This window comes from Diadema setosum, chromosome 15 (assembly GCF_964275005.1).
Source record: "Diadema setosum chromosome 15, eeDiaSeto1, whole genome shotgun sequence".
In the NCBI taxonomy this organism is placed as follows: Eukaryota; Metazoa; Echinodermata; class Echinoidea; order Diadematoida; family Diadematidae; genus Diadema; species Diadema setosum.
In genome coordinates, this window is record NC_092699.1 from 24,407,524 (window position 1) to 24,468,471 (window position 60,948).

General features: G+C 39.0%; 1 protein-coding gene across 1 annotated transcript; it reads right to left on the bottom strand.

Moving 5' to 3' along the window:
- Positions 1-4,973: 4,973 nt before the first annotated feature.
- On the bottom strand, positions 4,974-60,432 carry LOC140238924 (GTP cyclohydrolase 1-like). The gene is made up of 6 exons (XM_072318821.1): positions 59,830-60,432; positions 18,416-18,525; positions 12,956-13,011; positions 10,711-10,742; positions 6,618-6,702; positions 4,974-5,100 (listed from the first exon to the last, which is right to left on the bottom strand). Exons 1-6 carry the CDS (start codon positions 60,287-60,289, stop codon positions 4,974-4,976), a joined length of 870 nt encoding a protein of 289 aa, XP_072174922.1. The 5' UTR covers positions 60,290-60,432.
- Positions 60,433-60,948: the final 516 nt, after the last annotated feature.

Consider the following 60,948-nt stretch of genomic DNA (forward strand, 5'->3'; position numbering starts at 1 on the left):
CATCACAAAATGATGGCTTTGCCAGTCATGTCTGGTCAAAGCTGATACACAGAGAGCCTGGAAAATTAATTTCTCTCGGCCTTCTTATACTTTCATACTTTTTTTTTTAAAACTGTTATCTTCACATTCTTCCAAACTGCACATCTTATCTTCAGCTGACTCGTTAAGTGTCCCATTTCCTTGTTTTCACATTTCGGAATGTTGCGGACGGATCGCAAAGTTTGAGGGAATAAACATGACTTACAAGATACCTCATTCTATATAAATATGCCATGATAATATCAGCCTGAGACAAGCCAAAGTAGATTATCAAATAAAAGTTGAGGTCAACAAATCCCTCTTAGTTCTCAGAACCGAAGAGTCAGGTTCTACTTTTGAAATCTTCACTCACTTTTAAGTTAGTTTCAGAACACTGTTGATAAAGAAATAAATTTACCAAGATTGCATGATCATCATGTGAACATTCAATGAGTTGTATGTTGGGTTTGCAGACAGTTTCCCCTACAGATCTTTAAATACTTTGCCAAAGACTTCGAGTTTTTTTCATGCTCATAACCTACTGGTAAGGAATGTTTTTGACATTCAAATCACGCTGATTTTAACACGACAGAAATTTTCACACCCCAAAACTAACCCCCATATATATCTATTATACAGTAATTTTATGCTTAATACATATCCAGTACAAGAACATAAACATTAGCATAAACATACTAAAATAAAGACATCCTTATAAAACAGAGGCCATCTCTGTGTGTGCGAAGTGGCTAACTTCTCTAAATCTAAACAAAATAATAAGATATGGAGGAAAATGAGCACAGAAAAATGGGGTTGAATTCCGATTAAATCCTAATATATTTGCTCATTTTCCTTTGAATATATTACTGGTCAGTTTCCCCAATTGTGATTCAATTCATAATCAAAACAACTAAGAAAAACGCTACAGAAACTGGCCAATTTGAGACAGATATATTAACATTAATCTTCTAAATTGCACTGCCAATTTAAGAATCAGCTCCAAATCTATATTTACAGGCTCTTATTGTGACTACAGCTAAATATCTCCATGACTTGGCATCACCAACTGGTTGTATGGCAAAAGAAGACACTCTTGTTTTTCAGAATCTTATACTTCTGAAGAAATGCTTGATGATAGCACCAGATCGATCAAAGGTGTATTATACTGTTCATGAAATTATGTACAGCAATGAATGACAAAATACTGTAATATTTGCCACAATCATTATGTGCATTAAAAATCATATTTTCGAGATATTTACACTCAGCATGATATCTCTAGATATTTTCTTCCTTCACAAAATAATTTGTGCTGTTCTATAAATTTCCTCTTATGTACATCCAATCTTTTAAAGTCCTATCTCATCACATATATTTCATATACATTTTAGGAGTACATTTCCTTTAATCATTTGGACTAAAATCTAGTAAAGATAATTCTTCTGACATTTATGTCACTCTTTAATAGAAACAGAGCTCAAGGGAAATTAATCAGACCGTATAATATCATGGATATGCTAATACAGGAATCAACTCTAAATGCTAGTGTATCATATAAGTGTGGCACAGATGCAACATTGCTGACAACAATGGTGAGAATTATCACAGCACAGATTCATTCATGTGCTTATATCTATATTTTCTAAGCTAATGTTCATTTACATGCTTATATTTGGGCACATTTATATGTCTATCATAAGTGAAAGCTCCCGGAGAAATAGGGGGCTACCTGTCGTCTAAAATCAGCTTGAAAAAGAATAAAACTATAAACAAATATCTAGACTCACATGGACAGTGAAGGTATCATGATGATTGTTTCATAATGGCCACTTTGGTTAATGAGAGATTTGATCATATTTATAGAGAAAAAAAAAAACCCAAACAAAAACAGATAAATCCACAAACATACCCCTAAAACAGGAAAAGTTTTCACTTGAGTTTGTATGGGATTCAACAGCAAGAAATGTGACAGGGCATTTCTAAACAGGCTTGGTGTTTGGTATTAATAATCATTCTCTTTAAATCTGATATCTGTACATGAAAATGTGCTATAACTGCAAACTCTAGACAGAACTGCCAATACAGTGCACATTGGACATGCTCTGATTTGGGAGGCAAATACATTAGGGAGCTCTAGATCAGTAACACAGACTTTACGAGAGGAACAAAAAAAAAAAAAAAAAAAAAAAACCTGTTCTGTGCATGTGCAAGACCAGTTATCATTTTGAGTTTTCACAATGGTTCTGGGCCATTTTAGCGTATGCTCATATTCATGACGCAGAGAGCTACTTAATACCATTATGACCAAATACATATATGCGGTGGCGCTATTTTACTTTGTATAGGCTGCATCTTTACGAAATCTAAAGCTACTTTGCAACACGTTGCAGGGAGAGAGGAGAATGGACAACGCAACCGTCACCTTAACGTCCGCGTCAGAGATCTAAGCCTCGCTAATATAGGCCATGGAAACAACATACAAGGTTATATCTTACAGCTCTAGGTGCCTGATGCAAATTCTTTAAAATATCACTATACTGAGCTGTGTGAATATGTTGGGTACTGAGATGTTGACAAAACTGCCCTTTCACAATACTGATCGACTAATTGTGATGGTTGCATAGTGAAAGTGCATTTTAGGATCCCAGAGTAAACCATCTGCTAATTTTGTGCATATCTGAGCCTTTTGTGCGATCTTTAAATCAAATGAACATAGGAACCATTAGCACTGTATACAGACATGTTTCTAACAACATTCATTTACTGGCAAATTAAAATGTTTCAGTCGAAGAAGCAGAAGAAGAAGAAGAAGAAGAAGAAGAAGGAGAAAGAGAAGGAAAATAAAGAAATCATAATGAATCATGGTAGGAAGATCATAATGAATAAGATGTGAAAGAATAAAAAAAAAAAAAAAACCTAAAAGACGAAAGGCAAAGTTTATTATATGTAGGTCGAGCATATCTCTGAGACATTCAAAGCAATTTGTTGCTGTGGGCAAGAAACATACCAGCCATCCTGTGAATACAAAACAGTTTATAAGACTTCAAACTTAATGGCACAACACATAAACATTAACATGTCTGTAGTGATTTTCCAACACAATGATTATCACACATATTAGATTGCACTATATCTCTTTAGTACTTCTCCAAGAGAGGAAAAAAAAAAAGAGCAGAATGTATTTGAGAGTGTGTGTTTGTTTCACTTCCAGGTCAGGGTCAAGAGTCTTTTAGGCAGAAAATGGCAGGTTCATTTTCTTTTTCTTTCCTTCTTTTTAACTGATGATTTGAATATCCTTCTCCCTCAAAAAATCTTTCACCCTATTCCTTACTGAATTCTGAAATCTCCATAGACTTGATACACCATTCAACATGTTTCTGTAGGGTTTCCAGTCTTAAGTACGCTCGGTTATCAAGGGTCTATGGGAAACATAAGTTACGGCAACACTGGTTTGTCCCCAATGCTTTAAAACACTCTTTCACTCATTAAAGTATAATGCAATTTTTGAAGAGAGCCCTCTACAGAAGTCAAAGGCAGGGCAGCAGATCACGGATTATGTCCATTTCTGACCGAGCCAACAGGAGAGGGCGTAACAACTTGTACTCATAAGGAACAGGATTGTCTTGTGTCTTACAGACGGAGGTAGGAATCCCTGCTCACCTCTAATTTGTGCATTCAAGCTGTGTTATCTGTGCCCTACCATCACTACCTGTTGGGCTGTACATAGGGGGTCTTCTGGGAGTTAGTTCTTGAAGAATGGTGAGCTGCAACAACAGCAATCATGGAGGTGGCAACGAAGAAAGAACCATTGAGCAGTGAGCATTCCATACCCCATTGCCTTCTATAATTCAAACATCATTATAGGGTTAGCACATGACATACCTGGTTTCAGTCTGAAATGGTTTTAGTTATTCCTGTGGTACTTGCAGTCACTCTAACTTACAATCTCAGGCATATTTTTCAGACAGATGCCCCTCCCCCCAGATAGGTCGCTCCCTCAAGGGACAGATGACTGCCCCCTAAGAGGGGGTGACCTCTCCCACAACTGAACTCTGGTGACATAGGGTGCTCAGTGCCCCCCTACCACCACCACTTGATTCCCCAGGAGTGGACTCTGAGGGTTCTTCTTGGAGCATACCCCATGTGAATTCTGTGTAAGGTGTGGTTTGACAGAACAACCTGAACAGAATACTTCAATTTTCAACATGATAACGACAATGAAGGTAATATATCTGAATATTATGATTTACATTGATGGCACGTCCACACATTAAAGTTACACAGGAATGGTGTCATACAAAAATATACTAGATTCTGTATACCATATTTCACTATACATCAGAGTAAGCTATTAAAAAAGATATCCTCAGCAAAAAAAGAAAAGTGATAAATATCCAAGCAAGACAATATTTTCATCAAAAGCCTGTGACAACTTCACACAAGCAAAGCATAAAATGTTTCAGTTGCCAACAAGCCCATCAGGACTGGACACAAATTCCTGACTACATACATATTTTTTTGTTAAAGCGCCTACGTGAAAAAAAAAAAAAAGCCAATGAATGCTTTTTCTTCCAGATGATGCTTCTGCATAATTTTTCTTCCCCTGAATTCAGGACAATTCTGTCAATTCTGACAAGTTGTCAGTATCAACTCACTCATATGTGTCATATCCACTGTTCAATGAGCTAAACTTTACAACTCATAACTTCTCTAATTCGTATATGCGATCTGATTTTGATCAAATATTCATTGTTGTGCTTGGATACTTTTTCTCTTTCTCATCAGACTAACTTTCAACGGGTGTAAAATTATCCTCTATGGGAGATGACCCACAACCATCATAGCCACATCATCCCTCTCTCCCCGCCCCAATACTTCCACCATTCCTTACCACCACCCCCTCCCACCCCACCCCCTCCTACTCCTCCTCATCCTCCACCTCCTCCTCCAAGGCGTCAACCCTTGATGAGAGTGAGGAATTCGTCTCTGGTCTTTGGATCTTCCCGGAAGACACCAAGCATGGTGCTGGTGATGGTTTTGCTGTTCAGTTTCTGTACGCCTCGCATCACCATGCACATGTGCCTGCAAAAATATGAAAAGAAAAGAAAAAGGGAAGAAAATGCACATTATAATTTTTATCTTTCTGGCTCCCTTTTTCTCAGACACAACTTATCAGTCATGCAATACACTCTTACATTCACATTAGTTTCCATTTTTATGTATAAACATGGCACAAACTGAAAACAATGAAGTTTGGAACATAAATCATAGTGATTAACCCATAAATTGAATTTTGTTATGCAATGCATCGTGTGATAAACACACATCATATAGGTAAAGCTTAAGCACATTTATATCATATGATTCAATATGTCACAGGCCATAAACATCCTGGGAGGCCAAAATATCACACAACCACAAATGTTTCCTATATACTTAACGTTTATGGTCTGCATACAGATCTAAAGGGTGTATTTGCTGGTATTGAGAAGGATTACACTCCAAGCTCAGGCTAATCAATGTAACCACATGTAAAACTTGGCTTATTTCCAAAAGTACCAATTAAATGCCAGGGGTGACTGATAAATGCATAACTTTGGGCAGCATTTCTGGAAAATGAGAAATGCCAAAAAGAAATAAACATACGCTCCCTGTCGTGTTCAATAAACACAAGCACAAAGAAAGAAAAGAACTTATCTCATCATTTAGAATTGAATCAAAAAGGCACTAAAGTCTTTAAAGTCTAGGTAAGATTTGAGCATGAAACCCTAAGATACTTCAAAATTATATATATATTCAATTTAATATCTAATAACACATGTATGTACTTGTGCATTCATTTCATGCATAAATGACAGACAGACAGACAACATAGATTGACAGACTGAGAAATAAATAGATGACAGATAAAAGAATAAACCAAAGTTTTCTTGACAAAGTTATTTTTTGTACTGACACCAATAGCTATAGGCCCAAACCTTTTCATTCATAACACATATACAACACACACACACACACACACACACACACACACACACAAACACACTGTTTTTTCATCTCCCAATCAATATCAATTTACATGAGAAATTCTATAATATGAACAAATTACATTTCATGGTTTATCTCTGTTGTACAAACACAGTCACAACTGTGACAAATAAAATATGTGTACAAATATGTAAATGCACATACATGTTCCTATACACATCTAGATGTTTATTGTAATCTTCTACTGACAATGTCTGGTCTATGAAAAAAGCATTGCAGCTGTTGACCTTTTCAAAACCTTCTCCCCATGCATTTATCCCACCTTTACATGAGCAACAAATATGGCTGAGATACACAAACCCAAACATTTCAAAGACTGAGTGTCTGTCTACACGAAGAAATCAAAACGTGCGTCAATAAAGGAATCCATATTTTCCATTATTTGGCAAACAAGATAACAGTGAATGACATGCAAAAAAAAAAAAAACACAAAAAAATAAAAAAAGAAGATGGAAGCACGCAATGTGGTGATGGTAGGTCAAATTTCATACATGAGGTGGTAACTATGGTAACCGCACAAAGATGCCAAGACATAACGGGCGACAACTTACGTGGCCTCTATGACAACTCCTACTCCGGCCGGTGCAATGGCTTCTGTCACTGCTAGGGCGATCTGTTTGGTGAGACGCTCTTGCACTGGAAACAAGACCACAAAAACGTTGCAAATACATTATGTAATATGATGACAGGCTGGAGAGAAAACCTACAATATGTTCCATCCACAAAAAAAAACCCACAGCACATGTGTAAATAGTTTATAGATGCTATTGACAAACCTATTACCCTCTGTGATAGTTTTCCAATCCTGAAGTTAAAAGATCATTCATTATAGGCCCCTATTCATGGCAACAAAAGATATCATGCATCATATTGTGCTGGTCGGTCACTCTATTCTGAGAGCACACACCTTCCAACTTGTCATAAAAGTCTCAGCGGACCATGAAGCAGACATTATTGCCACTAAATGCCAGGCATTTCAAAGACTTGTGAATTTTAATACATGTACACTTTTTCCATATACTGCATAATTATCTGTGCGCATTGCAAATTACTAGTCATCCTTCAATAGATGGTATAGTATTGGTGGAGAAGAGGATTGGGCTTTTAACTTTTTGTGAGATACCAAGAAAAAAATTGTGAAATAATACAGAGCATATCATTCTAAGAAAAATTCAACATTTATTTTGATGAATATCGGTTTTGGAATGGCTGAGACATCAAAAACCAATGTAAAACAAAACGAACCTCATAAAAGGTTGGTCCCATTTTTTTATTAGGATCGCCCTATTTTGGATATCTCAGCCATTTTGAAACCAAATTTCATCAAATAAACATTGAATCCCTCTTGAAATTACATGCTCTTTTATATTGCAGAAGAGGTTTCTCATTATGTCACCTAAAAAGGTTAGAAACCTGAGGTTAGGTCTCAATCAAAACTGTACGATCCCTTTAAGCATTGCATGTGATATGACATTTCCATTCTTTTGATTGCATTGTAATCATAATCATGTCATACCTTATTGGTATTGAAGGTAGGGAATACCTTTTACAGACCTCCCAAAATGCAGCAAAACATTAAATATGAACCTCAGGGGACTTGTTTAGGCCACTGCTGAGAAATTTGGAAGTCAACAGTTATCTACAATTTGAATAACGCACAAAACTCAACTACTCAGTAGTTCTGTGTGTCAGCCACACTTAAGCATTTTTGTTGCAGTCTTCTGTATTTTTTATCTATAAACACAAATCTAAAAGTATAAGAGCTGATGTAATAACATATAGAGTGTGTGGCAAGAATGTATATAGAAATGTTTGTAAGTTTTGATGAACTTTCTTCACAAACTATACATGATGGACACACATGCAGTGCATGGGTCTGCAAAGGTAGCCTAGTAATGTACTGGAATTTACGGTGAGCCCCGAAAAAAAATTCAATTCAAAATCTAACGGTCAATAAAAGTGTACTAAATGTTACCTTCCACTTTCAATACTTTATGGGAGTTTCTAAAATGATACTCTCTTCAACATACCACTGTATTTATACAACTCTTCATTTAAGGCATGCAAATGAGATTCCCTAACTTTAATACTTGTGATTTGTTTACATGAAAAGTTTCTCCCATGGGAGAACATAACAAAATGTTCCACCATTACAAGATCCTATTCATCCAGTAGGCGTGTCTTCATCAGCCCGAAGTTCAAACTAGCAGGACATTTTGCGGTCTTGGAAAACAGCCCGATACTGCGAATGTGCATCTTCATCAGCTCAAACAGCCCACATGGGGAAATTAGCCGAAATTTGACGCATGCGTACTTTGCATCATTACTGTGCTTATCTGGCAGTTCGAAAGTGGATTTCCCCGCGCAAAATCTCCTATACTCTCCAAAGGGATATCAATAACGCTACTCTTTCTTCTGTCCAGTGAGACATCTTATGAAATTCACGATATACAGAGTTTAAACGCGTCGTAAATACACACAATCTGAGAGAATCTTCAGCTTAGGTAGAGTGGACCAGAAGAGGAAGTACAAACAAGGATGAAACAGCCAGCATGCAGGGTATGGAGTTTTAGGAAGTTGTCAGCAACAGTAGGCCCAGTATGCATATGTGATCCCTGAATACACCGTGCGTGTATGTACACAGTCACTAGCTTGTTTCTGTGCTTTCCAATAATTCCCCACATCCAGCTGGCTAACCAGAAGTGTGGAGGGGTCAAGAAAATTTCGGGCTGATGGAGACGCACCCAAAATAGCGCACTAGTTCACGAATTAGCACGCTAATTCACGAACTAGCCCAAGATTTCTTGGGATTATTTTCCCGACCAAATAGCGCGCTATTTGCATCTTCACCACACAAATAGCGCGCTATTTTGACATTGGGCTAGTTTCGTAACCGCAAAATAGCGTGCTATTTTGAAACTTTGGGCTGATGAAGACACGCCTAGTCAGTGCCTGGTACTGACTAACCCATGCAAACAGATCCTGAATGGCAGTGGAGGAAGTATCACTCACAGAAGGTTCAAATCCTTTTAGCAATCAAAAGAAGAAAACCGCATGCTTGCAATATGATGTAAAATTTCAAGGCAATGGCATTCTATGACATCCTGGATAGCTGGGTCTATGTTTGCCAACACATCTTATGGCTGTAATGGGTCATTGCACTTTGCTATGAAGGAAGGATGTGGCAGATTCTGTAAAGCACGTGCTCATGCACTGTGTGCTAGAGCACGTGGGAGACAGGTTGCAGATCCAAGGTCGGATCGCATAGAGTGCATTGACAGGTAACATGGCCTGGTCTCCTGTTTGGAAGGTTGTACAACCTCAGGTCATGTAGTGTGCAGTGGGCTTTATACTCAGGAAAAATAAGGGAGGACCCACCTCCCTGGGAAAACTGAGTTCATACCAAACATCACTGCATACTATTGCTACTGATAAATGATAACATCACAATGCATAGACAGGGAAGGGCAATGATGGTGATGATGAAGTGATGATGGTAGTGATGGTGGTAGTGATGGGGAAGTGATGGTGGTAGTGATGGTGGTAGTGATGGTGACAGAAATAGTCATAGAGATGGTGATGGTGCTAGTGATGGTGAAGATCGTAGGGTGGTGATAGTGGTGGTGATGGTGAAGTAATGGTGGAATTGAAGTAATGGTGGTAGTGTTGGTGATGGTGGTGGTGGTGGTAGTGGTGGTGGTGGTGGTGGTGGTGGTGGTGATGGTGATGGTGATGGTGATGGTGATGGTGATGGTGATGGTGATGGTGATGGTGATGGTGATGGTGGTGGTGGTGGTGGTGGTGGTGGTGGTGATGGTTGTAGTGATGGTGATGGTTATGGTGATGGTGATGGTTGTAGTGATGGTGATGGTTATGGCAATGGTTAGGGTGATGGTGGTGGTGGTGGTGATGGTGATGGAGATGGTGATGGTGATGGTGGTGGTGATGGTGATGGAGATGGAGATGGTGATGATGATGGTGGTGGTGATGGTGGTGGTGATGGTGATGGTGATGGTGATGGTGATGGTGATGGTGATGGTGATGGTGCTGGTGATGGTGGTGGTGGTGATGATGGTGATGGTGGTGGTGATGGTGATGGTGGTGGTTATGGTTATAGTGATAATGGTGGTGATGGTGATGGTGATGGTGATGGTGATGGTAGTGGTGATGGTGATGGTGGTGGTGGTGATGGTGATGGTTGTATAGTGATGGTGATGGCAATGGTTAGGGTGATGTTGGTGGTGATGGTGATGGAGATGGTGATGGTGATGGTGGTGGTGGTGGTGGTGGTGGTGATGGTGGTGGTGATGGTGGTGGTGATGGTGATGGTGGTGGTGATGGTTATGGTTATAGTGATAATGGTGGTGATGGTACCAGGTGATGGTGATGGTGATGGTGGTGGTGGTGATGGTGGTGGTGATGGTGGTGGTAATGGTGGTGGTGATGGTTATGGTGATGGTGGTGGTGATGGCAACGCTGGTGGTGATTGTGATGGTGATGGTGGTGGTGATGGTGATGGCGTGCATGCTGTTTACGGGGGGGGGGGGGGGGGGATATGCTTGCCATTAATTAAGTAAATATATTATAGGGAACTCCAAGTTTGTAAGTTGAGATAAATGACACGTGACAAACATCCATACATACCTTGTAACCTTCGACTGTAGATTTCAACAAGTCTGAAAGAGAAGAAGAAATGACATAAAAAACATGTTAAAATGTAGGTTAATTTTCTTTCTTTTTACTACTCCTGTGATATACACTGTCAAAATCATTGTCAGTATTTTTTAAGGGGGTGGGGGAGGTAAGTCTTTGTCTGTTTGTCTTATTACTTGAAAATGTCTGTCCTACTTTCATGGTAGAACTTTCTAACTTCAATTATTTCCACTGAAATTATACTTTCACTTCAATTTTCAAGCCCACATCAATCAAAGATATACAGAAAAAAAGAATAAACAAATCATATTCTTGCTAAATTTAAAGGGTCTAAACTAAGTTGAAACTTTTAATATGGGCAGCTCGCATCATTCGGTCCTACAGTGATAGCATGACACTACATGAATTACTGAATCTCTTGATGTGAGTTTGCCTTTTCAGTTTTGTGCCTTATTCAATGACTCTATCAAAGACTGAATCAAACACTGGTTGCAATTAACATCGGCCTACACAGTGTACACTACTGCTCCCAAAAAGGGGCAAAGCATTACTGCCCGAAACTTTGCAGGAGTTCATGGACCCCTTCACCCACTGGCTATTAGACAGAAAAATCTGTTTGTCGGGAAGAGGGGTTTTTTTAATAATTTTTTTTTTTTTACACCTCTACTCTGTGATTCCGTGAGCCAGACATAGTCTCTGCGGAACATATCCCCAATGACAAGATACAGACCGATCTTTCGATCAACTTGTTAAAGGACATGTTTACCTTCATTAATATAAGGATTGAGAGAATGTAGCAATATTAGTAGAACACATCATTGAAAGTTTGAGGAAAATCGGACAATCCGTTCAAAAGTTATGAGTTTTTGAAGTTTTTGTGCAGTCACCGCTGGATGAGAAGACTACTGCAGTGTATGATGTCACATGCATACAACAATATAAGAAAAATATAAAGAAAATTTCACAAAATTTCATCTTTTGAATAAAGTACACATTCCCTTGACTCGTTACTGACATATGTTATGGGTAATATTATTCCCATTGCCTTTAGAAAGAGGCAAGTCAAGTGCTCTTTTGTTATGCGAAAAAAGTGAAAATATATTGAATTTTCTTTACATTTTCTTTATACTGTTGTACTCATATGACATCACGAGCCTTAGTAGTCTCCTCATCCAGTGGTTCCAACACAAAAATTTTAAAAATTCATAACTTTTGCAGCGATTGTCCAATTTTCCTCAATTTTCACTGATGTGTTCTACTAATATTGCTGCATTCTCTCAATCCTTATGTTTATGAAGGTGAACTTGTCCTTTAAATGCTTGAGTGCATCCACACTCTTTTTACGAACACCTCAATGTGTGTACTGCATCCTACCTGCGTATCACGGCACTGTATCCACATAGAAGCAGTAGTGAGGGGAAAGTGTAAGAATAGAGGAAGAAGATAAGAAGAAAAGTAGTCTCCTACCATACCCTCTGATATGTTTTTCACAATTGCATACTGTATAAGCTGTTAATTTGGAGAGGATTTAACTTTGCAAATTTTTGCAAATCACTGTTGGACCGCAAATTTAACAACATACAAAAATATATCAAACAGACAGGCATTAATAATGCATTTATGATAGCCTCAGTTTCAAAATCCTGAAAACAATACCTAGCGAAAATGTCAGTGCGCGACCACCTCATTCGCAAAGATATCTGTATGCAAAAATAACAGCTTATAGATTACCTGAAACTACGTACACAAAATATGAAAGGATTGGCATATTCCTGTACTTCAGAGACTCCAACTCTCCCACTTTGTGAGCCCATTTTCTCAAAATCTCCAGCTTGATATTAAATTCCTGCTGCTCTAGCTGTGTGTCTCCTGCTTTAGATGTCTTTTCTCCTGCTTACATAGCAAAGGGCATCATCTAGCTGCGTTTCTTATCCTTTTGATTGAGATGGGACTTCATGTTTCCAACTTTTTTGAGAGATAATGAAAAACCCCTTAGAAAATATGAAAGAGCATACAATTCGAAGAGGGATTCAATGTTTATTTGCTGAAAATTGGTTTTGAAATGACTGAGATTATATCCAATTAAATCAGTTTTGAAATGACTGAGATATCCAACTTAGATATCCAATTGGATATCTCAGTCATTTCAAAAGTGATTTTCATCAAACAACTCACAAAATACATGGTAGAAAAGGTAAATCAAACAATGCCACACCCGGTCCAATTTCTGGCTTACCTTGCTACTTTGCTGAGGCCGAGAACACGTTTGTTTGGTAAGTACCCGACAGAAACCTGCAGTACACATACAAGTTGATGTCAACAGGTAGAGAAAAAAATGCATTCTTCTTTAATACTTTATTGTAAAAATGGCTGACCTTGATTAAAGAAATATACTTTATGTATAATCAAAAAAGACTTTATTTTATGACAACAAAAATATCAAAGAAACTTCAAATAATATCATACTGATGTAATTAATTAAACTAAAGAAATAAAGATCTGTTCTTCAAGAAATATCTTTTGTTTGTTCAAAAATGACGTATCTTAGCAGATCTCGTTCATCATGGCTGCATCTCAGCAGTTGAGTCATTTAATAAAAGTATTGCTTAGAGAGCTATTTCATTACACTGGTGCAATATCTGTCTTCGACAAAACTAATCATATTCTACACTTGTAGTTCACCTTCATCAAAGTATTATCGGATCAGATGATTATGTTTCTTTGTTTCAATTTCCATCTGAGAAGATGGCTTAATAGCCCATGTTCAGCTGCACTACCTGCTCTCCCATGCGGTCCAGTTGGGTGCGAGGCAGACCACTTCACCCGCCTTATGCACCCTGCTCTTTGCAGTGAATGAATTAATGAAGCTGGATCTTACAGTACATGTGCATGATATAATATATAATGATGCCATACAATATGATCATTCAAACCCTTTAAAAAGCACCCTTGACATCTTATCACCCATGCCAATCAGACTCTTCTCCATTGATAGAAAAGGCAATAGAGTGGAATCTGACATCAAGGGGCAAAGTTTCTGCAGTCTACATAACGGTTATCACAGACTGCCTTGTCCATCTCAAGAGCCCCAGCATACAATCATACACCTGTCAAGCGATGACATCATCGCCTCCTCCAATTTGCATAATGTGCAATTGTATACAGATGTGAAATGCTGTTCAGGGCAATGTTGATAATATCATTGCCCCCAGGAATCTCAACTCCGTGCTATATATGACCCAAACAGCTTCTCTGAGGGCCAGCATGGAGATCCTGAGAGACAATAATGTCAGCAATACCTTGGCTGAAAGCAGACTATATCTGTTTTATATACCATACAAACTTAAAATGAAATTTAATTGGTTGATTGCGATTGTGCTAGCCAGTTCACATATCATAACTGGACACTGTCACAGATGACTGCATAGTAATAAGTCAGTTCATAATTAGCTCATGTACACATTGGTACAAATGACCTTTCTTGTTTTATCAGATGGTAAGACACTTCACTCGCTTTCAAAGCGGCATATGCATAAGCTTGCCCGACGTAGCAATTTCTGGAATTCATGTTCAAACAAAGAATGAGCTTGCGTTTAGAGCAGGTGATCAGAATACTCCATCAGTTGACAATTTAGCAGGCATCCATTTCATTGTTTTGTATTGAATGCAATAATAGCCTATTTCCTTTTATATTGAGAAATACTATTCTTGTTGTTTAGGTGGATGTGCTGGCAAGCATTCAGATAAGGATCACATGAATAATCATCACAGCACAGATGCTCATCTCAGTGAATTTACAAACCAAAATGCCTGTTGGTACAAATTACCTTTTTCTGCTCATGCGCACAGTGGAATTACAAACTGGTCTATTGCGCTGGACTACGTAACGACCACCTCTCATGCTGTGGAAGCCACATACACAAGCATTTACGCCAACTTCACATCATGTATTCCGCGTTTCACAGACTAAATAAAACTGTATTTTCATTCATTGCATAATGTCATGTTGCAAACAACAATTTAATTCCAGTTACAGAATGTTACGAGACTGTACCACGACGCATCACACCGTTGTAGTCTGTGACGGAGTGAAAGCTTCACATCGCCACCCGTCCCAGTACAACAACGGTACGACACACCTATACAACACCAGAACACTTGGGCAATGTGAATGTTGTATAGGAGTATATAATTCATAGAGGCTAGTCTCAATATGGTATGATACAATGTATGGCACCAATTAGAAAATAACCCTTGAAGACCTGCATTGTATCATAAGTTTCCTTGCCGAGTCAACCTCTATACTTTAGTGGAGAAGCAGGAAATTTGAAGGATGTTTTAAAAGAAAAATTGATTGCATACTTTAAATTACCTTGAACAGTACAGGAATGATGATATCTTAATTCTTCACAAGCACACACATGAATGCACACGCAACCTTGTGAAGACTTCACACTTAGGGTGATAAAGATATAAAAGGACCTTCAAAACAAAGAGAAAGGTTTTTCAAATCCCTGAAGTGACAAAAAACGTGGCAGATTTCATCTAACAATCTAACAATCTAATAATACTCCTTTTTCAGTGCTGAGTCAACTTGAAAGACCAGTAGAAGGTACTTTTTTTATAAATGCCTTCTCTACGTAATGATTGTAGATGATAATGATTATATTGAATGGTATTAATTCGTGGAATACCAGGAAATATTGCACTCTTTAGGACCAATACTGCACTCATCTTCGATTCGTGCAATATTGTCCCTAACTCGTGCAATATTCCCTGGTATCCCATTCATAGCCATCCAACAGAATAAAAATATTGGCCAGTCTGTTCCTACACCATTCCCATGTAAAACTAACACAACCAAGGAGGAATTTTTGTCTAGCATGTTGACACAGTGTTGACAAAATATAACTGCCACTAAGAATGCATCTCGTGGCCACAAAAATACACCAAAAATCTGAAACAAAAAGTCAATTGTTGCACAAACTCTTTCATTACATGCCACCTGGTTCCTTAATCAACAGCCCATGATGGACTCCATAGACTACAGGTTAATCACACTCACACAAGAAATCAAAACTGTCCTTAACCCATTGTGCATGTTAACCCGTTGAGGACGGACTGATTTTGCTACAACACGCATTTCCCATAGACACCTGCCCGAGTATACTCGCGATTCGTCCTCAACGGGTTAATGCAAAATTAGTCCATCCTCAAGAGGTTAACATTCTGAGTGATTGTGTGTGTGTTATTTGAATATATATGTTGGCAAATGAGGGGATTGGGGAGTATATACCACAACCACCAATAGCCCCATTACTAAACTTTATTTTATTCTCTGGACTATTTCACATTTTCATGTCAGATTCTTCAAAACTGTGGGTTAGCCTGAATAAGATGGCCGGCACCTTTAATTTGCATCTTAAACCAAAAAACCACAAGTAAATAGACATTCCTGCCAACAGAGCGGAAATTAATGTCGCTGGCAAAAGGTAGTGTCTGGAAGACCTGCGCTACCACCTTCCTACCGCTGAAACTCTGTTTGTCTGCTAAGTGAGCTCCTCATATTAAATTCCCCAAAACCTGGTCAACAAAGATGATAAAAGAGACGGGGCAATTAAAAGAGCTCTCCGCTTGTAAGACCTGCAGTTTATTAAAAAACACTTGCTTTATTATTCTCACCATGTTTTCAGAAGGGGGCAGACCAAACAGTGGTTTTCAGGGAAGACTTTATTTAGATGTCCCAGCGGCATAAATTCCAAAAAAGAAGATCAAGCTGGAAGTGACTCACCATTGAGGATTATTACCTCAATGCCAAGATTTAACCCCTCAAATTTGTACACATTGCACTTTGCCTCTGATGAAACTTCTGAGAACTGTTGAAATCAGGTAATAAACACTAGTGCTGTACTCACACTATTAAAGGTAACATGGTTGAATTTTATAATTTTCATTTACTGTAGTTCTAACGAAAATAAGATATGACAGTGGTGGTACTTCTTGATAAATTACTGTTGTAAGTTGTTTCTTCACCAGTTATAGAATTCATGAAATCATGAGGCATTCCATAAAAAGCCAACATTTAATCTATTACTACTTGTAAACTTTAATCCTCTTTTTTATAATAACAGGCTAACACCACCTCATTGCCTTGGGGAGAATGGCATGTCCTCTGCAAAATTTAATGGAATATTCATAATCTCATCCACAAAAGACGCACAGATATACTGGGCATTAAAGCTACACAAAACAAACATGATCTAATAAGTTCTAGATCATGGAACTCCTTCTCTTCTTACCCATTTAGCTAAAAGATAAGCAAGGAAAAGAAGTAATCAATCTCAAATCTACTTCATAGCCATGAATGTTGCAATGAATGTTGTGTGCCCATACGGGTCTCACCAACACTCTGCTCAGAAATTCTGTGTGGAGTGTAATCTTCGAGCAATAACATAAAAAAAAGATATTGGCCATGGGGGCACATTTTCAGTGCCGCGGTAAAAAGAAATACTGCTGATGGATCTATATTTCTGGGCTACGAAATGTAAATGTAGTCCTCCACCTTCCAACAAACAAACATGACAATACAGAAAAGAAAAAAAAGTTTTAAGCACCGATTGACCCCATAATCTGTCTACTTGATGTTGCCCTCTGCTCAAACTTTGGAGATAACTTTGCAGCAGGTACTCTCTGGTTGTTTGCACTCTCATGCCACGCACTTTAATGACGTACTGGTAAAGAGATTTGTATGCGAACTTAAGTTTTGACAGGAAGTGCAGGGGCAAGGATTCCATGTTTGAAAATGCCATCTTCCCCTTTGGCCACAGGTCCTCTGGCAAACCACTGTGGCTTTGCTTTGGGTGCATTATGCTCAATTTGCCAAAACGGAATCAGCATTTTGAAATGCTGATCCCAAATGTTTTTTTTTTTTTGGGGGGGGGGGTAGGGGGTGTTGGTAGTGTGTATACCCACGCTTAATTCTGTTGAGCTCAAGAAAGAGCATATTTCTTAAACATACACTGCAAATTGTTAGGAAAACTACAAACCCCTGATAGCAAACCGTTTAGAGTATGTGATTTTGCATTTATGCCTCCCCAGTATACCCGATTAAAGAGAATGCCTCCCCAGTATACCCGATTAAAGAGAATCGCCGATTGATCGTAAACGTGACTTGTGTTAAATGCTTCCATAGCAAACATGATTTGAGAGAATCATCTGTTGTAAATACACCTTTATGTGCATTTTGAATCAGCACTTTGAAAAGCATTTACATCAAAGTAAGTCGGGATGCAACCTTGCTTTTCACAAATAACGCTTCAAAATGCTGCTTATAGCGAAAAAAAGAAGAAAGCATAAATGTACCACAAGCTTACAATGCAGTCTACATGGATATTACGTGACTGAAAAAACAGAATGAAACTGGTGCGCATGGAAGCGTGCATTTACACTGGCAAGAAACCTGAATAAAGCTGCTGAGCTAAAATACTTTACTCTTGAGGAAAGGTTTTTCGATTCCGTTTCTACTATTTTTTTGTTCACATAACAGCATTTTCCTAGCATATCGACACCGAAAATCTGGAATGTGCAAAAAACTATGATTTTGGTGGGAGTGTAAATGCCCCATATCTCTCTTTTTTTTTTAATATGACTTCTGAAGACACGTGGGTCAGAAGTGACCACCTGCTGATGACCATACCTTTCCTATAAATGGAACCAGGTGGTGTTCACAGAGGGAGAACATCTCGATGTCCTTGACCACCACCACCTCATCGTGGTCCTCGTCAAAGATGGCATCGTTCAGCACATCTGGAAGAGCAACGGAGATTGGGATAGAGAAAAATGAGGATTAGGTGTCAACAATTAAGGCACTGTCAGAAAATGATGACAGGTGATTTCTGTTACTGTAAAGTTGAAAATTTTCGCACATTTTACACAACGAAACTGGCATGAAAATAAAAGCATGTGAATATTTTTGCTGCCCATATGTTGTACTTGTTGATGTCTTGGCTCTGCGGAATTAAAAACACGCAAAACTCTTCTTGCCCGGCCGAGTGCGAAAAATTAGTCACGCGAATATATCCACTTTTACAGTATAACAAAGTTCTCAGGACCAGCAATTTTTGTTTGTTATATATCAAAATTTTGTTCTATTCGAACTAATATAGAATATATAGATAATCATTTTGGGACCTGAATATTTACTTTGCTGTAACGAAATTTCATTGTAACCATGTTCATTATAATGAAGTGCACAGTACCAGTATTGGAACTGTTGGGGCATTTCATGAAGTGTTTTGTCAGATTTTTTTTTTTCTGACAAACTGTTATAAGCTACTGAAATCCTTGCATCTGATTGGCTGAGAGTAAATATGTCTGAAAAAAAAAGTATCCCACAAAAAGCTTCATGAAATGCCCCCCTGAAAGCAACTTGACAGGCATATCTGGAATTCTTTGTGGGGTACTGCACATACAAGACCTCAGCTTGTTCCATCTGTGGATCAGCAGTCAAGAATTTTGGATCACATGTTCAGTGGACTTTTCAGAACTATTTTGAAACTGGACTGTATCACCTTTAATATCATTTGTAAGTTTGCGCAGCGCGAGACAGCCATAACAACCACGTGTCAAACACATTGTCAAATATATGCCCAGCTATTTTCAACTTTAAGTTCAACTTTATTTCCATTTCCATTGAATAAACAAAGAAAATAATATACAATACATTAACGGAACATACATAGTATTTGTGACAATTTCAAAGAAAACGTACAAGTGATCACGAGTACCAACAGGAATTCCTTTTCTAAGGTATATACAAATACATAATACAAAGACTAGAATGGAAATGGAGGGTCCCACTAAAAAGCAAAGCTTGTTGGGTAAAATTTGTACAAAATTTTGTACATGAGTCATTGCTATATATTTAATAATCATTGAAATCTTATCTTTACTTTTCTCATAACACAGAGGGAACATATCCCATATGATAAATTGTGTCAACTTTGATCCATTGTCATTTTCTGAGATTCCATTTGGTCTGAAGTGTGTAGAACGATACAAAAGAACGATAAAAAATATGACAAAAAGTGATAAGGTGAGACAGCATGAATGGCGTGCAAGTATGTCATCAAACAAGCCATACTTTGAACATGTCAAAACAGGTGCTGATTATGCCATGATGACTTTCTGAGTGTGCTTTAGTTCAATTCTATATTATGCTTTTCCGAGAAAGATATTGTATCCTCCAATTTCAATACACATAAATGTATGCAATTTTTACGCACAATAAAGGCATAAGTTTCTTCCAAGTCGATATCAAAGGATGTGAAAATGATAAATAGACTACCATGAGAAGAGTACCAGAAGGAATGATTTATGAAAGGTGAAAACGTGAAAAGAGTGGTAGGTAATGAGCTGGGGAACAATAAAGCCCTTTTTACACTTGTGTTTCTTAACCCCCGTACTTTCTCTGACCCAGGACTATCGTTAGTCCCGTACCAATTTTTTCAGCTTTTTACACTCGCCAATAAATCCCGTACTAAGCTCTTGTCCTGGGCTAAGGAGAAAACTGACCTTTTTACACTCGTATTTCTTAGTCCCGTACTTTCCAAACCACATGAATATTCATGATTACGCTGTGCACTGTACAAGTACACGTACGCACCGGCATCACTTGATTACTTCGTTTCTGATTGGTCAGTGGGGGGCTAGTCCACTTCCTGGACTGTATTCGTAGTGTGCCCGCGTGTGTACGGACGTACGTTGATGTTGTCTGTATGTACACTGTATTACACAATTCACCCCTCCTGTGTTTCGGGAGTACCAATTGGCGGAGTGTCGCAATCAGCGGTTGGGCGCATTGGGTGGGTGCCGAGTGTGTGGGGACTGCGGATGATAAAAATCGTCCAGTATCTGGACTAGTGGGGGGCCGGACTTCGTCTCCGTCGCTTAGCCCAGGATTATTTTTTTCATTCTGTTTACACTCGCTTGCTTGGCACCGCAATTGCGGTGCTAACCCTGTTTTTCCGCAGGGCCAGATAGTACAGGATTATCGGTGGGGCTAGCCCACTTTGGCAAAAACAAGTGTAAACAGAAAGTGGGCTAAGGAAAGTCCGGTACCAACGGTGAGGCTAAGGCCCCCCCCCCCCCCCTAGCCCCACCGTTGGTACGGGACTATGCAAAAATTTGCAAGTGTAAAAAGCCCTTAACCCGTTGAGGATGAGTCCTGAGTATACTCGGGCAAATGTCTATGGGAAATGCGTGTTGTAGCAAAATCAGTCCGTCCTCAACGGGGTTAACAGAGGTATAATTTCAGGGGTAGGGATATCATAGAGGGGTTGACCACTTACACAAGAGCTGGTTTCTATTAAACAAATTTTAACAAACAGATCTGTCACTCAATCACATTCTTTGTACCATACACTTGTACCATGATTCTCCCTCACACATACAGAGACTCCAACCCCAAGCACCTTCTGATCTGGAGATTCTCCCACCTGAAACCCCTAGCAAATGGGAGACTCCAAGTTGATGTGCATGAAGTGCGAAGTTCCTTGGACCAGGTCCAGGACCCGCATAAGGGCCCTGGAAGCTCTAGGGTTCTAGATGCTTTCTCGCACTGTCTAAGGCACTGTCTCTATTTTTCAACATATGATGGCAATAAGTGAGAAATCCTTTCCAATGGAAGACACAGAGCTAGGGCGGGAGAAATTAAATCTCAAGTGGGAGAATGGGAGATTTTGCAAAAATGGGCTTTCAGCAGGAGATCTCCCGTCGAAAGCAGGAGAGTTGGAGTCTCTGCACATATCTCATGTCATATTTGACCTATCATAGCCCCTAGATGTTAAAAAATCTTGAACATTTTGACTGAGAAGGCAGAGTGTAACTTAAACTTGTATTTGAATGGTGCCAGCATATCCCAGATTTTTGTATACATACTCCTGTTCAGAGTATTGAGACTTGCACACGTAATTAACAGGCCATGGCAATTGTGACACAGCTGATGCATGGGATATCATTTGCAGGTTTGCAGTTGGAGAGGAAACTATTAAATTTCAGCGCCTGTACACTCTGCAAATATGTAAACACGATAACAAACATGTTTCAGAATCGCGAGTACATATGTCAAGGTTTTGTACCGGTAGTCTGAGAAACCCCCAACGGTTGCACGACCAAGACAATATGTTGGGACCTCATGTGCCCTCAGGTGGTGTCATGTGAAACAGTGCTGAGAGGGTCACGATTCTGCCGACACTATCTTGTTAATTTCACTCCCTGGCGCATCTCAGCCGTTTTACTATTTCAAGCCATAAAAATATCATATTGTTACAAGATCCTCTAACAGGGGAATTATGAAGTGCAGGGTTTAAAGGGATGATACAGTATTGGCGGAGATGAAAATTGGGTTTTTAACTTTTTGCGAGATACCAAGAAAACACTTATGATATAGTACAGAGCATACCATTTTAAGAGGAATTCAAAGTTTATTTGATGAAAATCGGCACTGGAATGACTGACACATTCAAAAACAAAGTAAAACAAAGCAATCGTTATAAAGTGTGGGTCCCACACTTTCTTAGAATCGCTCTTTTTTGGATGTCTCAGCCATTTCAAAACCAATTTTCATCAAATAAACATTGAATTCCTCATAAAATTACATGCTCTTTCATAAGAGATTTCTCATTATCTCACCAAAACATGTTAGAAACTTGAAATTAGGTCTCAACCAAAACTATACAATCCCTTTAAGGCTTAAAGATACTGGTATCAGCACGGGATTGACAATGCTAACCAGACAGGAGAAGACATGAAATATTCCATTCAATCATTGCAACCACATGACATTTACATTGAACAGCAGAAGGAAAAAAAAAACAAAACAAGCGAGAGGCATAGTTTAATATATATTGGAATAAAAACATACAATACTGTGCTCTTTCAAATTTCAAAAGAGGTTTCTAATCATCTCACAAAAAAAAAAAGGAAACCTGCAGCCCCATCTCAACCAAAACTATACCATCTCTTTACAAAAGTAACTGCCATAAATGACAGCTAATCTTAAGTCAGCATTTTCTCCACCCTTCTCTTCACACACTTGACACTATCTGTCCAACATCATTGGCAATATGTTACTGAATATTTTGTTCTTAATCTAAACCCAAGAGTAACAAAGATGTCCACTTTCTGTGTGTCATCAAAGAAAGAGAAGCCAGCGAGAAATAGCCAAGGCACAACGCTATCCCATTTACTTTGTTTGGGATTGATCAATGAGCGTCCCAGCCTGTGTGGCTCAAGGGCTAAGTTTCGCAGTGTTATTTCCACTCCGGGATCGATCGGGGCATCGTTTTACTCGTCGATCGCAAACTACGGCTAGTCTCCAGAAGCAGACCCTCCCAATTATGAAGTTCTCTGAGCTTACTGAAGCCCATGCTCCCATACAAGCATGTGTATTCTGTAAACTGTATGGCCTCAACCTAACCCGCTCAGTCTCACTACTTCAATTTACCATATGGACATCTATAGGCAATATTATATAGATTTATCGCTGGTAATGACAGAGGGCATAAGCTTCACTTTGAGGGCTCTCCCTCATCAAACACAATTCAGTTTTCAACTGGTAGAGCTCCCACTCTTAAGGCGTGTCTTCATCAGACCGGAGTTCGAACTATCGTGCCATTTTGCAGTTTAGGAAAATAGGCAGATATTATGAACATGCGTCTTCATCGGCGCGAAAACAGCCCACTCAGGAAATTAGCTCGAAGTTGACACGCGCGTACTTTGCATCATTACTCTGCTCGCGATCGCTCGACTCGCTCTGCCACAGAACTCTACGTAGACTTCTGTGGGCTCAGAGCACACAGTATGATGGGATCAGGAAAATTTCGAGCTGATGGAGACACAACCCAAATTGTGCGCTAATTCACAAATTAGCATGCTATTTTACAAATCAGACCAATACTTTGGGGAAAATTTTCCCAATCAAATAGCACGCTATTTTGCTCAAATAGCCAGTTAATTTGACATCGGGCTAATTTCCTTACCACTAAAGAGCATGCTATTTTGAAACTTCAGTGTGATGAAGACAGGCTTTTAGACTTTACAGGGTTTCAGTGACCCTGCATGCATATAATTATGGTGAGTCTTTGTTGGTTTTTTTTTTTTCATACAATATGGACTCTTCCTATTGCAAACTGATGTAGGTAATGAGCTATGTGCCAGATAATCAGAGCCATCTTTTAAGTGACCTGAGACCATCATAAGCCACATCGTTCTAGGATACATATTTTCATTGTAAAATGTACCAAAAAAAAAAACCCTACTAAGACATGCAATTGCAGTCATACAGAACCACATATAAACACACTATAAGACATTTTGTTTTTTCCATGAGATGACTATCTCAGGCCCCAGTGCATTAAATCAGATTCCTACAATCACTTCCAAGTGCAAATCATACACATGGCATTTTGTGACAAATAATCTAATTCATCTTGCTTTTTCCTCTTCTTACCCAGCTCTCCCCACTCCAAGAAATAACCACATATCAAAGCAAAAAACAACTACAACAATCATACAAACAAAACAAAACAAAACAAAATAAAATCCAGAATTATTAAACGTTCCTCCTCAACACGTAAATGAAACTAGTCTGGAAACAGTAGACTACTTTCCAACTTCTCAATTTTACCTCCTCCATGTTCCATATGACACTTGTTGCTAATGAGAAGCACCAGACGTGTAGTCTGCCCGTTGCACACATATTGATATTTCTGTCTCATTGAAAGACAGCTTGCAGTATGCCGCTTCCTTATCTCTATATCTCCCAAATATATATCCATCTCTCACTCTCTCTCCCTCTCTTTCTATGCCCAATCCATTCACCCTCTCCTATGTGTTCTATACCTTGTGCAGGGTGCGGTTTTTTTTTTTTTTGTGTTTGTGTGTGTGTGTGTGTGTGTGTGTGTGTGAGTGAGATATATATATATATATATATAAATGAAGCCACATATCATAATCAAAGCCACCAAACATAGTCATATCTCACTCTTGGGAACCATCTGTATAAAGAAAAAGAAGCAATAAACAGCAAGCAAACAAGACAGAAAACATTACTGAGTTTCTTTATTCTCTTACTTTAATAATGACTATGGGTGGATGTGAAATGACTGTAAAGTTATGATAATAATTGCCATAACAGTAATCACACAAAAAAAAAATCAACTCCTATCACATTAAATTATGCAACATCAATTTTATCTTTACCCGAAATTAAGTCAAGAAAGAAGATCTCATTCAATGACTGTATATAATTTTTATTCTTTTCTTATTTCTTTTTCTGTCATACAACAAAGCAAAATATTCTTTTGAAAAAACAAGAAGGGTGAGAAGACATGGTCAATAAAATATAACAACATGAGTAAAGCAACACATCAATGTAGATACTGTGATCTAAAACACCAAAAGTGACCCAGGAAGGGAAATAAAGTGTCTATCCAGGACACGAGAGTTGGTTGCCACGATCGCGCGACAGGTTGTGATCTTTGTGGCTCACGTGGGGTTCAAATCTTGTTGTTTGTTCTGGATGTTGTTGTTGTTGTTGTTGTTGTTGTTGTTGTTGTTGTTGTTGTTGTTGTTGTTGTTGTTGTTGTTGTTGTTGTTGTTGTTGTTGTTGTTGTTGTTGTTGTTGTTGTTGTTGTTGTTGTTGTTGTTGTTGTTGTTGCTGCTGCTGCTGTTGTTGCTGTCAGTGCATGACATGATTTTGTTAGTCCATGACATCTGGGGTCACGTCAGGGAAATGAGCATGCAAACAAACGAGCCATCTTGTGGTAAATTTTGATGTGTTTTACATCATCATAAGTGTTGATGAATGGTGGAGATATCTGCAGACTTGGCACTCCATGGTACGATCCTAAAAAGTTTCTAAAAAAAAAACTTTTGCTCATCATATCTGTCTAATAAGAAATGCCCAAAGTTTGTTTGTTTGTTTGTTTGTTTTTCTCTCTTTTTTTTGTGGCAACACTCATTCAGGAAAATCTTATAAGAAATTTCATAATTCAGAAATGAAAATACCTTTAGAACAACGTCATATTGCAAAAGAAAATCATAATACATGCATATGGTTGTTGTTGGTGTGTTTGTTTGTTTTTTCATCTAGGAACATAGAATACATAACTGTATGCACTATATGCTTGCATGTTAAACAGTACGAACAATCAATTTGATCATAAAATGCATGAAGATTTTATAGTCAAGATTGCCAGAGAGCGCAGTTGCATTTATAAATACCATTCACAACTTTGACATTACCGGTGAAATGACTGATTACATGAGGTGTAAATCTTTTCGAGTTTGCATTTTCGGGTCCAAAATGATTTTCCATTACATTTGATGTAACTTTCTACATCTTTATACGGGCTTGTCAAGGTTTCATGGGCACAGTTACTATAGAGGATGTTTGATGCTAGATCATTTGACTTTGAGAAAGCTTTACATCTGTGAGAAATATTCCAACTGATGTTTTTAGAAAACATGACACCATGATATGTAAATTTGTTTCTATCATGTGAAGTGAATTGCGTTGTAGTATGCAACAGTTGGATTAAGCCAATAATTAATGTGTATAATCAAAAAGTTCCATCTACAACTTTCTTTTTGCAATACATGTGCGATAGAAAACAAGAGCAAAAACCTGGGGAAGGAATTAAAATGTCCATCAGGGACACAAGAGTTGGATGCAACAATGGCGTGACAGGTTTTGATCATTTTACCTCAAATTGGGTTCAATCTCAGTGTTTGTCCCAGATTATTTTGTCGGTGCATGTCACGTGAGATCACGTCAAGGACGTGAACATGAAAATAAGCTCTCTTTCGGGTCAACTTTGAAGCCTTTTACAGTATCAATAGTTATGTTCAGACGACAAGCCTTAACCTCGAGGTTAAGCTTGTAGTTAGGGACCGTGAAGACACACTCGTAGTTAGCTAACCTTGAGGTTAGCTCGATGTTAAGAGACACAAGAAATCTTATGGTTAGCGCTCTAACCACGAGCTGCGGGGGGGGGGGGGGGGGGATCCCCACTCGTAGTTAAGCACCGTCTGGACACAAAAATCTATGCACTCAAAGGGGCAGGAATTTAACCTTGAGGTTTCGTAACCTCAAGGTTAAGATTCGTCGTGTGGATGCATGTCGAAGTTAGGAGGCAAGAGCTTAACCTCGCGGTTTCCTAACCTTGAGGTTAGGGCTTGTCGTCTGAACATAAATATTGATGCTTGGGGGAGGTATGTGTACTTTTTTTTTTTTTTTTCCCTTAATTTTCCCAAGCGGGCTGTTTGAGCTGATGAAGACACACATTCGCTGTATCGGGCTATTTTCCAAGGCCACAAAATATCCCGCTAGTAAACTTCAGGCTGATGAAGACACGCCTATTGGGGGTAGGGGAAAGTGGGGTAATACAGACCACCTAGCTTTGGCGAGTCGTATCTCTGTAGTAAGAAATGCCCCAGGTTTTATCTTTCTTTCTTTCTTTTCTAGCAGCACTCATGTAGTGAAACTTTGAAAGAAATGTGGCTTTTCAGAAATTAACATATCATAATCAAAAAGTTACATTCACCCATCTTTCTTGGGGAGGGGGGAGGGGAGGAGGTGCAATGTAAAACAGCAACCTGGGAAGGAAAATAAACTGTCCATGCCGGATACAAGTGAGGTGGTGGTATCAGTTCAGTGTGAACCTTCCATGTACTAGATCACAGGAGTATGATGACCTCCAGACATTTTACCAATCAAAACCATCCTTCTGGTGGCTGGCATTTTTTCATTACCCCTGCAGTGATGTCAGTTTGGCAATCCATGCGCTGCCCAGAGGGACGGTGCCAATTTACAAATGCAAGCATGTGTCATGCGAATATTTACAGCAGTTACAACTGCTGGGGGGGGGGGGTGTTGGTTTGAAATGTCCTCTCCTCGGATAGGATGACGCTTTCTGCCGATGAGCAAACGTTTACCCGAGATGGGGTAGGCGAAATTTCATGGAGCATGCTACGCAATCCCGTTCAACATCTGTTGCATGACGTTGATCAAACGGAAGATTGACGTCACAAGTTTCTTGTGCGATTGCTTTTTTTTTTTCCCCTCTTGCTGTTTGAAAGCTTGCCCCTTGCCAACTGCATATCAATTTTGGCAATTGGAAATGTACTATTCCTGGTATGTTTCTCAGAAATGTACTTTTATTTAGTGGTTGAATAGTTCTTCAGGCATAGCCAAGGTGGAAGTCTCATCTCCTTTTAGATCTGTAAATTCTTAGTATACCTGTGCAACCATGTAGCTCATATTCTCAGTACATGTATCATCTAATATAAGGCATGCAGTGCGCTAGTAATCGATTGAGCCATTGTATGGCTCTTCCCATTCTTGCCATGATATACACTTAAACATGTGATTGAAAAAAATGACACATTCATCAGGAATTAGACAAAAGAACATACTTCAACTTTGCCAACATGGTATTGTTTTGGCTGAGATGGAGCTTCAGGTTTCCAACTTATTTTTTTTATTTTTTTTTATTGGGGGGGGGGGAGAAAATGAGAAACCTCTTCAATATGAAATATGAAAAAGCATACCCTGTATAATTCTACAAGGAATTCAACGTCTATTGAGTGAAAATTGGTTTTGAAATGGCTGTGATATCCAAAACAAAGCTATCCTAATAAAAGCTGGGACACACATTTTATTGGATTGCTTTGTTTTACTTTGTTTCATCTCAAACAATACCATACCATCCCCTTTAACATATTGCACTACAAGGTTAAGACTCAGAACACCATTTTTTTTTTACCATTGTGTCAAAGATATTTTTATCATCTTTATTACTGTTGTGTATTCACTTGTCATAGGGCCTATCTTTTTTTTTTTTTTTATCAATCCAGTTTTTTTTTTTTTTATCAATCCAGTTTTACAATGCCTGGTGTCAGTCAGGTGATTTTAAAGGGATCGTACAGTTTTGGTTGAGACCTAATTTCAGGTTTCTAACATTTTTTGGTGAGATAATGAGAAACCTCTTATGGAATATGAAAGAACTTGTGATTCTATGAGGAATTAAACGTTTATTTGATAAAAATTGGTTTTGAAATGGCTGAGATATCCAAAAAAGAGCGATTCTAGTAAAGTGTGGGACCCACACTTTACTATGATCACTTTGTTTTACTTTGTATTTGGATGTTTCAGTCATTCCAAACCCGATTTTCATCAAATAAACTTTGAATTCCTCTTAAAATGGTATGTTCTGTCCTATATCATAAGTGTTTTCTTGGTATCTCGCAAAAAGTTAAAAGCCCAATTCTCATCTCCACCAATACTGTACTATCCCTAGTCAAAAATAACCAAAGGGAAGGGATCATACAATGGCTTGAGTTTGTATGCAAGAGATGTGATACACTGTATATTCAACAGCTTGAAACTTGTATAATTTTGAATAACCATTGAGGACAAGCTGACTTTGCCATAACACAAATTTCCCATAGACACCTGCCCAAGTATACTTGGGAGTACTCTTCAACGAGTTAAACAAATTTCACAAGTTGTCAAAAATCACAATTTCGTCCACACTGACAGCATAAGAAAGAAGTATTAGGCCCTACATTATCCTTTTTCATGAAAAAAAAAAGTTAACAATTTCCCACCTTTGAGAGAAATAAACATATTTGTGTTACATTAGGCAATATATCCCAAACATTGGTCAACTCATGAAATTCAAAGAAAAAAAAAAACACAGATCACAACATATACTGCTCATTCAGTAGGCCTATTTGTCATAAAAGCAAATGTTTAATTTTCATATAATAATGTACACAATGTATTTAGAGTATTTTGTTACTCCTCCCCCATTAAACTTTTTGCCATCTTCTGTACACCTTCTTCCTCCATCCTTCCCCATGCCTAAATAAAATACTAATAGTATACTAATAAAACAATATCTTTCCAAAAGTACACATATATATTTATCAAAACTTTCCTCTTCTGCACTAAATTTTGATGATATAAGATACACATAACATGATTAACTTAATGCAGTAGTTATACGCTATGCACTGTGAAGAGAGAGAGAAAAAAATACAAGCTTTTCTTTCTTGCATAATATAAAATGATAATCATCACTTCCTCTGGAAGCACAAGTAGAGTATGCCAGTTGCTAGAATTTTATGATTTAATAATTTATGTGTTATTGTCCTGTTGGCATTTTTATGTTGCCATTTTACCAGGCCATCTGCCCAGCAAGCTGCAGAATTAATCTAGTATGAATGTCCACAAATAAAAATGATGCCCTGAGTGCAATTAAATCTAATCAACAACAGGCTCCATCACAGAGATATCACGATGATAAAGGCAGGACAATTTCCAGTATGACATCCAAGCTATATGAACTTCACAGGTTTCTCAGCATATCACTGAAAGATTTCTGTTACATAAAGCGGATTCAAATGGGGGTGCCCTGGACGTGTGCCCCCCTATCTTTTTTTTTTAAACACAAGAAATGATAAGAAACAAGAGACCCACGGGTCTAGCGCTCACCTGAGTAACGCAAGTTCACCTTTCACGCAGTCACTAATCTAAATTATTCACAGCTCTACCAAAATTTGACCAGGCATTCTCAAGTAGAAGATGAAACTGTACAATAAGGGCCCAAATTTTTTAAGATTCCTTAATTTGGGGGAATTGGGGCTCCCTGGGGCCCTCTGGGTGGGGCATGGTGCCCATTTTTATAAATTGAGTTCCTGACCCCCTAGGGATGCTACCTGCCAAGTTTGACGAAAATACATCATGAGGTTTTCAGGAAGAAGATGAAAATGTACAATTCAGGTCACCATTTGGACTTTCCCAACCAACCCCCCCCCCCCCCTGCCCCCAAGAGGGGCACCCCTTGATCTCCTATGAACAAACTTGAAAATACAGTCATTTTTAATGTACTCACTCATAGTATTATCTTACCTCTATAACTTCTGATTCTAGAGAAGATTTTTAAAGATTCCTTCATTTTGGGGGTTTGGCCCCCCCCCCCCCCCTGGGGCCCCCTGGGTGGGGCATGGTGCCCATTTTAACAAATTGAGTTCCTAACCCCCTAGGGATGCTACCTGCCAAGTTTGGTGAAAATGGGTCATGGGGTTCTCAAGAAGGAGATGAAAATGTACAATTTAGGCCCCATTAGAACCCTTCCCCACCCCCCTCCCCTGGGTCCCAAGGAGGCACCCCTGATTCTGCCATGAACAAACTTGAAATTACAGTCATCAATGTACAAACTCGTATTAACTTAGCTCTATCACTTCTGGTTCTGGAGAAGATGATTTTTACAGATTCCTTAATTTTGGGGGGTTTGGGCCCCCTAGGGGCCCCCTGGGTGGGGCATGGTGCCCATTTTAACAAATTGAGTTCCTAACCCCCTAGGGATGCTACCTGCCAAGTTTGGTAAAAATGGGTCATGGGGTTCTCAAGAAGAAGATGAAAATGTACAATTTAGGTCCCATTAGAACCCCTCCCCACCCCCCTTCCCTGGGTCCCAAGGGGGCACCCCTGATTTTGCCATGAACAAACTTGAAACTACAGTCATCAATGTACTGACTCATAGTATTAACTTAGCTCTATCACTTCTGGTTCTAGAGAAGAAGATTTTTACAGATTCCTTAATTTTGGGGGGTTTGGCCCCCCCTGGGGGCCCCCTGGGTGGGGCATGGTGCCCATTTTAACAAATTGAGTTCCTAACCCCCTAGGGATGCTACCTGCCAAGTTTGATGAAAATCAGTGTTGGGGTTTTCAAGAAGAAGATGAAAATGTAAAAAGTTTACGCACGACGCACGACGCACGACTGACGACGCATGACGCATGACGCACGACGCACGACGCACGACGGACGCCGGACGAAGGGCGATCGCAATAGCTCACTTGAGCCTTTGGCTCAGGTGAGCTAAAAATGAAGGGGGGCGGGCATCTCCCTTTAATTTTTGAAGATACCATCTCTGTCAGCTGATTGTAGTGGGAGCAGAAAATTATGCTGAAGGCTGATGAAACCCCCGGAAGTGGCACAAGAAACAGAAAAATTGTGCACCGAAGCATTTTTTTTCTTCTTTTTTTGCTTGTCAGTTGAGGAAACCTAGAAGTGGCACCATAAATATTTTGGGCACCCCTATCCCTCTTTTCGGAATTCCTGGATCCGCCTCTGTGTTAGAGACATCGCACAGACTTGAAGGAACATGTCTTGGACATGGTACCATATCCTCTTATCTTCATTGAAAGGGGTAAATCGATTGAAATGTTGCTGTTTTGTTGTTGTTGTTGTTGTTGTTGCTGTTGTTGTTGTTTTTGATCATCACAACTCTGACAACAAACTCTCATTCAACAAAACATGTCATGTGATTCTAACTTTTGAAGACACCCTTATTTCATTGACCATGAATAATTCTCCACGGCCAATATGGGTCACAATGCAGCAGAGACGAGGGTTAATCAAAGAGCCAACAGCAAAACGCTTCCAGGTACTACTACATAGTGTCATTGCACAGATATGAGAAGTTAAAGGAGACCTCCGGATGAGTTTCAGAATTTATAGGGTCTGGGATGAGGAATAAGAATGCTTTTTAAGGCCGTGTCACACCTTTCCGGGCAAGCTACGTGGGCTTGTTGTGAGTAGGAATTTTCCAGCACGCAGGAGAATTTTCTGCCTAAAACACAAACTAAGACAAGGAAATTCAGGGAAACTTTTGAGGTACCAAAACTTTATATTATCTTTAAGGTTCGCACCTGACGGTACCTAGCGGGTTATCTCGCCCGTAGTTGCCGAAAGGTGCGCACGCATGTCCGATTTACCCACAGCCAAGTTCTGAGCATGACCAAAACTTTTTTCGGGTGAATCACAGGAATTGCCCGCAGAGGTCCACGCAGAACGCCAGTAGGAGGCCCTTAGCAGCAACACCTCGCAGGCAACTCCCACGCAGGTACTTCGCAGTCCCCATATGCGGCCAAGATAATGACATTCTGTGGGACTCCTGCCATTCCTTCAGAGGAATTCCTTCACTGAGTTGTCAGCCCCCACGCGCCTAACGTGAAGGTCACACAGAATATCCGTAAGTAGAACTTACATGTAAGTAGAATGCGTCCAGCAAGTAAGACACATGCACAACTCCCCCAAATCCTTGTCTGCCCTCAGAAATTGTCCGGTATACAGTCCTGGAAAATCCCCACACACAACAAGCCCGCGTAGCTTGCCTGGAAAGGTGTGACAGGGCCTAAACATGGTTGCGGGTAAAAAGGATTTGCGTGTGCACCTCCGGGCGACTACGGGCCAGATACGTGCTAGTTGCTGTCATGTGCAGGTCATCTGCGGGCACCTCCAGGTAGTATAACTTGTCCTTCGCAAGTCGCACGCAAGGCTCGCCAGGAAAGGTGCGACACGGCCTTTAAATGTAATACAAATTGCGATGAATAAGGATGATGACATGGCAGCCTCACCATAAGAATGCACGAGTTGGGGCTCAAGGAAGCAGAACAAAAGAAGAAGGCATGCATAGATTCTACACAGGTGAACTTGTTGAGCAAGTGGCATTGTAATGGGATGACACTGCTACATTTCTAAAATACCATACTTTGAGGCTCCTATGTCATCAAAATTGTTTAGTATAATTTGTTTAAGGCTTTTCAGCGTATTGGTTTCTTTGCTCAAGGACCACAATAAACTCCACAAGTCTATACATGGAGCTGTCGATTTATGCACTGCATAATGTGAAATTTTGAAAATCGTCTGGAGTGCCCCTTTAAATGATTGACAAATAAAAAAAAAAGTTGACAAACAGCAGGGACTTTGTAGTGTCTGTGGTTATATTGGTGACCCTGATGCCTTCAGGGTCAAGTCAAGTCCATGCTGTCTATCTTACCCTGTCATCTGCCTAGAAAGGTGTACCTGGTAATATGAGTCTGGCATGAATGCACACAAGTTGGTTAAAGGGAAGATAAACCCCAAGAGCAATGTGGATTGAGTGAAAGCAGCAACATTAGTAGAACACATCAGTGAAAGTTTGAAGAAAATCGCACAATCGATGCAAAAGTTATGAATTTTTAAAGTTTTGATGTTGGAACCGCTGGGTGAGGAGACTACTAGAGGCTATGACGTATGAGTGGACAACAATACCAAGAAAATATAAAGAAAATTCTGCAAAAATCCATTTTTCATGAAAATTACAAATTCCATCAACTTGATATTGACATATGTTAAGGGTAGCAATTATTCCCCCTGCTTTCTGAAAGCGGTTGGTCCATTGCTCTTTCATGATTGTAGAAAAGTGAATATTTGTTGAATTTCCTTTATATTTTCTTTGTATTGTTGTCCACTCATACGTCATATCCTCTAGTAGTCTCCTCACCCAGCGGTTCTAACACCAAAACTTTAAAAATTCATAACTTTTGCATCGATTGTCCGATTTGCCTCAAACTTTCACTGATGTGTTCTACTAATGTTGCTGCTTTCACTCAATCCACATTGTTCTTTGGGTTTGCCTTCCCTTTAATTTTGCCGAGTGCAATAAAATTTGATTAAGAACAGAATCCATCTCAGAGACATCCCAGTGATTGAGGTGGATCAAATTCCCTGAGCACAGACATCCAAACTCCATAATTTTTATATTTGGAGGATTTTCCAGTTTTACCACCAGAAATCATTTCTGAGACATCTCACAGACTTTAACGAGGTGCGAGTCTTGGACATGGAGCAGAGCACTGACACCACATACTCCATAAATTCACATGATTTTCCAGTTTTTCCTCCAGAAATCATTTCTGAGACATCTCACAGTCTTTAACGATGTGCGGGTCTTAGACATGGAGCAGAGCACAGACACCACATACTCCATAAATTCACACGATTTTAAAGTTTTACCACCAGAAATTATTACTGAGACATCTTACAGACTTGAGCAAAGTACGGGTCTTGGACATGGTACCCTCATATTTTACGGAAGACTGACTGTTACATTTCACATCATCATTGCTCTGACATTTTAACTTTCATTCAACAAAGATATCTGGTGACCCTAACTATTGAAACCATACTTTTCCGTTGACCAGAAAGTCTGTACAGACAATACAGGTCACGATGCTGCAAACAGGGCAATCTGAAGGCACAATATTTTGGGGAACTACTGTATACCTAGCTGTCTTTGCACATGCCTACAGCTTTGCAGTGTCTTCACAGCTGCATCGTTGACCCTGATGCCCTGAAGGTCAAGTCAGGTCATAGTGCTCTTGAAGTTGCTGTGTTGTGAGAGGAAAAATCTCACATAGATGCAAGTCTAGTAATACAAATGTCAGGGCTGCCAACTCCCACACAATGAGCATGAGACTCACGCATTTTGGTCCTTTCTCACTCTAAAACTTTATTTCATTTGCATGCATTTCTATTGATCTCACTCATTTTGACTCCTAAATTATAGCATTGGCCTATGGGAGTCTCACTCTCAGCTAGTTTCCAGTGTTGGCAGCCCTGAAATGTCCATTATGATGTGTAATATGTAGTCCATACAAATTATACCATTTTGTTGAAGCATTACTTGAATGTTGCAAGCAAAACAGGTTGGTGAACAGACACTATTAACCCATTGAGGATGGTTTGATTTTGCTCACAACATGCATTTCCCATAGACACCTGCCCGAGTATACTCAGGACTCGCCCTCAACGGGTTAAACAGCACTGGAAGAAGCAGTATTATCAATACGCCTCTGATGAAATAAACAGCAAAGCTTGCTTTGCAATGAATGATACATATAAGTACAAAATCGAGACTTCTTGCATCTTTTAATATGAAACAAACTGATTACCTGTGCATTGTCATTGGTCTCTGCATGTACATTTGCCACAAAACTTCAAAAGTATTGATCATCGAAGTTTTCATAAAGTTGGGGGTTTCTTGCCACTTTTTAAAACATGAAGGTTTTTATTTTTTTTTAACATCCAAGTTTTGTGAGAATGAGTCCATAGTAGCATAAAATCTTGCAAATTTTTGCAGCTGTATGACAATACTGACTCTGTTTACAACTACACAGTATTGTTTGGAGAACAAGTAGTCTATGAGCGGTTACACACGGTCAAAAATTCGTCATTTGAATGATGATTCCAGTGAAAAATAATTCTAATGACGAATTTTTAGCACGTGTGGAAGCAAATTAGAATCACGAATTCAAATTCTAGTCCGGAGGTGAATTCCAGTGAAGTTTCACTCAAATTACGGTGCGAAATTTGCGTGTGTAATGCTTGACCTCCAAAACATCTTTTGAGGGGCGGAGCTTACGTGACCTTTCAAGCACTTCTGTATACGCGCTATAGAACCTCATTGTTTTGATTGACAAGTCACCAAGGATTACGTAACGCCTTCGCTCGAGAATTTGATTTCTAATCACAGTTTTCGAGCGAGCGTGTGTAAGGTCCGATAATTCTAAAGACGAATTGCAATCATCATTACAATGATGATTCAAGTTACGAATTTTCTCTCGTGTGTAACCGATCATCGTGGAGGGCCAAAGTTGGATTCAAGGTAGGCTCTACATGCCTGTGGACTATGTTTGTGTTGCCCTACAAATTAATCATTCGAAGCTGTTGATGAACATTACTTGATTCGATTAGTTTTCATGATTGAACTGATTATTTTGATACCTATTAAACTACATTTTGTCATACTTTTATTTAATTTTCTTCCTACAGTAAGAAGAATTTTACGCAAAATTCCTGTTTTTATATGAATACTAATAGTACCGGTGACTGACCAAAAACTATGTTCCATTTAAACAATGTTTCATCCCATTCATTGAAAAAAAAAAAATGTTCCTCACATACAATGCAGGGCTGCCAACTCTCACTCATTGAGAGTGAGACTCACTCATTTTGGTCCTTTCTCACTCTAAAACTTTATTTCATTTGCATGCATTTCTATTGATCTCACTCATTTTGACTCCGAAATTATAGCATTGGCCTATGGGAGTCTCACTCTCAAGTAGTTTCCAATGTTGGCAGCCCTGACAATGTATATATGTAGTCAAAATTAAACAGTGTCAACTGTATTCATTTAAACCTACCATAATTAGAGACAGCTATTCCAGTCTTGTGGTCACAATTAAAGGGACTGTACAATACTGTTTGAGGGGAGGATTCAGGTTTTAACATTCCTAAGTGAGATAATGAGAAACCTCCTATGAAATATGAAAGAGCATGTAATTTTAAGAAGGATTAAACGTTTATTTGATGAAAATTGGTTTTCAAATAGCCAAGATGTCAAAAAAAAAACGATAATAATAAAAGGCGACGGGCCACGCCTTCCGATCTCTTTGTTCACCTTGTTTTTGGATATCTCAGTCATTTCAAAACCGATTTTCATCAAATAAACTTTTGATTCATACATGTATCCCCTTAGAATTGTATGGTCTTTGACATCTCATAGAGTGGTATCTGAATATCTCGCAAAACATTAAAAGCTAAATCCTCACCTCAACCAGAACTGTACATTCCCTTTAAGCACACATGTATGCTATTGCAGTATGTTTCTCTCTAGCCTGGCATTAGCATGAAAAACCAGCCGTGGCAGCTTGGGTACCATGGGAGACCTTTTAAGGCCACCTTATTTGACATCTAGGCCGAGTACCTCGTGTAATTATTCCTGCCTTATTAATCCCCCATGGCCCTGGTGAACTCTTACAAAAACAAAAAAGAAAACAAAAACCCAGTATCAACGGGTAACAATAGTTCGTCACAACACATGCACCGAGATTTGAAATTGATACCCTTGTGACAGAAATTTGTGAAAGAGTGCAAATGGATTATACAATGGTACTTAATTCTTGGATAATGAAAAGCTGATATTCCCAGTGGACTTCGACAAAGATATGTACCGGTGAATTAATGTGGAGACGATCTGTTCTGGAGATCTACGGCAGGAGGAATTAATTGACTGCAAGACAGATGCAGGGGCGAAGCTGGTGATTTGGCACAAAACTGGAGACCCCCCCCCCCCCCAACAATTGCAGTCTACTCTTGGTTAGTCTGTGCCACAGACATGTAATGCATTTGGATCATGGATGAGGATAATGATTAGAGGGAGGATACTATATATGCATGATAGCATTATTTGAAAAAAAGAATAAAAAATTCAAGTTAATACAATGTAAGCTACATGAAGAGGAGTTGTACAGCATTCTCCATTCATGTCAAGTTGGTATTCAGATAAAAGCACTTTGGATGAAATTGGCACTGGATCACAAAAGTAAATCTTTTCAAAGCACAATGGAGATATTTGGTATTTGGGGAGAATCCATTCAAGTCCCAACAGATTTTACCAGGTTTTTGTTTTCATCATTGTTGTTGTTATTGTTGCTGTACCCGGTACGTCACTATAAACAGAGCAATATAAGCCAGTTCTTGGTATTCAAGCACCATGCTAATCTGAACCTCAGACTAATCTCAAACTTCATTCAAACTCCACAAATATCTCGCTAGAGGCTTACAATTTTGTACTATATACAAATCATGAAACAAGATTTACAACAACCTGTTCAGGAGCCCTGCTCAGGGTTTCTACAGTGTATGTGCAATAAAGCACACATGTCCTCCCTCTGGATAAACCAATTTGTTTAAAACAAACAAACAAACAAACAAACAAAGAAATCTCCAGCATTTCCAGGCTGAAATTCAGGTTAATTCTGGGCTGAGGAGCTGAGCCCATGTCACCTGCCATGAGAACTCCACTGGGTCACTCCTAAAGTGCTGCCATGAACCAATCTGATCTGGGTATGGAGCCTATAGGGCCTGCACTATGCAATTTGGGAGTGCTACTTTTCCATGTCGATAAGATATCTATAGGATAATCCTTAGTGCTTTGTCCTTTTGCGGCTCTAATTTGCGGTCTATACTTCTGGTCGGACCCCTCTAAGTGACACACATACATTTTAGATTATGTTGCATCCCCCAACTCTGAGGATGACTCCTACCAAGTTTTGTTTTTCTTCTTCTTCTTCTTCTTTAAAGCTATCATGAACATGTATTTCTAGAATAAGATGAAAATGTTAAACATTAGTAATTTAACCCAATTAATGCTACAGCATGTTGGGTTGTGAGTAAACTCTGTTGGGATGTTTAAAAGAATCTCTCGCAAATTGGGTTAACAAATGAATGACTAAATGGGGAGAAGAGAAGGGGGTACCACACAGAATTTCAGACCAAAGGGAAAAAGAGTTGGTGAAGTTTGTAACAAACGGGGGAAATGCTTCCGACTGTTGGGACTCAGTTACAGTAAAGGGCTTTTTACACTTGTAAATTTTTGCTTAGCCCCGGACTATCGGTGGGGCTAAGGGGGGGCCTTAGCCCCACCGATAGTACGGGACTATCCTTAGCCCACTTTCTGTTTACACTCGTTTTTGCCAAAGTGGGCTAGCCCCACCGATAGTACGGTACTATCTGGCCCTGCAAAATAGCAGGGGTTAGCACCGCAATTGCGGTGCTAGCACCGCAATTGCGGTGCCAAGTAAGTGAGTGTAAACAGAACGAAAAAATAATCCTGGGCTAAGCGACGGAGACGAAGTGCGACCCTCACTGACCAATCAGAAACGAGGTAATCAAGTGCTGCCGGTGCGTGCGTGTACGTGTACAGTACACAGCGTAATTATGAATATTCATGTGGTTTGGAAAGTCCGGGGCTAAGAAAGACGAGTGTAAAAAGGTCAGTTTTCTCCTTAGCCCCGGACAAGAGATAGTACGGGACTAATTGGCGAGTGTAAAAGCTGAAAAAATTGGTACGGGACTAACGATAGTCCTGGGTCAGAGAAAGTCCGGGGTTAAGAAACACAAGTGTAAAAAGCCCTTAAGCCATCTAGTGTACAACCTAGGGGTTTCATTAAAATAAAATATGTGCACACAGTTGTCCATACAGAATGAGTTTCGAAGATCTTTGCAAATCAAAACTCATTTACCTGAAAATGAAAATGCACTCTTTCATGAATTGGTAATACCATCCACAACTGCAGATTCAGAATTTTTATCATCTCTCCCTCTCTCTCTCCCCTCTCTCTCTCCCATCTCCATACAGATGTGACCAATCTACTGTAAAACCAGAAATTTTCGCAGGCATGAAACTTTTGCAAATTTCGTGAAGAGCCAAAATATAGTGAAAGTGTTTGTCTACACAATAGATCCATTGAATAGAAATTGTGATTTGCAAAAGTTTCATGCTGTGAATGTTTCTGGTTTTACCGAACACATTTCTAGATGATGCATATGAAGAGTTTGTTTGCAAAAACCGATAAGTCCATTTTTGAAGATTTTGAAGTACGGTCTCTGTCATAAAGTGCAAAATAACACCTTTTAAATGATATATTGGTCACTACATATAAAGGTACATTTGTGAAGTTATGGTCAAAAGAAGCAGAAATTTTCTTTTTATTCTCTTTATTTTTCTTGACGTTTAATCGCAAATATCTCCATTTGGCAAATATGGACTTATCGGTTTTTACAAACAAACTCTTCATATCTCCAGCTGTGAATGTTGTTTCCCCATTAACCTCTCAACAGCATATTCTTGTGATATCCTTCGATCTGTTATATACAAATGTACGCCAATTGCTGACGGTGTAAGCAGGTGAACATACTTGAAGTAAGTGAAAGAGATTTTGTATCAGAGAGAGAGCCATATTTCTGCAGATTTGCACAACAATCCAGAAAAGATTCATTAACAAATATGTTGCATGTGAGCAGTATAAACTCAACTGTCCAACGTATTCATTCATGCAGGCAGAACAGTAAGAATGAATTGGAGCTCCAAACAAGACAGATATTACTTTGATTTGCAAAACAAATTGGCAATTGAGAATATGACACATTAAATGACTTGAAAACATCAAATATCTCTAGACAGCAGCAGCAGGATCATTATTATCATTATCTTTATCATCATAATCCTTTCCATTATTACTGCATTGTTATAATTGAATAATCTAGTGATACTTACAATAATACCAAAACTATCAAATCATCACCATGATTATTATCAACACTATTACAGCTTGATAAACATTATCATTTCTGTTATTTCAAGGAAGAATGAAACTGACAACAATATCATAATCTTTTTTATAGTAATGATTATAGTCACACAGTGCTTTTATTGTCTGAGCCTCAAGTACACTCATGACACATGATATACATGTACCTCTTCATTCAAGTGGTTTTAAGTGTACTTTGATATTGTTTCCAACAGGTGCCATTTATATATGATTCTAATTCTGAAGAGAACAGTTACATTCGCACAACCTTCCTAAACTTAGTTTAGCTAGAAGTTTTAAACTTTGATCTCATTGATAATAAGCTTGTAGTTTAGCACCCTGTAGACACACTTTGAAGTCACAAGGTAGGGAATCCCATTTAAATGAATAGTTGTATAAATACAGTGGTATGTTGAAGAGAGTATCATTTTAGAAACTCCCATAAAGTATTGAAAGTGGAAGGTAACATTTAGTACATTTTTATTGACCGATAGATTTTGAATTGAATTTTTTTCGGGGCTCACCGTAAATTCCAGTACATTACTAGGCTACCTTAGCAGACCCATGCACTGCATAAATGTGTGTCCATCATGTATATTTTGTGAAGAAAGTTCATCAAAACTTACAAACATTTCTATACATTCTTGCCACACACTCTATATGTTATTACATCAGCTCTTATACTTTTAGATTTGTGTTTATAGATAAAAAAATACAGAAGACTGCAACAAAAAGGCTTAAAGGACAAGTTCACCTTTATAAACATAAGGATTGAGAGAATGTAGCAATATTAGTAGAACACATTATTGAAAGTTTGAGGAAAATCGGACAATCCGTTCAAAAGTTATGAATTTTTGAAGTTTTTGTGCAGTAACCGCTGGATGAGAAGACTACTGCAGTGTATGAATAACTTAGATGTCACATGCGTACAACAATATAAGGAAAATATAAAGAGAATTTCACAAAATTTCATCTTTTGAAAAAAAGTACACATTCCCTTGACTCGTTACCGACATATGTTATGGGTAATATTATTCCCCCTGCCTTTAGAAAGAGGCAAGTCAAGTGGTCTTTTATTATGCGAAAAAAGTGAAAATATGTTGAATTTTCTTTACATTTTCTTTATACTGTTGTACGCATATGACTCACAAGCTGTAGTAGTCTCCTCATCCAGCAGGTCTAACACAAAAATTTTAAAAATTCATAACTTTTGCATCAATTGTCCAATTTTCCTCAAAGTTTCACTGATGTGTTCTACTTATATTGCTGCATTCTCTCAATCCTTATGTTTATGAAGGTGAACTTGTCCTTTAAGTGTGGCTGACACACAGAACTACTGAGTAGTTGAGTTTTGTGCATTATTCAAATTGTAGATAACTGCTGACTTCCAAATTTCTCAGCAGTGGCCTAAACAAGTCCCCTGAGGTTCATATTTAATGTTTTGCTGCATTTTGGGAGGTCTGTAAAAGGTATCCCCTACCTTTAAAGATTACATGATGATAATAGAACCAAAAGATTTTTCTGGGTTTACGCTTTATCCATGAGCAATGGACAGTTACCCACTCACAGCTCAGCATCGCGTGGACACAATAATCAACAAACTAGAAAGTTAGTGTGACCTCTCAGTCAACCCCATTCCCCCTCAGCTTCCGGGTAAACCTCCTGCGTATGTGTGTACACTCGTACTGTATGCTGAATATTTTGCGAGGTTTTTATCTTCACAAATTTTGACAGTTGGGTGCTATTCGAGGATTCAAAAACACACGAAAACATAAACTCTGATACTGACATGAATGTGACGTGCAAACATACACGTACGTTCTCTATTTAGTCTTGTACTATATAATCATGAATTTAACCATTCGCGAAATTGTCAGAAAGTTCTGATTGGCAAAAAACTAGACTCGCTAAATATATGGCTACCCTGTTTGCATGTACACATAGTGTATCTTCCCGCTCTAGTTTGTGGGTTTATCATCAAATTGGACTACATTGTATCACTCAAAAGTTAAATATTTAAGATTACAGTAGGCTTCCATCAGATCTTATCATCAGTGGTTAAATCTACCGCCAGTAATTAGCTTCTGTGTGAACGTGACTGATATTTTAACAAGGCTTCAATCATGCTGCTCTGGGGGGAAAAAAAAAAAGAAATCCTTATGGGACTAAATCAAACATCGTCATTCCTATTCAGAAGTACAAAATGAGTCATCATTTACGTCTTTAGGAGACCCTCTGCTCTGCTGGAAACCTGCTAGAACTGTTTCCATCCTAGAGCTGCAAGCTGCTGCACCAGCTCTACGATCTTACGCAATCCAGGCAACATCTCGGACGAATTTGAATTAATTGGGACTCGCAGCGCTTGAATAAGCGATCATTAATAAAAAGCCCCCCAGCAACAGCTTGCCGCAGAATCATCACCCCTGCCCGGCGGGCTGTAATTACTCCTCATGGGAGGCAAGATGCAGGCACTTTACCAGCCTACTGGAGCACCTAAACAAGTGGCAAGGGTTCATTAATTCTGCATCAACCCCTTTGACGGCTGACTGGGCACCCATAAAGAGATCTCACCGCCTCATCACGAGGGGTATCTCCTGAGCTGGCGGTTTCTTCATTCTCAGTTTGTGGTCTCAAATTAAAGGGATCGTATAGTTTTGGTTGAGACCTAATTTCAGGTTTCTAACATTTTTTGGTGAGATAATGAGAAACCTCTTATGAAATATGAAAGAACATGTAATTCCATGAGGAATTCAACATTTATTTGATGAAAATTGGTTTTGAAATGGCCGAGATATCCAAAACAGAGTGATTCTAATAAGTGTGGGACCCACACTTTTTTTTACGATCGCTTTGTTTTACTTTGTTTTTGGATGTTTCAGTCATTCCAAACCCGATTTTCATCAAATAAACTTTGAATTCCTCTTAAAATGGTGTGCTCTGTACTATTTCATAAGTGATTTCTTGGTATCTCGCAAAAAGTTAAAAGCCCAATTCTCATCTCCACCAATACTGTACCATCCTTTTAAAGCTGCACTGTGGCTTTCTTTTATTCAGTGCATCCCCTCCTTGATTCCACTAGATTCCAATCTGAGATGATCTTGTTCTCTAAACTGCAGCCTGTATAAATTTCATCTCAAACTACATGTATCTTTTAGTGGTGAGAAAGAACTATATAAAGAAATGGTAGTATTGGTTGAGATGAGGATTCAGCTTCTTCTTTTTTTTTTCTTTTTTTTTTTTGCTAGACACTTAGAAACCACTGTTATGAAATGTTAAAGAGCTAACAAGTCTATGAGGAATTTAAATTTTATTTGATGAAAATTGTTTTTGAAGTGACTGAGATATCCAAAACAAGGTAAAACAAGGAAAAGTAGAAATTACGCGGTGCGTAATATATGTCCCCGCTGGAAGTAGCATTTAGTAGCAAAATGTACAATATAGGTAAAAAGATGAAGGTCAAAGGTCAAAGAAGTCAAAGGTCAAATGTAGAAGTTTTGAAGCCCTCACCTAGTGCCATCACATAAAGCAAACGGAATCGAAATCGGGTTAGAAATGGCGAAGGAGTAGCATTTTGTAGCCAATGTACAATATAGGTAAAAAAAAATCAAGGTCAAAGGTCAAAGAAGTCAAAGGTCAAAATTCTGTGTAGCAGTTTTGAAGCCCTCACCTGGTGCCATCACATAAAGCAAACGGAATCGAAATCAGGTTAGAAATGGCGAAGGAGTAGCATTTGGTATCAAAATGTACAATACAGGTCAAAAATCAAGGTCAAAGGTCAAAGAAGTCAAAGGTCAAAATTCTGTGTAGAATGTTACGACCAAAATCACTCTGAGAATGATCGCACAAAAGAAACAATCAACTGATGTTCAGGCGGTTTATTAACAGTGATATTGTGGGTACAGACTCGTAATCGGTTTTCACATCAGTACAATAATGATCACTATAAACAAATATAAGTCAGTAATGGAATCACTTACTCACTAAATCACGAAATCCCTACAGTTTCCTGGTAGTGTCCAAATACGATGCTTGATGCACAAATGAATGATCCGTGATGCACCGATGAATGATTCCTTCGACGTAAATCCAGAGGCACAGGTTACAATAGTCCGCGTTATAAATCCAGGGTATAGTCCACGATAGATGTTCACGGCGAAACGCGCAGAATCCAAACGTTGTGACGACCACGTCCAGTTGATGCGTTTAATGATGATTCACTTTATAATGTCCAGCGAGGAATCCAGCCCGTCACAGCTTTGCCGTAACAATGTCCGTTGACACTAAAATATGGAGTCTATCTCCAACGTCGGCAAATTAATTCTCTGCAGGCAAAATGTCTCCCAGGCCTTATCTCCACAAACACAGTTTGTATAGCAGGTCAGCAGGTAACACAGGACTGACTGTAACAAGTCGTTTCAGAGCCAGAAGTGACGTAACTCTCAGAGCAGAGGTGTTGGGTACTCTGCCTACTGCAGAATTTCTCCAGCTTATATACTATCCATTCACCCCTTTCTAGTACATTCTGTAATTTTCTCCAACCTGGGGCTACATACCTGAACATACTAGCAAGTCCAAATTCCAGGAATCCTGGATGACTCACTGCCTAATATGTGCATAACATCATTGCCAAAATTAACTACCAATCACATTGGGTTACAAGGGCAGTGCCTCACTCAGCCAGCACTTCCTAGAATTTTCTGGAATGGGTTAAATCATTCTAGATTGAGTGAGCTTTAATGTATTTCCTGTCACATGCATACATGTACATGTACATAAATACTTGTGTGTACATTTGTGACACCATCCCCCATGGGAAAAAGAAAGCCTTGCCGTAGCAAGGGTTTCTTTTACCTTCACAATTTCTCATTGTTATTTACAACAAATGTGAGGTAAAATCCAAATCAAGCAACAACAATCACATACTATCACATGCCTTTTGAATAGCTGCATTAATTCCATGTTCTCTTTTCATGGATACCATTTACATTGATATTGCCTGAATTTTCTGAGCTAATCATGTCAAACTCAAATTGTATATCGGTACATCAGTAATGGATAAGCTAAGCACTGTATGTGTGATGTGAGGTGAAAACCTTTCACCCTTAACTTCTACTGTGCTATCCACTATCTATGTAACACCAACTGACTTTCGGTCATAGCACTCTTTCAACATATTGACATGACACATTCTCTGATCTGTGCTCCTGTCTGGTGTACTGATCACATAGTTCACATCATTGGGTTTCTTTTTGACACAGTATGGGCCACTGAACTTGGCTTTCAGTGGTTCACCTTGTGTGGGCAGCAGTACAAGAACTTTGTCACCTGGTTTGAAGGTTCGGGCTTTGGCATTTTTGTCTGCCTTTCTCTTCATTGAGTCTTGTGACACTTTCAAGTGTTCCCTAGCTACCTCACAAGCCTTTGAAAGCCTTTCACGAAACTTTGACACATAGTCAAGTAGGTGGACCTCATCATCCTCAGTCATGAATTTTTCTTTGATGAGCTTCAGTGGGCCCCTAACTTCATGACCGTACACCAACTCAAATGGGCTGAAACCCGTCGACTCATTTGGGGAGTCCCTCGTCGCGAACAGCAGGAAAGGGATGCCCTTATCCCAATCCTCGGGATACTCCTCACAAAATGCCCTAATCATTGTCTTTAGGGTCTGGTGGTAGCGCTCCAATGCACCTTGGGATTGGGGATGATAAGCTGATGACTTCAGCTGCTTCACACCCAAACGATACATCACCTCTTGAAATATGCCTGACATGAAATTTGACCCTTGGTCAGACTGCACTTCCTTGGGCAACCCATACCTAGTGAAAAACTGCACTAGAGCATCTACCACAGTCTTGGCAGTGATATTTCTCAATGGGATAGCCTCTGGAAACCGTGTAGACATATCCATGATTGTCAAGAGGTACTTATGACCCGACCTAGTCCTAGGCAAAGGCCCAACACAGTCGACTAAAACCCGACTGAATGGTTCTTCAAACGCAGGTATCGGAATCAATGGCGCCGGCTTCACTGAATGCTGTGGTTTACCAGCCACCTGACATGTGTGACAAGTCTTGCAAAACTCAGCCACATCCACATTCAACCCTGGCCAATAGAAATGCCTCATGATCCGATCCTTTGTCTTTCTGACGCCTAAATGGCCGCCAACAGGTAACTCGTGAGCAATCCTCAAGATCTCACCGCGGTAACAGGGAGGTACAACAACTTGACGGACCACCATCCAATCCTCATCAGCTGGCCTATGGGGAGGTCTCCACTTCCTCATCAAAATGCCATCTTTGACATAATAGCACTCAGGGACCTTTTCAGCCTCAGCCTCAGAACACGCCGTCTGAGACAAGCCTTTCAACTCAGAGTCTGCCTGCTGTGCTTCAACCAAGGAAGACTTGCTAAACAGCCCATCACTGTTAGCCTCGGAGCCTAATACAGCAACCCCATCATTCAAATCCTTGAAAAGGGTTTCTGCCAACCAAACACCGGAATTCTCCTCCACATCAACAGAATCCGCATCTTCTTGAACAGCTCTACGAGCCTGAGACCTAGTCACAACACAATCTGGGAAAATCCCAGGAAACTCCTCCTGCAACTGCTCAGTTTCAGCAACCACCACTGGTTTATCCGAAACAACTGGAGACACAACCACCTTGTCCCCAGCCAAGTCATTCCCCAACAAAAAGTCAATGCCTACCATGGGCAACTCAGGAACAACTCCAACAGTGACAGGACCAGAAACTAGGTCACACTTCAAATCCACTCTATACAGCGGAACTGACATATAACTGCCATCAACAGTCTGAATCAAGACTTTTGCATTAACTGCACTATCTGGTGGAAAAGTCATACCACCATCCACCATCAACGACTGAGAGGCCCCCGTATCCCGCAGGATGACTACTGGTTTACCTGCCTCACCAGAAGTACATGGGGTCACCTCACCATCAAACAAAAAGCTACGATAGCTCTCATCCACCTGCTTCAGCCTATCTTTGAATTTGGGAGATCGACTTTCAATGGCCTGTGTTTCACTGAACGGGACACTGTTTTCGGGTAGGACACTTTTTGACATGACAAATCCCATGTCCTTCTTTGTTTTGTTTTGCAACTTCCAACACTGTGACTTTACATGCCCTGTCTTGTTACAGTGAAAACATTTGATGACATTTGCACTTGTACTGGACCCTTTGTCAGATTGAGGCTTTGGTGCCGATGAAGTTTCAGAACTCGTGCCTTTTTCAGAACCAGCATTCTTTGGATTGCTCGATTGATTTTTGTCTCTCTTATTTCCAGAGAAATTCCTGAAAGGTGGTCTGTTGTCATTTCTGTGGGTCAGCTCATACTCATCAGCCATAAAGGCTGCTTTATGCAAACTTGTCACTTTGTGATCTTCCAGATGCAACCTCACACTGAAAGCAACACTCTTTTTGAATTCTTCCAAGAGAACAACCTCACGTAGGTTATCAAAATCCTGATCCACTTTCAAGGATCTGTACCACCTATCAAACATCATTTCTTTTTCACGAGCAAACTCAACATGTGTCTGGCCTGGTTTGCGGTACGTATTTCTGAACTTATGTCTGTACGCCTCTGGCACCAACTCATAAGCATTCAACACTGCCTTCTTGACTGTAGCATAGTCACGTGATTGCTCTTTTGAGAGAGATGAGTACACATCGGCTGCTTTGCCGACAAACACACTTTGAAGGAGCAAGGGCCAAAATTCCTGTGGCCAGTTCAAACTGTCAGCCACCTTCTCAAATGACACAAAGTATGCATCAACTCTGTTTTCCTCAAATTTTGGCACCAATCGAATGTTCTTGGCCAAATCGAATTCAGGGGGAGCCCTTTCACGATTTTCAGCAATCTGTGCATGAGCCAATTCCATTTCACGCAATTTCAGTTGTTGCTCCACTTCAAGTTTCTTCATTTCAATTTCTCTTTCAATTTCTAATCTCATCTTCTCTTTCTCCATTTCTAATTCCCTTGTTCTTTCTCTCTCCTTGATTTCCAATTTAGCAAGCTCAAGCCGTGTTTGATCTGACATTTGAGCTTGAGCTGGAGTGTCAATTTCTTCTTTGAGCTCCATGTGACCAGCTACTAAGTCAAGAATCTCTGCCTTTCTTACACCTTGTGGAACATCAACATTCAAATGCTGTGCAATAGCAGTCAAATCACATTTGCGTAACCTTTGCAAATCTTTGAGGGACAAATCTGTCCTCTGAACAAATGCCTGAACATCCATTGTACTGATTGACATTGTCACATGTATTACACACAATGTACAATTGAACAGTCAACTCACTGGTATTTTGTCTGTACCAATATACTAGATTCCGGAACGTTCCAAATTCTAAGTTTTGGCTTTACATTCACTTCTCGGACACAAGCCCCCAATTTTGTTACGACCAAAATCACTCTGAGAATGATCGCACAAAAGAAACAATCAACTGATGTTCAGGCGGTTTATTAACAGTGATATTGTGGGTACAGACTCGTAATCGGTTTTCACATCAGTACAATAATGATCACTATAAACAAATATAAGTCAGTAATGGAATCACTTACTCACTAAATCACGAAATCCCTACAGTTTCCTGGTAGTGTCCAAATACGATGCTTGATGCACAAATGAATGATCCGTGATGCACCGATGAATGATTCCTTCGACGTAAATCCAGAGGCACAGGTTACAATAGTCCGCGTTATAAATCCAGGGTATAGTCCACGATAGATGTTCACGGCGAAACGCGCAGAATCCAAACGTTGTGACGACCACGTCCAGTTGATGCGTTTAATGATGATTCACTTTATAATGTCCAGCGAGGAATCCAGCCCGTCACAGCTTTGCCGTAACAATGTCCGTTGACACTAAAATATGGAGTCTATCTCCAACGTCGGCAAATTAATTCTCTGCAGGCAAAATGTCTCCCAGGCCTTATCTCCTCAAACACAGTTTGTATAGCAGGTCAGCAGGTAACACAGGACTGACTGTAACAAGTCGTTTCAGAGCCAGAAGTGACGTAACTCTCAGAGCAGAGGTGTTGGGTACTCTGCCTACTGCAGAATTTCTCCAGCTTATATACTATCCATTCACCCCTTTCTAGTACATTCTGTAATTTTCTCCAACCTGGGGCTACATACCTGAACATACTAGCAAGTCCAAATTCCAGGAATCCTGGATGACTCACTGCCTAATATGTGCATAACATCATTGCCAAAATTAACTACCAATCACATTGGGTTACAAGGGCAGTGCCTCACTCAGCCAGCACTTCCTAGAATTTTCTGGAATGGGTTAAATCATTCTAGATTGAGTGAGCTTTAATGTATTTCCTGTCACATGCATACATGTACATGTACATAAATACTTGTGTGTACATTTGTGACAAGAAGTTTTGAAGCCCTCACCTAGTGCCATCACTTAAAGCAAACGGAATTGAAATCGGGTTACAAATGGCGAAGGAGTAGCATTTTGTAGCAAAATGTACAATACAGGTGAAAAATCAAGGTCAAAGGTCAAAGAAGTCAAAGGTCAAAATTCTGCGTAGAAGTTTCGAAGCCCTCACCTAGTGCCATCATATAAAGCAAACGGAATCAAAATCGGGTTAGAAATGGCGAAGGAGTAGCATTTTGAAGCAAAATGTACAATATAGGTCAAAGGTCAAGGTCAAAGGTCACAACTGAAATTCTGTATAGAATTTTCAAAGCTCCCATGTAGTGCTATCACATAAAGCAAACAGAATCAAAATCGGGTTAGAAATGGTGAAGGAGTAGCATTTTGAACATTTTGATCACACACGGACGCACACATGGACGGACGGACGGACACACGGACGGACGGACACACGGACACACACACGTACGGAGCCCGTTTCATAGTCCCCTGCTCGAACTCGTTCGGCGGGGACAACAAAGTGATCCTAATAAAAGGTAGGTTCCACCTTTGATACATCACTTTGATACCTATCTTGGCCATTTCAAAAGCAATTGCACTTTCAAGTGCAAAATTGCATTCTGTATAAAACTGAAATTGAGACAAAACAAACAACCATTACAAGTTTTAAATGCTTTACTTTCAAAACCACACTGTATGACAGAAAATAGAAAACAACAGAAAAACAACATGTGAACCATTTTGAACTTTGTGAACTTTGTGGAAAATGCCATTGATAGTCCCTAGTGATTCAGCCACTTTTTTTTCTGTGTAACACAAACAAACACACACACACACACATACCTTTAATGCATCTCTGGGCTACACCTTTGTTCAGTCATATAATAGGCTCATTCACACAGCCACCTATAGGCCCATTCTCAGTAAAAGCGTTCAAATACGGAATTTTGGTGTCGCCGACATTCCATGACAGTTTGCGGTTCCCTGAAACCTATTAGATACTATTTAAATGTTTATTATATATCACGAGGACTTTATTTGTTAAAAATAAACACGATCAAATGCGGTTGTCTGCCTTTTTGTATAAAATTTTGCTGTTAAACTTCGTTAAGACCCCCAAAACGCAGTGTCGCCGGCTATTTCAGAAGTATGTTTTATTGCTCCTCTCCGTCCACAAACACACTTTCCAAATATCATTTTCATGGACGATGAGCATATCATATGTGCTAATCACAATACTCAAAAAGTTCCAAAATTTTTATTGACTTCTTTTTTATAGCCTTTTGAAACCTGTCGCCAAATTCACTGCCAGATACGTTACCAGTTTCTTTAGTGTTACAGCATTGGGAAAATAACAAGACTATGCAATGACCCTGTGTATATGAAACCCTGAGGATATACTTCATACACTGCAAGTACTTAGATTTTTTGTGCAACAGCTCTTTATTGAGAATACGGTATAATGTTTGAAATATCGGTTTTCTACACTTTTATTTGGACAGATACGTTACATACTTTTCACGCCACCCACTGCGACAGATATTGCAATGTCAGACAAATTGTATATTATACATTACTCCTCGGAATGACGCATCGATTCAACATTAAAGTTTAGTACTTAAAGTGAGAAATATTTGGTAGATATCGCTCTCATAATAATATGATCGACCATATACGTTACCCCAGATACGTGACCGAATTTTGCTCATTGGTCTTGTGCTTTCTGGGGATCAAATCTGGTCAAAATTCATCCCTGCACATTACATGCTTCGTTTTGTTGGACCTCAGGATTATATTCTTACATCAAAAGGACAGAGAGGTGAAAAAGAGCAACACTTCCACATGATTTTTCTTTGTGCGTCAGTGTCTCACAACTTAATGCCAAGTTTTCCGACAGATACGTTACCACATAATCAAAATGCTGAAAAGAAATTGTAAATGTGTTTACAAACAAATCGTTGTGTGCTCATAAACTCCAAAGTTCTATTCTATAAAACCCAGCCACTTTCATATTCTACGCAACAACTTTGAACGTTTATTTTACAAGACGAAGCTAAGATTCAGTATATCAGTTTTTTGCCTTTCAGATTTAGCAGATACGTTACGTATAATTCAGGGCACCCACGGTGACAAATAATGTTATGTAAAACAAAGTGTTCATAAAACAAGTCTGCATAGAATGACGCTTCCATAGAAAATTAAAGTTATGTTCAAATGAAGAATATTCAGTAGAAATCGCTCTGTAACTTCACCGACAGATTCACTTACGGTACGCCAGATACGTTACCAAACTTTGAAAGAGTAAAAAGTAGTTTATGAAACGCTTCCGAGAAAAGTTTCAGTGTTCTGTTGCATATTTATTCTAGTGTTTTTCAACATATGAAGAACTACTCAAGATTCATTGATAAGTTGAACAATTATTTATTCATTTTCATTAAAAGGGATGAGCCAAATACGTTACCATAGGTCAAACAACTGTTTAGCATATCGAGTTCATAGAGACTGTACCTATTTCCTTCTAAGTGCCTGCAAAAATATATTTTTCAAACCTTGTTTGCATTATCCATCAAAACTTAATTAATATTTACAGTCAGATGGATAAATACATTCAGACGTAAGATGAGAATATTCTGTGAATGAAGAACTCAGCTTTCACATTTAGGGCTCTTTTCCACTACATTTCATAGTTTAAATATTACGTACAATGTTTAAAATGGTTAATTTGGGCTTACATCATTCATTTTTACATCAATTCATGAGGTAAATAATTAAACAGGTGATATCTATTAATTCATACACAACTAAAACTATTACTTATATTTTACCAGATACGTTACCAAAGGTGATTCGATGTTTTTCAATAGTTATTTCCCCAGGAAAGCAATTCATATTTGTTTCCTGTGGAAATTCCAGATCGGATCGTTCCCTTTGCATGATTTGTGGGATTCGAAACTTTATTTGTAAGCGAAATTTGCTAGAAATACAAAGTGAATCTAAAGGTTATATTTCATTTCAGCAAAAAGCATATTTCAACCTACCACACAGAAATAATTTCTACCAATTACATATGTAGCAAGGGATGACAACATCTTTACCTCTTGAAAACCCCCAATATCTTTAGGGGGGACAGATGTCTTTTCCTGAACAGAAATTGGATCAAAACAATAAATTTAATTCAGAGTTAGGAGTCCATTACAACATGTAAATTTGCGGTAACGTATCTGATTGGTGATCAAAAATCATATATGATGCTCTATTTCAATTCATTTTTACTCAATGAATGGCCATCATTTAGAATGTTCCACTTTTTGTTTCGTATTTGACCGGTTTTGAAGTTTTCGAAAACACATCTTTGAATGTATTACTTTGTGGTTGATTTTTCGGTTTTACTCACATGGAATTGAACACTTAATCTGAGAATGGCCCTATAGTCATAGTTGTAACGAGCCAACCTCGTTACGGTCCTCTACTAGTAGTTTTATTCATGCCTTCTTTGTTTGTATTTCTTTCATCAGTAACGAAGTAGCGCCTTATTCTATTTCATCACCTATTCTCTCACTCTATATCCTTTCGCCTGTTGCTATGTCTAATTTCTTCTCTTCACTCTCCACCTCTTCTCTTCTCTCACTGCTTCAAAATGTAAGATGAATTGTAAAGTCGCTAGAAGTTTATGCTTTGGCTGTGAATTGTCATAGAAGTCATTAGAGTTACTTTAGTCACGACAAGCATATAACTCATAGCATAACTGATCCGAGAATAGAAATCTGAAATTTAGTCATTGGTCGGTATTCCAATATCGAAGTTTAGGACACTAATGACCTATAGTTGACCTACGATACTTAGCTGAATTTGTTTTGCTTGGATACGTGTTATAAGTATAGAAACGGTTAATTCACATTGCCCACTCAGCAACTTCATACATTCTATAAGGCACTGAAGAATGTAGGGAATACCCGTTTGTTATGAACTGACGGCCAGGAATATTTTAATAATTGAAGGATTTAGTATGTGTAGCGAATATTTGAGTGGTAACTTACCCCATGTTGACAGAAATATGAAGGAATATGGAGTTTGAATACGATATCTTGTCCTGTACGAAGAATCCAAACACTGCCGATAGATGCGAGTACTGCGTAGTGTTCATTCAGGATTACAGACCGTCCCTCGTTCATTATCTTTAATATTTTGGCTGTCATTTTAATTCATATCCAAAATTCCCTAAATTCTCAATCTTTCAGAAAAATAAGGTGGAAATACTCATACATACAGAATACTTTTGTGATAAATACGAATTTTATTACTCCTCGAAAGCTAACTTGCAAAATGATATAAGTTTGCATGCAAGCTTTGGCTTCGCATCGCTGTTATGACGTAGCCACGTCAGCGTGTGATTTGGATCCTTCGTGTGTGAAAATTACTACTATTTTGTTGATTCTGGTCAAAAGTAGAGAAATTTGGTTTATCATATGTATCTGGTCATTTGATAAATAACGCATAATTTATTGTAACACGGAACCCATATTATGGAAAGTGATATTTGTCAAGATAATAAGATATTTGGGACGTCTAACTAGCACAAAATCCACGGAGTGTACAAGTTCAGCGCTTAGCGCATACCGTATAGCTACCTCCGCGTAGTGATTCCCTCGACGTCCGCATTAAGCCTATATTTAATGAGCAGTAAAATTTTTCAGTTCGGGAGGAGATCCCGGAGTCCGCTCCAGGTAACGAGCTACTCTCTGCTCACTCCTCAACACACTACTTTCTTTCTCCCTCCCCCTCCCCCTATGTAGAGGAGACTCTTGGAATTCTACTCCAAGTATCGAGCATCTGCTCACTCCTCTACATATCAACTACAACCCCCCCCCCCCCCCCTATGTCCCCATGTAAAATTTCAACTTATGTTTTGGGATCTTTTGGTAAATTCAAATTCTATTAGAGTGTAGAGACATGCTTGGTATTAGTTTCAGGAAATATTACTGTTAGGAATTCTGGCGAGTCATTAACCAAGTCGGAACAAAGGAACTTAGGCACATGCACAAATCAATATAGAGGAATCCATTTTTAGAATATACGAAGTGGTTTGTATAGGCGTACATGAATAACTTGAAGATAGTTTTAATTACTTCAGGCGTTTAGTCTCATATATATGAGTATGTAACAGTGGCGATCTACTTGGAACTCTGTAAAAGGAATATTAAACTTTGATTTTTGTTTTTGTTGAACCTGAAATCTGAGTATTACAACCTTGTGTCTTTCTTTGTTTCTGTGTACGACTCACTTGACTTAGTTTCTATTTTCACAACCCATACACAACATACACATCTACTACACACATACACACACACACACACACACACACACACAAACTGCACATATATTCCTCCCCTTGTATATTCCATCTTCCCTCCACGGTCATATACTTTGACCAAGAACTCATCCCCACCGAGACTATTAGTTTCCGAAAGGTCGATTACACTCTGTATATGTTTTTACCGCTCGGACATTTGGGCTTAACATCTCGCCCACGGAGTTGATCAATCTTTCCGGAAAACACACAACATCTCCACCACTAATAAGTCTCGGTCATTATTATTTTATTCTGTGGTAGTGGCGACAGTGCGCCCTCGACCAACAACAAACAAACAACTCAGAAGGGCGCCACACAACACAACACATAGTTATTTAGATCATGATTTGAATTGCAATGCAAAAACCACTTTTTATGTGTGTGGACATAATAATCACGATCACTAGTGAGATTCCAATCAAAATCTGAACACCACTACATGTACAAGTGCAAAATTTCTGATATATTCATGCTTTTTTCTGAATAATATAATAATCACTTGCATTGCAATATGGGAATGCCCTGCAAATCCCACATTTTTTTTTAATATCCCATAATGCAAGTTTAACATATCTGATCTAGTTGTGCTTCTCTCTGAATATTCACACATTGCATTGCAAAATGTGAATGCTGTGTGAGTCTCTCTTTTTTTATATCCCATAATGCAAGGTGTATCCCATAATGCAACATTTCTGATATAGTCATGCTTCAGGTCTCGCTTCAACCAGTGCAATTTGAGTCATGATTTTTCTTCATAAACCTGTGCGATTGAAGTCGTGATTTTTTACTCGCCTGCGTATGTGTGAACCACGGAGCTAAAAAGTGTGATTGGATTTGTGATTCGAATCACACTTCTCTGTGTGTGTGAATGAGCCTTTAGATTGTTTTATGTACTTTATATTCAGCAAGTTGGTCTCTGTACCCAGAGGCTCTTAACAGAATAAAGCTTTGTTTAGCATTTTAATACTTGCATCTTTTATACCCATGCAGTCAGACCGCAACGTCCTGAAAAGCCTTCGCATTTATCGTACGCGTATGCATGGACCTCGCGGACATGAATACGTAATGAGCTGGGAGACCACATTTTTAGAGTGTCTGTAAATCTAAACGACATTATCAATCTTCATGATTTATATATCGACAAAAAGCTGAAGAGTTGTACTTTGATGAAATTCGACCACTTGAAAGGTTATGACATATAAAATATACTGAACAAGGAAATTATAAAACACAAAATTTGCATATTTTTCATTCTTCTTAAGGGGTACACTAGACCGACGAAATTAAGGTGGACCAAAATGGAAGAGGTATAAAATGAAAGAGGAAATATCATTCTATGAAAACATAATGACTTTATGTGGACTGATCCTATGAACGGGTCAGGTTGGCGAATAAATCATTGCGTTGCACAGTTAATTTTTGACGAGATTTCAGTTTGCCGCGAATACGCGTTTCTGATTGGTTAATTCCCTCCGAGTGGAGAGTTGAACGCACCTCGCGGAATGACAGTAAACGTGTACTCTCACAGAACTATTTATATCTGTGTGTACTCTACATAACAGTAATACACTGTGTGTAGATGACAGTGTAGGACCCTATATGGTGTGTGTGTGTGCGCGCGCGCACAATGTGTGTATACGCGCTCAGGTTCAGGCAACTGCAGCTGGTGTAAGATCTCCACGTAAACAACAAGAACAACACTCCACTCTGATCGAAGCTCAACTTCGGCTTGAACTTTTTTTGCCGGCACAACTATATAAGAGCAGAGTGCATTAATAAGTAGCATACAAATCAATAATAAAAGATCTAGCACTGTGTTTGCACACATGAGTTCTTTGGGGCTCTCTTTTTGATATTAGAATAATTATTCCTTATTAATCCACTGTATACATCGCTGAGTAATTTATCTAATGATACCCTGGGAGCGCATGTATCTCAAATTGCCACACTATGATTTTTACTCGACGAGACTTGCAATTTTTATTGTTTTCTAAGCGAGGGACCAATTCAGTTCTTAGTGTGCTATTATAACAGGTATATCTAAAACGTTGACTATCATTCATGTGGTGATTCAACCTATGAACGGGTCGGGTTGGCAATAAATAGAAAGCCTTGTTCTAATTTGTCTCAGGGTCGTTTGGAAAATATCGATATAATGCATAGATATGAATAATGATATCATAAGCTCATTTTGTATAATGTAAGCATTAAAAGGTGTGATTTATTTCAAATATTCACAAACCATGTCAATTAGTCACGGATAGTAGATCTTCATGTCGCCAATAAGTGAATCTCGTAGACCATGCACTTTGTCTCTGAATTATCTCGCAAAATCTCGGGTGCTGAGAAGGACATGCGCAAAAACCTGCGCGTACGATAAATTTTTGATTTGAGCTCATTAACAGCAGCGTTGCGGTCTGACTGCATGAAGGTAACTCTATTATACAAACTATGTAAGTTAGGACACACTCAAGGTAGTGGTTAGAATACATACTAATTTACCTCCAATATTTCCAGGTAATACTGTAATTTCCTGGAGCACTTTGGTTTGTTTTTTTTTTCACTACTCTGAGTATTTAGAATTCTAATAATTCTGTGGTCACTAGGCACAATCAAAATTGTTATGCTCATTTACATGCACATACACAAACATCATACAATTGTACACAAACATCATACAATTGTACACACACACACACACACACACACACACACACAAAGTTGTTGTTTTGGGGGTCAGAGTACTGTTGTTTGTTTTTGGGGAGGATTTTTTTGTTTTTGTTTTTTTTTAATACTGCAAACCTGTGCTCTGGCAGAGGACACAAGTCTGCTACCAGACATAAAAACCTATCTATAGGTGTCACCTACTCCTTGTCCCATACACAAATTGTATATTATATAGCACACACTCAAACATTTATACAATGTACACCCTGTATGTAGGTGCCTACATAAATCTGATATCATTATCAATTATCTTCAATTTTGTTTGTTTTTTTTGCCACCAACATACTGTGAATACCTTGGGAATATTCAGCAACTTACGATATATTCCCAGATGTAATGAAATTTGGCAATGTTTTACATATCATGTCATCTCTATTGAGAATTATAGATTATATTTGACATACTGTATAATTTACTGCAAACCACTCTGTACCTGGAATTCAAAATATTTTCCTTTTTTTTTTCATGTTTGAAACCTTTGGAAAAAAACAATACATTCCTCCAAGGTGTATATGCATTACCATTTTCTGCTTCAGTGTACTCATGGGAGCAAACTTCTTCACAGTGATCAGGTGATTTTGAAGATTATTAAATGTTCATTTAGACTCAAACTGCTTGATCCTGCATCAATACTCCAAAACTCTTTATATTTCTCTTCTGAATAGCTTAGCCCTATTGGACCTGCTTTAACTTTTTAGGTTTTATTATTTTTCTAAATTTTTTCAACCTCTCTTATTACAGCTTGTTATTGTAACAGAAATGCTGACCCTGTTAAACAGTGTCCAGAGCATCTGGTCCTGAGCTAGCACTAGTTTATTTATAGTCTAAGTAGTTACACACAGATACTAAAAACTGGAAGAAGAGAAACAGGTATTAAACTTCTCAGGGAAATTGCAATACCAAAAGCAAAATTTTAGCAGTAAGAATTGGCTATTCAATTTGTAATTCTATTACATGCAGTACTTAGCATTTAAAGTAGTGGTAGCCTCATTCCTTTTATTTCAAGCTCATATCATGTGCACATTTCAAAAATGACCTTTCTTTTTTATCAGTTGAGAGTTTAAGCATTTATAATTTACCAAACTATTCGAACAAAGAATGAACTTGTAGACCCTATTGTATATGTAACCAAGCATGGTCATTCAATATCCAATTGGGCTGGCTGGAGAAGTATCCATTTCATTGTTTGATATACACTGATTAAATGCATTCACATGTTTTTTCTGACATTATTGCCAAATACCTGGTTTAAACTTGAAATGAACTTTGTTGCTGCTCAGTTCAGTAGACATGCTGGCAAAAATCCTTCATAAGGATTACATGAATCATCATTTTATCAAAGATGCTTATCTCAGTGAACTTACAATTAAATACAAACCAAGATGCCTAATATCACAAAATTAATGATCTTTTCTGCTCATGTGCCAAGAAGGAATTTACAAATTGACTTATTCATTGTTTTGCATAAATTTTACATGTCATTCAAATAAATATGAAGGAATATGCCATATAAACCACTCACTACGTAGTGAAATAAATTTAAAGGGAAAATGCACGGAATGAATAGAGCCCTACCTTCAATTTTCTCTTCATATCCCTTCGTGAAATACATCATGGCTTTAGCTGCTCTCTGCGGCGTCTTCATCAGACCCTGTCTCGCCGGATCTTCTCCGATGCCGCGTATGATCGAATTGTATGCGCGCTCCAAGGCCGGTAGCTGTAGGTCAGAATCCTGGCGATACAAACTGGCAAGTGGTTGTTGGGAATATTTTGAAATTTCGCGTCCATCTTTTCGACTTGTATCGTCTTTTTTCTCTTCAATCGTCCCGTTCATAGCTGATGGCTTCCCTTTCGGTAAATGCACGGCACCACTGTCTTTGATGGACAAGTTGCGAGTGCTCGCAAGCAGCTGGAGATCGGCCTCGTCTGGAGGCAGTCCGTTCGGTAGCGCTACGCCGCTACTGCCGCCGCTGGTCTCTTCATTCATACGTGTATGGGCCGCACTGGACGTTGTGGTTTGATTGGAAGACGACATTTTTGCAGCGGGTTTAGCGCACTAAGTGGCGGCAGAATGAAGGGCATATACTCTAAAAAGAATAGATTCCGATTCTCTGACCATGGACTTTTACACCTGATTGCTGAGAGGAATGTACTTAGATGACTGGCATGGCATAAAGAAGGTAGAGCCTGTGTGCTGTACTGTAATATACTCGCGCCGTCCTCCGATTGCGATCGTAAACATACTTCGCGCATGTGGGATCTACGCGTACTAGTAATTTACGGCTCGAATGCGGGGCTCGCTGGGGGAGGGGCGAAGGGCAAAACAAGGTCGTTGCGCATGACGCATGTTCTGTCAATAAACCATTTTAATGCTAATTCTGCACGGTATACTTGCTCCCTCTCTCTCTCTCTCCCCCTCTCACTAAAGGATTACTATTTTATATACCCATACACTCATATCAGATTCGAATACTATACAAATAGGGGCTATATGTTGCCCTGAGAGTTTTGTTAAGACTATGGTGACTCCAAGTGAGCTTTTCACTGAGGGGCGCAGCCCGAAGTGGATAGTTCTTTTTGGAGGCACCGAGGGTGATGCCTATAATTTTTACAAGAAATTCGAAATTAGGCAAAGTATATTTGTTTTGTATTTTGGTTCAAAAATTTAAACAAAAGAAGGGGAAATGGGGAAAT

Bases quoted from the DNA above. Each gene is read 5' to 3' on its own strand.
- LOC140238924 (XM_072318821.1), bottom strand. From the start codon at position 60,289: ATGTCGTCTTCCAATCAAACCACAACGTCCAGTGCGGCCCATACACGT. The intron at 18,526-59,829 runs GTAGGGCTCTAT...TTGCTCTTCCAG, and splicing joins ATATGAAGAGAAAATTGAAG to ATGTGCTGAACGATGCCATC. The intron at 13,012-18,415 runs GTATGGTCATCA...TGTGTACTGCAG, and splicing joins TGGTTCCATTTATAGGAAAG to GTTTCTGTCGGGTACTTACC.